We start from the raw sequence: 72089 nt of genomic DNA, 5'->3' as shown, positions 1-72089 counted from the left end.
ACTTTTTATTTGGATTCAACATAATCAACAGTCAAACATGTAATGCAGCCGACAAAGGATTAACCCATCGTCCTATAAGGATTATAATCAGAACAGACAAGATTCCAGCAAAACCTCTGGTAGTGTAGTAGAAAATCCGGTGGAAGGAGATACATTAAAGTGAATTATTGGTTAAATGGAAATAACATATGAAATGTTAATTCTCTTTTTGGTTTTTGATCAAATATGGCAGTAAAAACAATCTTGTTAACTTGGGGAGAGAGGACATGCTCATTCATGAATCTAACGAAGTTACAAAGAGAATCCTTTAAAGGAATGGGATAGAAGGGAGAAGAAGAGGCTTTGTAGAAGACAAGGTTTTAGGACGGAGACAGTTGTCAACATCTAGATGATGACATGTTTTAGGCTGTCTTCTACTTAAGTGAAGCCTTCATTAGTATGAATAGGTTGTAAGCTGTTCTGGTTGGTGGTGGCACTTTGAAATAAACATGACCCCTTGACCAAATCTGCTAGTTCCTTGAGCTACACATACTACACAATGAGAAGAAATGAGAAGAAAGAACATTGAGGAATGCATGAGTGCACAAAGGCTTTACAGAAAGAGAAATGACTAATTTAAGTTGAGCCAGCATTGTAATTATCTATACAATTAGTATTGGTCAATGTTTTTACCTCTGTATTTTTATAGAATGTGTTGTGTAAGTTCTTTGTCAGCTTGAACCTGATCATAGTCCCCCACCTTTGTGTAGTAATTCTGTTTTGATTCCCGGACACTTAAAAATCAAGTGTAAAACCTTCTACATGTATTTAAGGGGAAATAAATTGAATGATTTGGAAGGATCGGTTGCAAAGATAGATCTCCGTAGAGAATCAACAAGATACAAAAGCCATGATTCACAATTTGATGAACGGGTACATTGTCACACATCTGATGGATATCCTCTCTACCTTATTACACGTGGCATGGAATATAAGAAATGTGTTATAACATGGAAGGGACATCTGTCACATTTGTGATGGAGTAATGTGTCTGCCAAACTTTTAAGCTGGCCCAAAGACCCCAAAGTCTTATGAAAGCTGGTGTTGTAGGGCCAGTACTATGCCCAGCGGCATGGAAATAAAGCTAAAAAATGGTCAGACTCCTTTAAAAAAACTTTTGGGAGACACCTTGAAGAAAGCACTGCTAGAAGAACTTGACCAATGGTGAGGGAGGAAGGTATACCACTAGTAAGGTCACTTACCCCATCCACCACTATATTATCATAGTGTACTAACATAATTAAACATTTGTCATCATATAATGGTTCTTAACAAATAAATCAAGCATTAGAAAGGTTTAATAATGGCGGATAAGGGTGGTGGCATTGTTATTATGGATAATGACAAATATAGTTTAGAAATTGTTTGGCAGCTATCAAATCTGGAACATTATGTACCACTATGTTCTGATCCCCTGACGGAAATCAGATCAAGTATCAAAGAAATCACAAACAGGGCTTTGTCCTTGTGTATTATATCCACAAAGAGACATGGGCCCTGATTTATACTTTTTGGTGCAAAACTGCACTAACCCAGTTTTGCACGAAAATGTTTAGCACCGCCTTGCACCATTTCTGTGCACCAGCCGGGCACCATATTTATGGAATGGTGCAAGCTGGTGCAAAGGGTGGGCTAGCGTAAAAAATGACGTTATTCTGGTGGGGCTGGCAGTATGGAAGAAAGGAGTTTGCACCAAAAAATGACGATAGGTGGGTTAGAGTAGAGTAAAAAAAAATGACTCTAACCTGCCTAGAGTAATTTTCTAATGAAAAAACATCCATACCACATGACTCCTGTCTTAGAAAAGACAGGAGTCAGCCCACCAACCCAATGGCCAGCACGGGGACCAGGGTCCCCTGGGCATGGCCATTGCACCCAGTGCCATTTTAGGATCCCCAATGGCACTTACCAAAAATACCTACCTGTACTTACCTATACTTACCTGGGACGGGGTCCTCATCCTCCGCTGTCCCTCTGGTGTGGATGGGGGTGTCCCTGGGGCATGGGGAGGGTACCTGTGGGCTTATTCCAAGCTTTGCACCATTTTATGACCCCTCCTCCCTCCTGTGTGTGATTTTAGCACAGGGGATAAATATGGCACTAAGGCCATGGAGTCATTTTTTGCACGGGAATGCCTACTCTGTATTTCATTGACGCAAAGTAGGTTTCCACGTCCAAAAAATGTTTTTAACTCCATAAATTTGGCACTATATGGGTCAAGCTCCAAAGTATAAATATGGAGTTAGTTTTGCATGCAATCTACGTAATAAAATGACGCAAATTTGGCAAAAAACAAGTATAAATATGCCCCTCGGTTTCTTGAAGAATACCCATCCACACAGACCTGTAATATATATATACTTCCCAAGATTCACAAGAATCTTAACAATCCTTCCCAGTAGGCCGATTGTGTCAGGATGTCGCTCCATTTTGGAACCCCTGGCAAAATATATTGATGACATTATTAAGAAATGATATCCCTAATACTTCTACATACATTAGAGATTGTATGGATCTAGTCTCCCAAATCGAAGACATGCCGTTTAATGAGCATACAAACTTGCTGGTAGGACGGGGCATAGAACCTCTTTACACAAACATTCCACAAAGGGAGGGATTGGAGGTAATCAGGGGTTTTCTAGATTCACACCCCCTTCCCACTAAGATTCCAGCTAATTTGGTGATAGAACTCCTTGAGATCACTCTCACAGGAAACTGTTTTTTTATATCAGGATACCTTTTAACTTCAAAAGAAGGGAGTTTCAATGGGTGAATGCTTTGCCCCAAATGTTGCTATATTGTCCATGTACGACTTGGAGCATACCAGGACCTTATCCCCTTTTGAATCCTTTCCATTGAGAGAGCGTAGCTTATATAATCTATATGAACATGAAATGTTTATGAATATTGTGTTATAATGCTGCATAAAAACTACAGTATAATAATAATAATTTTGCTTAAAATGTGCACTTGAAATGTGACCACGGGGAATGGCCGCCAATATATATATTTAGACTAATAATGATAACTAAAATGTTTATATTGTGTTTAAAGAAGTTAATACTAATGATTGCGTTATTGAATCTGTGCTGAAATCCTCAAAGGCCTTAAGTTAGCATGAGCCGAAGCTTAGCTGCTTGGCTCTCATATAAAATGTATTTTTCTATTTTGCAATGTGCTGACTCATAAAAGGACACGACCCTGCATGTTATTTTCCTTCAAACTAGAAGACGAATGTAACCATGTTAGATCCGTTCTCATAGCCTTTTTCTTGTTTGCAGAATAAATTTGAAAAACAAACTGAAACAGTGTAGATTAATGTAATGTACAAGGTCATTCAAACCGGTGAAGACAATGGAGCTGCTGACCAAAAGATGTGCAAAGAAATACAGAAAGATGAAATCATACCGGACGTGCCACCTCTGAAGACGTCAATTATGGAGACCAATCAAAGACTTGTAAAATAATATGGGGTGAAGAGTTAGGTTACCTAATGTATTTTGTGATAGATTAAAGATAGTGGGGTATAACAAATGTCCAATAGAGTTTTGGGGGAATGTACAATGGAAAAGGGATAAAAACCCATGTCACAGGGAGTCATTTAGGTGGGTTAGGGAATGCTATTGATTTTATCCAGAAACTCTGTCACTCTGTTTGGGGACTTGTTGCTTTACTTAAAACCATTCTCGCCCTTAGATTTGTCCATGTTACACTTTACCTCCTTATGAGTGAAGTGCCCTTTTGACCCGGAGCTGAGTTTTGACTGATGGCGAATTGATTGATGTCCTGAAGACGAAGACTGAACCTGTGCGTTGACCTAAACCTTGGAGGGTAATTATGACAATGCATTTGTGATTTGTCTGTTTGCTTTCCTTTCTAGGTACCAACTTCTTACCTTTGTCAGAGACCTTAGATAGATGTTTTCCAAATTAGTGTTCTAAATTGTTTTGCATGAAGCCCAACATGCTAATGCTAATCAGTGGTTAGGACAGGTGTTCACCAAAACTGACGCAAATAGACAAATGACCGAATCTATGCTTTATTGAATTGACGCATTATTGACACTCTGCTAAATTGATCTATGTTCACGCTGTGTTATTTTCTGATGTTTGTGATTCTCACTTTAATGAAATATTACCAAAGTTGCCATATTGTGACTATGCTATTATGTTTCTTGGTTTTGAGATTGACGTACCTGCTATTAGAATTGTAAGCAATAGGGAATAAAACTCATAAAATTCTACTAAACCGGTGTGGTTATTCATGGCTGAAAGGTCATGGTTGCATCTTGAATTAATTAATAACTTTGACTAAGGTGAAATGTATTGTTGTGATAAATATTGATGACATTATTGACGTATTGATTGATATATTGATTAGCTATCTCGTCCAAAGGTGTCTCTCAACTGGGTCAAAAGATTCATTGGCCTAAAACGAGTCCTGATGTGTAATAAATTATCATAAAGGGACGCGTTAACACAATTTTTTGGAAAAGATCCATTGATGATGTTCTTGTGATTTGGCAAGGGGATGGGGATATTCTAAGGTCAATGGTTGAGTAGTTGAATACCATGCAGCACCAACTGAAATTTTCATTTGAAGCATGTACTGATAGTTGGCTTTTTCTGGACCTCTTTTGCAGAGTTTTTGATAATAAAATCAGTGCAACTTTATTTAGAAAATCCTCTGAGAGAAGCATCTTACTTGTGTACTCCAGCAATCATACCAGGGGCCTTACAGGTGGCCTCCCCTATGGTCAGTTCCTTCATATTCGGAGTAACTGCAAGTAGAAGAGTTATTTTTTTGGGAGGCTGAAGTATTGGCTGAGAAATTACTTAAAAGGCGTTACAGTAGGCACTTAATCGTTTTATGAAAGGGCTTGGTTTTTCGTAGGTTACCCCTAGAAAACCTACTCCAATAACCTGCACCCCCTTTGTTTCAACCTTATAGCCTTCAAGCAGGTGTGTGAGTAAGATTATTGTGAAAAATTGGACAATTTTATGTAAGTATACTATCTTTGCTGAACCTCCTCTTTTCTCTTATGAACGAGGTAGTAACTTGAGTGACCATTTGGTGCATTTGGTGTCTTGGACCCCAAAAAGATATGGTAATGCAACCATCAACTCCACTTGGGGTTTACCCCCAGTTCTTGTCATTTCAGGTGTCAGAATTGCAGTGTTTGCTGACAGACTGATAATGTTAAAAAAATTAAGGTTGGTTCACAGGTTTATTCGCTTAAGTAGGACAGCAACTGTCCTTCAAACAATGTACAATTCGATGCCCGTGTGAATGAGATTACCTCATTGAACATTGATCAGTGTTTTACTGCTAAACAAAGACTGGCTACAGAAATGAAAGATGGAAGTACTACACCTACTGCTAAATTAAGTGGTCGTACTGAAGGCAGCCTTACTGAAGGCAGGTTCTGGGGCCAGCGGTCTGTGGAAGGGCTAAAAGAGGGTCGGACTTGCTCCATTTCTAGAACAAGCACCTGATCATTTTTCAGTTGTTCTGCAGCATTGTCAGCACCACCTTACAAATCTAAGCTTCTCTGGAAACCTGAGAAAGTGAAATATGGTGCAATAGGATTACCTTCATGATAATTGAACTGTACTATCTGTTTAAAATGAATGAAAAGGAGACTAAAAAGGAAATAAAACAAGCATTGGCAAAGCCAAGCAGTCACACCTTTGAGACTTATCTACTTTACCATGCACTTTTGGCGGTGCTCTAAACCACTGGCAAAATGCTGTGCAGCATTGTCAAAAGTAAAAAAGGTGCAATGATGTGGCCACATCAGCCACGTCATTTTGAGGTGCATGCATGCATCATTATGCTTGTTTCCTTGCTATACAATGTGGGAAATGATCAATATTTAAAAACAAGTTGCTCAAAATTGTTTTTTTAAGGGAGAGGGACCAGCAGCAATTTGCTTCCTCTTGCTCACAAAAAATAGGTGGTGGCTGCGGGGACAATGGAGTAGGTGAGGAAAGCGATGGGGAGTAAGTGGATGAGGGTTAAAACAGAGCATGGGAGAGCAATTTGGTAGTGGGGAAAAAGCACACGACTGAGAAGGCAACATGGTTTATGGAGAAGATGGGGACTTTTGTGGAGGGGAGAAGCACATGAAAGGGAAGTTGAGGGAGACAGCAACATGGAGTGCGCAGTGGGATTTGGTGGCGATAGAACATCACAAAGGAGACAGAGCTGGAAAACACATGCACTCTCATTGAGAGCTTAAGAATTAAGAAAAAACTGTTTCCTAAAAGTGATCAGTGAAAGGTAAAGAGAGACTATGGTCCACAAGAGGGAAACACACAAGACAGACAGGCTGGGACAAGGAAAGACATCAAACAAGAAGAACACAAATGATAGTTACAACAAGCTGACCAATTGTAAGCAATTGGCCAGCTGTATGTCCTTGTAAGTTCTTAGTAAGCACCCAAAAGTTATTTTGCAACTAGGCAGCTCAATCTACAAAACTAAAGGTCTGCAGCAACTATTGCTATGGGATCTTAGTGAAGGCATAATTCAGTGAACATTTCTGTGCTGCTTTGTGTGCGTGTTACAACAAACTCTCTTTTTGAAGTGATATATATGTTTATGTAGTCCACTAGGCTGAAAATCATCAAATATGGTTTTTCAATATACCATAGTAAATACTAAACGGCAAATAAGAGTGCTTGTCACCCGGAAGAAGAAGGACATAGAACCTTTATAGTGGGGACATGATCCACCTCAGTGGGACACACCATTATTTCAGGGAGCGGGAGGAACTGCCAGGGGTGCAAATGCTTAATGTCTTTCCCCTGCAGAGCGGTTCTCCTCATCGCCAATGTAAAGATGAGGTCTACACGATTAATAAAGAATTGTACCTTTAATCAAAGATTTCAGAAATGCATCGCCAGCTTAAGTTTCTGTCGTCCACACCCTTCTTCAGCTTCTCCTTTTTTTTATTATACCCTGATGTCACATTCGAATCTCCACATTCTACATTGCCTGCATCATCCGCCTAATGTCATCACCAAACACTGCAATGTCTGTCAGGCCAGTTTTTAGGATCAAAAATCAAAAGTTGGCTAATTGGTTGCAGATTTGTCTAAAGAGGTGAACGTGGTAGGATCTCCATGTGGTAGGTTATATACCAAAAACAATGGTAGCATGCAAATAGGCCACTGCCACTGTTCCAACTATTTTCTGAAAAATGCACTGTAATATTGTTTGAATGGAGGATTGGGTGGGGCTATTTCCTCCATAAAGGATACAACTGATAACATTGTTATGTCCTTCCAGCATAACAGTAGTCAGGATTCGGTATCTTGTTTACGCTCATTCCCTTTATCTCTAGTGTGAAATGCAGGAGAGAGTTGTGAAATGTAGTGGGTTGTACCAAAGAGGTTGAGTATAATAATGGTGCATATCTACATTGTTGCTTGCTTGCGACCAGTATTCCAAAGATCAAAAAAAAACTAAAAGCCTCTGCTTCATATTGCAATAAAAGCACCCCAGTAAACAGTATCCAACACACTCACTTGAACATACCATGGGACTATAGTCCCATCTGTGGCCTATAACAAATGATGCTCAAATGTGGATTAACCTTGAATAAGTGAAAGGAAAGAGGCATCTAGCAAAGCAGGAACAGTCTATTTAAGTAATAACAATAGCCAGGAGAGCGCAGTACAGAGATGAAGTCTGATGACTGTCTCTCAAAGTAACAGAGTTTTGAGCATCTTTTTATAAATCGTCTGAGATGCAAAAACACGATTGAATACATGCTTTGAAAAAAGAAATCTAGGCCTAGTCACGAGGCCTTAGGTGTTTTGGGAACGCATAGTCCTCCTGCCAAAAGTGTTTTATTGGGGCCCAATTTCCTAGGACCTTTCTAGTGCTGCTGCCTATCTGGGGAATCGATCTGGCCCTTTCCTGTTTGGGCTGTTTGTCTATGGTTTCCGTGTCACCCCAGCTGTGATCTGTCAATAAGTTATTTCAGTCATGGGTCACAGGGCCTGCTTGACCACATACTTCGGGCTCAGGGTGGAAGGGGAAGTCATGTCGGATAGACTTGACAATAGCAAAGCGAGTGTGTTGTCATGCTGGCACATATCATGGCATATATTGACATTGTTTTTGTGCATATCAACACCAATCGCAAACATTGTCAAAACAAAGAATTTAGTACTATATAGTTTTCAGGTGGGCTTTAGACCACAGCGATGCACAACCCCTTTAAAGAGCATCAAGAATGAAAATTCGTTTACCATGTTGTTTACCAGATGTCAAGTATTTTTGATTGGTCTGCTGTCTTTGACATGGTGGACCATGGTTCTACCAATTTTGTCTGAGATGTTGTGTAGGATTTAGGGATTTCTGCTTCTCTGGTCATATATTTCTTCTTAAAAGATACCTGACAGGCATAATTGTGTTGTGTTTGTCTCCACTGACCTGTGGCATGCACTGAGATATCTCTTCTTTTGCACATGCTCTAATCAATGCCTACCTGAATCTTCTCGTAAATATCCTTGATAGCCATAATGTTGAAAATGATTTGTATGCTCGACTATACTTGCTTCAGAATGATTTGTATGGCCTCTTCCTAATAACTACAAGTGATTCCTCACTTAGTATTGTCTTTCAGATCACCTGACTTATTCAACTATTGTCAGCCAAGTGAAAAAAACTAAAATCAGTTTGAAACTAAGGACACGCTTTGATGGCAAAGATAGCTCAATAACTGCTGTGATTGTTGTACAGCTCACCCTTGCCCTCACAGCCTTTGATAATTGTACTTATACTGATAAATGAGTATCTCAAATTGCCTTTTGATAAACATTGATATGTAGAGTGGTATACAAAAGCAGACTTTTGGCAATAAACACAAGTTTTGATTTTAGAACACAAGACTTTTTCCAATACTTTCTCTTGTTAACAATTCCATGACCATGAAAGGAATTATGATTAAGTAGCTACTACTAAAATCTGGATTACTGTCACTGTAAAGAGTGTTTACACACATGTGGCTAGTTTAATTTTGCAAGCTTGCAGTTTAAGGTTTTATATTCTCTATATTTTATTGCGAGAGTTTTATTGCTAGTTTTTTTGCCAGCCAGACAGAAACATTCAATGCATCCAAGTTTCTGAGCTCAAGGAAATATTTTGCGTGTGGGGAATAAGCTGAATCGAATGGCGAAACATTAAAGGAAGGCAAAACACTGTAGAGTTATGAGACTTTGCGACAAGGCTGTTCTGGGGAAAGATTTCCTAAACATGGGTCAGTCAAGTTAAGAGGCCCGGGTCGGTTACAGTTTTGGGAAGGAAAATGGAATCAGCAACGATAGACATGTACGAATCTACCTTTCTTATTCCAAGTGATTCTTCTTTAAAAAGACCAGGTCAGTAGGGTCTTATGACAGAATATGCGTATGATGAAGTGTTTTTTCAGTACATACTCCATTTCTGGATCCCATTACCCATCTGAAAAATTGTGCAGTAGCTGAATATTCCGTCTTAACAATTGCAATACAAAAATAGCATAGTCATAATATTGGCAATTAAAATAATTGGGAACCGAACTGTAAATGCATACATTTATATTTACTATTGCTAACTCCGCCTGTGTGTGTAACAAATATATCGTGAGTGCACCAAGTTTGACTAAGAATGAGATGTTTTCTTTCTGAAAATGTGTTTCTGTTCCATAGATAATCAATTGATTGAATTTCCAGAGCATCCTAATATTGTCAATTACAGCAATAAAGATAATGAACAAACTAATAATTATGAGTTTTTATTGTACATAAATCCAAATTTATTTTCATAATAATCCATAAACATTCATAGAACAAGCCTTGTTCTACGTTGATTATATGTAATTTAACTGAAAAAAAACAGTTTTGGTTATGGTTCTTGCTCAAACTCATCAAATCACTGAAATGACACCAATTATGTCTGGCAATTCACACAACACATGCAATGGTGCCATATAGTTTTTTTGGTCACTCTTCTGTTTGTTTTTGTCCCTTTGCCAAATTGGGCTTTATGGATGGTCCTGATGGATTGGCACAAACCTGAAATACCAATAGAAAATCTATTTTCCTAGCTTCTGCAAAATATTGTTGAAATGTACTTATATATTTATCGAGATGTCGCCTAGGTGAAAATGGCAAAGGTAGTGGATTCTCCTAGAGGATATTAAAGATCATAACGCCAATTCCTTAGCATTTTGCAAATCAGCTTTTAAATTTAGGGACAGCCAGAGTGTTAAAGATTTCTAACCGCAAAGGTCTGGATGGAGGGTAACAAAATAATTGTTCCTGTAGGTATAATGGGCCGCTACCATGAATAGCTTTACAGACCAGGCAGAGACATTTAAAGATCAGCAGTTTTGGTACTGAAAACCAGTGAAACTTGTCTAGGGCTTTTGTTGCCAAACACCTTCATGGCCAAGTAAGGGAAAGTTGAGATGACATTATCTGAACTTTATAGAACTGTTTGAGCAGATAGTCAGGTGCTCCAAGAAACAGAGAGTTGCATTAATCAAGCAGGCTGAGGACGGCTGCCTGAACCACTACAGATCAGAGATGGCAGGGTATTAATGGTAGAATCGTATTTAAGGTCTTGAGTAGGATGAAGCAGGAAGAAGTTTATTCACCTGAGAAGAGAGTGGTGGCTCAGACACAAATCAAACGCCCAAATTAGTTAAAGTTGCCAAAGACTCAGGGGAATCTTTCTCAGACTAAGGCCCAAAAACTGCTGTGTCTGTGGAACAGCATATTACTTCAATGTTCTCTACATTGTTATATTATATTATGTTATGTTGTTATGTTATGCTGATTTGTATAGCACACTAATCATCTAAGAGGGTATCCAGTTGTTTGGGCAAGGTGTACAGGTGTGTGTTTCCAAGGTGCTTATATGCAGAGCCAGGTCTTCAGCTACTCACAGTACACAAGAAGTGAGGAGGAGGCTCTGATCTGCTGAAGGAGGTTGTTCCATGTCTTGGGTGCTATTTAGGAGAATGAGCAAACTCCAGTTTTGCTTTCGCAGATGTCGGGTGTGTGTGTGTGAGTGAGAGATAGGCAGAGTGTAGGTGTCTGGTGGGTTGGTGAAAGTGTATATGGCTATTCAGGTATTCTGGTCCTGTGTGTGTAATAAGTGTGAATTGGCTGTGCTTGTTAATGGGGAGCCAGTGAAGCTTCCTGAGGTGCAGTGCGGTGTGGCAGGTCAAGTATAAGTCTTGTCTCATTGCTAAAGACCAGTACTTCCGTCTTGTCAGAGTTGAGCTTTAGGCAGCCGGTTCATATCCAATCTGCTACCATGGTCATGCTGTTGGTGAAGTGGGTTCTGCTGGTGTTTGTCTTGTCCATCAGGGAGAGGATTTGTTGGGGGTCATTGCTGTAGGAATTGACAGTGATGAGCCTTAAGGTACCTCATGAAAAATGGCCCTGAAATCAGAGTGGGAAGGAGACATATTTATCATGCAGTGCAAAACCAATTACCAATAGTAATATGTCCACTTTAGGGCATATATCAGTCAAATGGTGCCAGAATAATAAGAAAATTAACAGAAGACTTTCAGAATGACAACATTGACAAAGGTAGTAACCCATTATAATCCACCCAGAGACCTTTTTTGAACCTGAATATCAAAATAACTACAGGACAAATTGATACCAAATCACCAGTACAGATCCAGGGGAATGAAAGATCTGATTGGCTGCCAGCAACCTGAAGAAAACTGTTGTGGCTGCCATTATAGGACTCAGTCGCTATATCCAGGTTGTGAAGGAAAACATAGAATTGTGCTTGTTTTTAATTAATCCCCCGGGTGGGCCAGGTTCCGGGGCCATGCTGTGTTTTTTTTTTTAAATGGAGGGAGGCTTAATGTAAATATAATGAGTGCAGTTGTGTGGCCCCTGTGACCTGGGGACCACCACCTTCCTGGGGCAGAAAAAAATAATTCTAATGGGAGGAGCCTTGCAGACCCCTGCTCCCAAGGACCGCCTCCTCCCCAGGGCACCCAGGAGACATGCCCAGGCCCTGGAAACTGGGTCCACAGGGCTGAAATTGGCCCAGGGGGAGAGGTTGTGCAACCCCCTTAGCTCATTGAATTGTAGTGAGCCCTAGGGGATGGGTTCCCTGGGGCTGAAATCAGCCTGGGGAAGGAGGCTGCAGCAAGGTCCCCCTCCCCCAGTGAATAGTGGTTAGCCCCCTGAGGATGGGGTCCCCAGGCTAAAATTGGCCAGGGAAGGGGGCGGCTTTGCCCTCCTACTGGACACTGGACATTTACCTAATGAGGTAGCATTTGCTAACTAACCAGTAGAAAGTACTCCAGTTGAGTAAACATTTTGTGGGAAACTGTTGACTCTTGTTGGATAAATGAACAGGTGAGCTTCTGTTGTGACCATGATGCTCGTTTCACAAAAATTAAACCTCAACAGGAAGCACTTACAAATATGAATGTAGCAGGTGCCCCAGCTGAAGCTCCACTTCTAGAAGGGACAAATGATCCTAACTCTTGGGCTTTGCGAAAGCAAAGCAAGTGTGTTTACTTGGTGATTCCATATTAAAAAACAATTTGAAATCCTTCATGGAAATGAATGCATCTTTCAACTATTGGACGCAATCTGTATGTGAGTGTAACAAGTGGGTTTCTCCTCGCCTTCTCATGGTGGAAGAGTCCATTGTTCTCTCTTTAAACTTCTCCCAGTTTTCAAGTATGGAAATCACCTGGAAGCTCTGCCTGCTTGGCTCCACCCCGTCCACCTTAGTAGCATGCAAATTTCTTCCTGCAATTTGCCAGGATGATGGACAGCTTAACAAAGGGCCCCCAGTGTATTTCCTGCTGATTTTGGTGGTGCATTCTTGATGCCAAGGAATATCTGGATATTCCCACCAAACAAAGATGCACTTACATCATATAGCTAGGAGGAAGGACCCTGGTTTGGTGGAGGTGTATGCCTTTGTAGTCTTGTTGACCTCTCTATAGGAGGATTCATGTTAACAAAGGATTCCGGAGAAAGACAAACGAGGAACAATCACATTGCCAAAAGCACACAATTTAGCTGAAGACATTTCATTGTGGACCATTAAGCAGCTGTATTGTAGAATACACACTGGACATTTGCCCAATGAGGTAGCACTTGCAAACTAACCAGTAGAAAGAACTTCTGTTGGATAGAAACTGTGTGCAAAACTGTGGACTCTTGCTAGATAAATGGGCAGGTGTGGTTCCTTTTGGGCGAGTTACTCACGCACCTACTGTCACACTCACAAAAATATTCACACACCCACTCACAGGTGCACTCAGACACTCACAGGCCCAATCAGAGACTTGTGTACTCAAACACAGACCCACTCAGACACTCATGCACTCACTAATGCACCCACTCACAGACCAACTCAGATTGTCACTCACCCACTCACAGACCCTTTCAGACATGCATGCACACACACACAGATTCACTCAGAAACTCATGCACTCACTCACAGATGCACTCAGACATTAATGTCCCCAATCATAGACCTACTCAGTCATTCATGCACTCACTCACAGACCCACTTAGACCCTTGCAAACCAACTCACAGACCCACTCAGAGACTGGCACACCCACTCAGAGAGACCTACTCAGACACTCACACACCCACTGACAAACACTCTGACACCCACTCACAGACCTGCTCAGACAATTATGCACTCACTCACATACTCACTGAGAACAGATAGTGGTTACAGTTCAGAAATACAATTCAAACAAGCTTAGAAATTCACTGAAAAAATCAAAGGTTATAGGGACGTTATAGTTAGGCTCATATTTCACTTATACAAAACCAGAGAAATTCTGCAGTAATAGTTACCTGAGCTAAGTATAACTTATGCCCATGCAATGCAATGGTTATGACCTCACATATTACATCACTCATGACATAATCAGTGACATCACTGATGACATCATAGTTAGGCTCACATTTTAAACATACCAAACCATAGAAATTCACCTGTTATTGTCAGAGTTATCTCAAGTTACTATAACCAGTGCCCAAAGATAACTGTATCTCAAGCCCTCGCCGCTCACAGTTTTTTTGTCAATAATGTCACTGCAAATATTACAATGATATTATCAAGGATGTCATGAGTTCCATAATTTGTGGGGTAATTAGCAGCCCCCTCTATGTGACAGCAATTTTTCCTCTGTTTCCCTCCCTGCATCACGGTGGGCAGGGAAACAGATGAAACCTCCACTTGCAGTGAGGGAGAGCTGATTAACAGCTCTCCCTCACTGTGATAGCTACTGCCAAGTCACAGTAAACAGATATGTCCTGGGGGTAGGCACCCAAGGACATAACAGGAGCCAGCCCTGGGTGGTGGCGGTCCTCAGTCCATCAATGGCTCCACAATGGAGGCTGCAAGGCCAACCTCCAACATCTATAGCCCCTAGGAGGTGGTGGTTCCAGGGGTCAGGGGGTTCCATAACTTATCCCTATCTGTTTTAAAATTAGCCCCAGGGAGGTGGCAGTCTCTGGCTCTGCAGGAGTTCCAAGCAGCCCCCCACATTGAATTAATATGTGCCCCAGGGAGGTGGCATTCCCAGGGCTACAAGTTGGGGCAGGTGCCATCCCCACATTGAATTACCAATATGTGCCCCATGGAGTTGTCAGTCCCCAGGGCTACAGGGGGGGGGTGCAGGCTGCCCCCGCATTGACTTCAAATTTGTGCCCCAGGGAGGTGGCAGTCCCTGGAGCTGCAGGGCGGGCCAGCCGGCCCCCTGCACTCAATTAGAAGTATGTGCCCAGGGAAGGAGGCAGTCCCTTGGGCTGTGTGTGGCTGGGACGACCCCTCTCACTCAATTAAAATGATGTGCCCCAGGGATGTGGTGGTCAATGGGGCTGTGGGCTGGCAGAGCAGTCCCCCGCATTTCATAAACAAAAGTGCCCCGGGGCGGCCCATCTGCATTGAATTACCAATATGTGCCCCAGGGAGGTGGTAGTCTCTAGGGTTGCGAGGGGGCAAGGCAGCTCCCCCATTGATTTCAAATATGTGACCCGGGAGGCGGCAGTCCCTGGGGCTGTGTGGGGCTGGGCGTCCCAGTGCCCCAGTGAGGTGATTGTCCCCGGGCCTGCGGGTGTCGGGCACCCTCCTTGCATTTGCTAATTCTAATGCCCTGTCCCCTGGCCAAAGCAGGGACAGCATTTAAACAAGCATGGGAGCCCATGCTTGTTTTTTAAAAAATGTCAGTGGATCCACAGATCTGCCATGGATTCCGTCAAAATTATTTTAAGAAATGCTTTCTCACTCTTATGTTGGGGTCCCGATGGAACCCTAGCACCATAGCTTAGGGGTCAGGATTCCGCTACCCTAGCCCCTTTTCTTTTTTTTATCTTTTTTTCTGGGACTCGGCTGCAGACAAGTCCCAACATGACTGCCAGCACTTCCTTGTTGAAGTGACGGCAGCTAATTAGATCTCAGCTGGAGATCAGTGGGTTCACAAAGCCTTTGCATACCTATATATACAAATTTGGACTTTCTTTAATTTCTATAAAAGTACTGAACGGATTTACACCAAATAACAAAGAGGGTGCTTTCTGAACCACAACGTACTTATCTGCCAAATTTGTTGTAATTCTGTCCAGTGGTTCAGACTCTCTATTACTGTTCAAAATCCCTATGGGAAAATGCACGGAGAAAACGCGTTTTGGGACCCCTTCCTTTTTTTCGGCCCCCCCTTGACAGATCACCCCAAACTTTTCAGGCAGACGCTGAAGTGAGAGTTGTATTTTTTTTTTTTTAATGTAGCTAACATTCACCAAATAGCGCCAAAGTTATTAGCAAAACAGAAAACACTTTTTCTATAGAAACTAGCTTGTAACTATAACTACCTACTGGACACGCCACTTGTTATATATATATATATATATATATATATATATATATATATATATATATATATATATGTTTTTATATAATATATATATAGATTTCCACACTATCTCCTCTCACAAAAATGAGAAGGACAACACTCCGAGGTTGAAAAAGGCACTTGGTCCTGAACCCGTGGTCTTTTAGTAAAATGCTAATAAAGGTCACAGCATGAACATAGAGTGCTGTCCTTCTTGTTATTATGACAAGAGGTAGTGTGAATTAATTTGAAGCAGTGGCGCGGCATCACAGCATGCACCAGCGACGATCTGGTGCAGCCCTGCATCATGAAGTATATATATATATACATACATATATATATATATATACATATATATATATATATCTCTACATTAAACATCAACTCTCTTTTCAAGACAGTGGGAGCTTGTTTGTGTATATATACTGCTCTTATTAGATTATATATAAACTTTAACTTTATAGTACACTCTACATTCAAAGCAATACACAAAGATGGATGTATTCTGCTGCAGTACAATACAATTACAAAACAACTTTTTCCCAAATAAGAACCAAGAATGGGTTGCAAACTCCTCAAAGTGGGTGGTCTAGTCCATATTATTTCTAATTAAATTCACCCCAATGTAGTCCTAATCCAAGCACCAAATATAAGGTAGACAGACTCCATGTAATTGTGAGAATTCAATCTGTTATTTGCACTACTTGTAATTTTTTATTTTTTTTATTGGACTCCTTGTTGATCAAATGTCGGCATGTTCTAGCCTTATCATTATGGCCTCCTCAGGATGAAGTGAGGAGAGTGTACCTGACTCTACAACACAGTGATAAAAATATAATAAATAAACAAACCACTATTTGTATAATCTCTCATTGCTTCAGTTACTATATTTTTTCAAAAAGATTGGTGCCGCCACTAAAAAGTGCATTAGTGTTCTTTGTGTGTTTCATGCTTCAAAAAGGAGGGCATGAAGGGACCACAGGTGACAGGGAGGACCAGTTTGCCGGACTACTCGATTTGAAAGAAAACAAACTCACATGCTTGTCAAACCTGCTCCCTGTGTGTATCATGCAGAAAAATACAAATAAAAAGGTGTCAGATTCACCCCCCCAAAAAAGATAAAAAGGACAAATGACTACCTCATACAATGGGCACAATCCCTTGCCCTTATAATACTCGCGGCCTGCTGAAAAGGCAATTCAGTCATCAAAATGCTGGCCCTTGTGGACTCTCTGTATGAGGAAGAACAAATTAATCTCTTCTCACTAAATTAACAGAGGTTACAATCCATCCCCAAGCCTTCCCACTTACTTGTTTAGAACTTCTGGATGCTGCCACCCATCTTTGGGTTGTTATCAAATCAAGCTCCGGCTGCCCCACTCACAAAATAGCTGTCCTGTGGCTCATTTGTGAATTCCGAATGACTCAATCCTTTCTATCCCAGTGTGCTGTCCCATGGATGTGGTTCCATTTTGGCCCTCATATATGACATATAACAGTAAGCGGCACATGGGGGAAATGCATCATGGGACAAAGGAAAAATCATGGGTGCCATCTTGTAATGTACGCCACTGACATAACCCATATATATTAGGCTCCTTTGAAGCATGTGAGACCATCCTTACTTGTTGTAATGTGCATACATTATCACCTTGTGAGAAACTGGGGCTGATTGCAGAGGCCCCATAACTTTTTGCCCCCATTTTCCACTTTATGCTGGTGTTTTCCTGACTCTGATGGTGCCCTGGGTACTGCTAACCAGTCCCAGGGCCTGTGCTCTGTGTAAAATGGATATGCAAATTAGGCTAATTATAATTGGCTAAGTAAACCTACCTATAAGTCCCTAGTATATGGTAGGGCATGTAGGTTTAGGGACCACAGCATAGGTGGTGCACACCTAGGTGCATTGCTGAGGTGCCCAGTGTCATTTTAAAAGCAAGCCTGCCTTGCTGGCTGCTTTTAAATTATAGTTATATGCAAATTCGACTTTGGAATTAAAGGTACTTCCAAAGTCTTAAACTACCTTATTTTTACATATAAGTCACCCCTAAGGTGTGCCCTATGTGCCCCTAGGGCTGGGTGCCATGTAACTATAAGCAGGGACTTTATAAAAATAGATTTATAAGCCCTGGTGAGGTAAAAACAGCCAAATTCGTTTTTCCCTCATGGAAGTAAATGGCCTTCATAGGCTAGAATGGGCAGACTTTATTTTAAATTTTAAAGTCTCCTTAAATGTTACATACCAAGAATTTGGTATCAAATTGATTGTTATAATAAATCCCACCACTTCCAGTTGTTGGATTTAATATAACTAGTGCAGGTAAAAAGTTTAGACTTTACCTAAAAAGTTGCCAATTTCAGCTCTGTATTGTTTTTGCTGCTGTGCTCTGATTGGCCAGCCTGCAGCAGCTTCTGCCAGGCTACTTTAATGAGGTGTGAAGTGGCCTGACTTCACACAAAGGAATGTGCTTGGGGGAGAGAATCTCCCCTCAGCAGATGGTGAGGCAGGAAGGGGGAGGGCTGCCAAACTGGTCTTCAAAGGCAGAGAAGGACATTTGCAGCACCCAGCAATACCCCCACATCCTGCAACCCCAGACAATTAGGTGCCCCCTTGATTAGATTAGGAGAGGGCAGGAGAGGGGTGTGTTTATGATTTTTAGCCACACCAGTGGGTGGGCTCAGCCAGATCTCTCCTCCAAAAATCAGATTCATCCATTTTGGATTTTTAGAGACTGTTGCCTTCTGGGATGGATTTTTGCCACACTTCCCAGGAAGTGGTCATCACAGGGGGACGACCCTGTCCCTGATTGGAGAACCAGGGCCCCCCTGCTTTTCACCCAGGAGCAAGGATAAAACTGGCAGACCTGCACCCACGCCTCAGATCCCCACCAAATTTCAAGAAGAAAGAACTACAAGGAGAAGAAGGACTGCCCTGCTGGACCCCTGGCCTGCACCTGGACCCTGCACTCAGAAAGACTGCACCAGCTGCACACTTGGGCTTCACCACAAGAAGGACTTTGCCTGGCTTCCACTGGTTCAAGGAGGGACTCCCTGTTTGCTACAGGTGAAAAATTGCTAACCAGAGTCCCCTGCACCAACTCCTGAAAAAGTGACCAGCTGACCACTGTCCAGTGGCCAAAAAGGAGTTTGCGCCAGGTGCATTCTGGGAGTTGAAGTCCGCACTTCCCAAGGACCATCACAGAACTTCTGGACCCTTGGGGTGAGCTGTGGACCCCAAAAGAACCTTAAAAGAACATCTGGGTGAAGCCCCAGAAGTTTGGAAAAGATTGGAGAAATTTTGGAAAAAAGCTCCATAAAGTGACCGACCCGACGCGGAAATTCTAGCCGGCTTGCCTCAACCGCGACCCGGCCTGACTTCGTGGTTCGTCCCGGTAAAGAAAAACATCCAAAAAAGAGACTAAGTCCGAACGTAAAAAGTTGACCGGGACCTTCCAGCCATCGTATCCGAGAAGGGCTCCACGGACGTCGGATCAAGATCCAGGTTTACCCCGGTCGAAGGATTTTCATCTCGAAAAAACGACTAAGTCCGAAGGTAGAAATCACCACCGAGGAAACCGACTTCGCGTATCCGGACAAGGGCTCCAGGAGGTCGGATCCAACTGGCAGGTTCGTCCCGGTGAAGAAAAACTTCAAAATAAAGACTAAGTCAGAAGGTAACTTTTTAACCGAGGCTTCCCGCGACCTGTAGCCGAGCAGGGCTCCATCGCGGTCGGCCTGAAAGTTTGACTTTGTCCCGGTCCTGGTGCAACCAGATGACCCGATTGGCGCTTTTTGTTTCTATGCGCTAGAAAATAATAATACTTTAAAAATTCATATCTCCGGTTCCCCTGAACCGATTTTAATCGTTTTTGTGTCATTTTAAAGATAAAAATATAAGCTATTTTTATAAATTGGTTTTGGATTTTTAAACTGTTTCCTGTGTTTTATTTAATTACTGTTGTGTGATATTTGAATGCTTTACACTTTGTCTCCTAAGTTAAGCCTTGACGCTCGATGCCAAGCTACCAAGGGTAGAGCTGGGATTAAATTACTGAGACCTAACTGTACTTTTGTGGAGGTTTGTGGCTTGTTGCTAGGTGTAGGTACCTACCTGCCCTACCAATAACCCATTTTCCAACATAATTGGAAGCAGCGACGGGATCCTGTACTTGTGTTCAATATCACGTTACAGTTTTAGATAAAACAAATTAAAAATCCTTTAAATTGTCCTAGTGCAAAAATTGTTTTTAATTTTTAATTTTAAATTTTTTTTTAGAATTAATTTGGATTAATTTCAATTATTGAATTTTTGTAATTTTTCTAAATTCTTGTTTCCAATTTTTGCAAAAAGTTTTTGTTGACACAAAACTAGGGAACCATGGAGCTTGATCTGGCTAGCCTACCCACACTAACAGTAGTCCAGCTTAGGGGGTTGTGTATTGAGAGGGGGTTGCCTGCAACCCCTGATCTCAGGAAGCAAATCCTGATTAAATCCCTGACAGCATGGGCTGAGGCCCAAGAGGTAGAGACAGAGGAAGCTCCAGAGGAGGAAGAAAAAGAGCAAGATGCTAACTCTAACCACTAAGGGGAGGGAAGGCATGAGACCCCAAGTGAGGAAGAGGAGGAACGGTCCTCACTGGATACAGTCACTAGGGGCAGACCCAAAGCTAGAGGTAGGAAGAGGGTCCTTTCAGGAGGAGAGAACCCATCCATCAGGGAAAGAGAGCTGGAAGCCCAGCTAGCCTACATAGCTTTGGAAGCAGATAAGCTGGCCCTAGAAAAGCAAAAGTGGGCATACAAAGAAAAAAGAGATGGAAGCAGCGATAAAGAAGCTGAGGTGTCCATGGGTGGGGGAGTTTGCCCCAGATTACCCAAGGGGGTGGTTCCTGCTTATGTAGAGGGGGATGACATAGATAAGTGGCTAGGGGCCTTTGAGAGGGCACTCCAAATGAGAAGGGTTAGGCCTCAATACTGGGGTTCCCTTTTGTGGGAGTTGGTCCCCAACTCAGGGAGGGATAGGCTTCTGACCTTAAGGGGGGAGGAGGCAGATTCATACCCTAGTATGAAGAGGTGCTTAGTCAAGAAGTTTGGTCTGACCCCAGAGCAATATAGAATGAAGTTCAGGGACACCCAGAAGGTCAGTACCCAGTCTTGGGTTGACTTTGTGGACACCTCACTAAAGGCACTAGAGGGCTGGATTATTGGCAACAAAGTAAATACTTATGAGGGGTTATACAATCTGATCATGAGAGAGCACATCTTGACCAATTGTATCCAAGAAAGGTTACGCCAGCATCTAGTGGACTCTAAGCAGACCAACCCTAGAGAGCTAGGGGAGGCAGCTGATGAGTGGTTGAGAACCAGGGTGGTTGTCAAGTCCCAGGGGGGAGACTCCAAGAAGGGGGGGACAGGTCCCCAAAAACCTAAAGAGGGAGGTGGTAAGCCCACCACAGAGACTCCCTCTGTACCCCAGAACCCTAAGAAGGAGGAGAGTAAATCCCACTCCCACTCTGACATGCAGAGACAGGGAGACCCAGGGTTAAAAAAACTCTTGGACAGTAGGGCTTGCTTTGACTGTCAGCAGACAGGTCACTTCAGAGGAGATGCAGCCTGTCCAAAGAAGGTGGTTAGCACTGGGCTGTCCAGTGTAGCCATAGAGGAGGATTCCTCAGATGATGAAGTCCTCCTAGCATTGTGCTGGGAGACAGGACCAGATGGTAAGCTGGTGATCCCTGAGGGTGGGAGTAGGCACTTCCACCACATTCAAGTGAATGGGATCCCTACCACTGGCCTGAGAGACACCTGTGCCAGTCACACTGTAGTGAGTGACCGGTTAGTGACCCCAGACATGTATGTCCCAGGAAAGACAAAGAAAGTCAGGATAGCCACAGGGGAGGTCACCTCCAAACCTGTAGCCATAGTGCCCCTAGAGAGGGAGGGTATCCTTGACTGGATTAGGGTGGTAGTCAGTGCTGACCTCCCCCTAGATTGTATCCTGGGCAATGACCTCCCAGAGGAGAGTCTGGTCACAGATGGGGTGGTCGCCCAGGGCGCCCCCCCCAACCCAAAGTCCTGGGGAGTCAGTCCCTACAGTTAGGAGACAGGGGTCCCCAAGAAAAGGAAAGAAGAAAAGGAAGGGTAGGCCACTCTTAAAGAGAGTTCCAGGGAGCCAAGGGCCCTCTGCCCCAGTAGGGGGGGAGCCCAGAGTTGGCACTGGTGAGGCCTCCCCTGACCCCAAGGAAGTCCTGAGTAGTCAGGCAGCTGTCCAGATGCAGGGTGTTGCCCCTGCACTGACAGAAGGGAGAGTGGAAGGAGGGTGTCTGCCACAGGAGGTGGTAGCCCCCCACTCTAGACAGCAAGAGGGGTGCCAGGACCCCAAAGATGCCCCTAAAGCAGCTCAGCCACCTGTCAGTGGAGAGCTTAGGGTGTGGTTCTGGGTACTGACAGCTGTCAGTAGCCTCTGCTGGGTGCTAGCCTTCCTGGCAGCACTGTACTTGGCCTGGGAGGCAGACCCCAGAGCCAATAGCAAAGTAGGCCCCCTGACCCTATTGGTCATGGTGGGGTTGCTCAAGTGTTGGGTGACCTCTTTGGGTAAGCTAGGTGTTGCCCTAGCAAAGTTTGGAGTAGGGGAGGTGGGCACCTCACTACCCAAGTTGGCAGAGAGAGAGGAGGAAGACCCCCCTAGAGGGAAGTTTCAGTTTGAGTTGGGTCCTTTTACTGTTGGGATGGCTTCACTACCCAGAGGGAGTGACCCTGACAGGGGGATGTAAGGCAGAGTAGGCCCTGCAAAGGGACAGCCAGTTTTCTTCACTGTCTTCCTCGCCTAACAAGCCAGGAAGACTCTCCCAGGGTTGGGCTGAGTCTCCTGGGCGTGTGGGCTGGGGGGGGGGGTTGTGTGAGAAACTGGGGCTGATTGCAGAGGCCCCATAACTTTTTGCCCCCATTTTCCACTTTATGCTGGTGTTTTCCTGACTCTGATGGTGCCCTGGGTACTGCTAACCAGTCCCAGGGCCAGTGCTCTGTGTAAAATGGATATGCAAATTAGGCTAATTATAATTGGCTAAGTAAACCTACCTATAAGTCCCTAGTATATGGTAGGGCATGTAGGTTTAGGGACCACAGCATAGGTGGTGCACACCTAGGTGCATTGCTGAGGTGCCCAGTGTCATTTTAAAAGCAAGCCTGCCTTGCTGGCTGCTTTTAAATTAAAGTTATATGCAAATTCGACTTTGGAATTAAAGGTACTTCCAAAGTCTTAAACTACCTTATTTTTACATATAAGTCACCCCTAAGGTGTGCCCTATGTGCCCCTAGGGCTGGGTGCCATGTAACTATAAGCAGGGACTTTATAAAAATAGATTTATAAGCCCTGGTGAGGTAAAAACAGCCAAATTCGTTTTTCCCTCATGGAAGTAAATGGCCTTCATAGGCTAGAATGGGCAGACTTTATTTTAAATTTTAAAGTCTCCTTAAATGTTACATACCAAGAATTTGGTATCAAATTGATTGTTATAATAAATCCCACCACTTCCAGTTGTTGGATTTAATATAACTAGTGCAGGTAAAAAGTTTAGACTTTACCTAAAAAGTTGCCAATTTCAGCTCTGTATTGTTTTTGCTGCTGTGCTCTGATTGGCCAGCCTGCAGCAGCTTCTGCCAGGCTACTTTAATGAGGTGTGAAGTGGCCTGACTTCACACAAAGGAATGTGCTTGGGGGAGAGAATCTCCCCTCAGCAGATGGTGAGGCAGGAAGGGGGAGGGCTGCCAAACTGGTCTTCAAAGGCAGAGAAGGACATTTGCAGCACCCAGCAATACCCCCACATCCTGCAACCCCAGACAATTAGGTGCCCCCTTGATTAGATTAGGAGAGGGCAGGAGAGGGGTGTGTTTATGATTTATAGCCACACCAGTGGGTGGGCTCAGCCAGATCTCTCCTCCAAAAATCAGATTCATCCATTTTGGATTTTTAGAGACTGTTGCCTTCTGGGATGGATTTTTGCCACACTTCCCAGGAAGTGGTCATCACAGGGGGACGACCCTGTCCCTGATTGGAGAACCAGGGCCCCCCTGCTTTTCACCCAGGAGCAAGGATAAAACTGGCAGACCTGCACCCATGCCTCAGATCCCCACCAAATTTCAAGAAGAAAGAACTACAAGGAGAAGAAGGACTGCCCTGCTGGACCCCTGGCCTGCACCTGGACCCTGCACTCAGAAAGACTGCACCAGCTGCACACTTGGGCTTCACCACAAGAAGGACTTTGCCTGGCTTCCACTGGTTCAAGGAGGGACTCCCTGTTTGCTACAGGTGAAAAATTGCTAACCAGAGTCCCCTGCACCAACTCCTGAAAAAGTGACCAGCTGACCACTGTCCAGTGGCCAAAAAGGAGTTTGCGCCAAGTGCATTCTGGGAGTTGAAGTCCGCACTTCCCAAGGACCATCACAGAACTTCTGGACCCTTGGGGTGAGCTGTGGACCCCAAAAGAACCTTAAAAGAACATCTGGGTGAAGCCCCAGAAGTTTGGAAAAGATTGGAGAAATTTTGGAAAAAAGCTCCATAAAGTGACCGACCCGACGCGGAAATTCTAGCCGGCTTGCCTCAACCGCGACCCGGCCTGACTTCGTGGTTCGTCCCGGTAAAGAAAAACATCCAAAAAAGAGACTAAGTCCGAACGTAAAAAGTTGACCGGGACCTTCCAGCCATCGTATCCGAGAAGGGCTCCACGGACGTCGGATCAAGATCCAGGTTTACCCCGGTCGAAGGATTTTCATCTCGAAAAAACGACTAAGTCCGAAGGTAGAAATCACCACCGAGGAAACCGACTTCGCGTATCCGGACAAGGGCTCCAGGAGGTCGGATCCAACTGGCAGGTTCGTCCCGGTGAAGAAAAACTTCAAAATAAAGACTAAGTCAGAAGGTAACTTTTTAACCGAGGCTTCCCGCGACCTGTAGCCGAGCAGGGCTCCATCGCGGTCGGCCTGAAAGTTTGACTTTGTCCCGGTCCTGGTGCAACCAGATGACCCGATTGGCGCTTTTTGTTTCTATGCGCTAGAAAATAATAATACTTTAAAAATTCATATCTCCGGTTCCCCTGAACCGATTTTAATCGTTTTTGTGTCATTTTAAAGATAAAAATATAAGCTATTTTTATAAATTGGTTTTGGATTTTTAAACTGTTTCCTGTGTTTTATTTAATTACTGTTGTGTGATATTTGAATGCTTTACACTTTGTCTCCTAAGTTAAGCCTTGACGCTCGATGCCAAGCTACCAAGGGTAGAGCTGGGATTAATTTACTGAGACCTAACTGTACTTTTGTGGAGGTTTGTGGCTTGTTGCTAGGTGTAGGTACCTACCTGCCCTACCAATAACCCATTTTCCAACACACCTCTAGCAGTTATCCCTGTGTGATCCATATTTTTAAATATCTGGTAAGCGGCTACCTGGAGCATTTAACAGTTGCTTAAGGCAGGGGGTCCCAATCCTCCACTGGGTGCCACTGTAATGTGTGCCCGCATTCTATGCATAACCAAGTAAATCATATCAAACCAGTATGAAAGACAGATACCGATCCTAACTAAGATTTTATTTATTAATGCATGAGCGTAACAACGAACCAGTTAGCAGAAAAAGGGTAAACAAACTGTACCACTGCTCCCCTTTTTATTTAGCTCTTGGCAAACTACTTCCCAAGGGTTATATTTGCACCTATCTAAATATAGGGAAACAATGAGCATGAAGCACACAAAGAGCAAGAAGTAATTAATAAAAACTTGCATAAAAGAAGAATCAAGCATCACCTTATTAATAGGCCACTATTTACAACTTTAATGAGGAACCATCTACAAATCATGTACTTTTCCCTGTATACATAGAAAACTGGATCAAAGTATATCTCATAAGTCAGCTATACATCAAATCTAGCACCGAACTTTAATCAGTGCCCATAAATCTTCTTTTTTGTTTAACCTTTTATTGATTGTGTGAAACTTCTGAGTCAGAGGGGCTTCTGCCCTAAAAAGTATTTTCTTGGTACTTTCCTTTTTCTTTTTTGAGGCCACATATAAGTCAGACTACGTATTGTCATTCTGTGTGTGTTTTATTTTTTGGTAGTGATGTACCATGGGGGCAGCCTGTGTTTTACATTGAGTTTTGGACCTTTGCTGTAATATTATACTCTTAACTTGTTGAGTAGTTTGTCCAAAATACACTTTATTATAGGGGAAACAAATACAATACACAACTTTTCAGTGTTACAATTGGAAAACAACTTCTGGTTCCTAAACTTGCAGATATACTATTGTTTATGAATTTGCACACTGTGCAATTGTTAAATTTGTAATGCTCCTTCACTGTGGGTGAGCCTTGCATCTGGGGCAATGATCCTTCGTCTTGGTGTCTAGCTGCCCTCACCAATTAATGACAGAATTTTTTGTCTGTTTTAAAAGTGTAAACTTGTCTCTGAATTTCAAAAGTGGCCAATGTTTTTAGGTTGGAATTCATGATTTTCTTTATTTTGTTGAACATGGGTGAAATATAAGTACACATGTTAAAGGTATTTCTGTTTCTTTCTTTTGTAGTCAACAGAGTGTCGTCCCTCTGGGTGATCCAAGCTTGTTTCATCACATTTCTTACCAATTTGTGTGGATATCCTCTCTCAATTAGTTAATAGCCTAATCATCTCCATTTTCAAAATAATCTTCCTTCCTAATGCAATTACTTGTAATTCTTAGGAATTGCCCCTACCGTATCTTCTCTTTTAGTGCTTTTGGGTGGCTACTTTTGAAATGAAGTAGGGTGTTTCTCTCTGTGGGCCTGGTATATAAGTCTCTTACCAACTGATTTTCTTTCACCATAACCCACAGATTTGAGAAATTCAATTTTTCATTGCTTGTAGACATGGTAAAGTGGAGATCTGGAGATCACTCAAAGAACCACGTACGGAATGCTATATATCTCTTTTGAGGAACACACCTTCAATGTATCTATGGCATGTTACGAGATGTTCTCTAAACCTCTTGCCTTCTCCAAAAATCCAGGTATCCTCAAAGTATGACATGAACATATTTGCTATTTCTGGTGTGAATGCACACCCATTGTTACTACTTTATTTATAAAAATAGTTCTCACTTGAAACTGAAGACATTTGTCTGTGAACACACAGTAGCTAATTCTCATAGAAAGGCTGTGGGTACCTTGTGGGGTTGTTTTCTTTTATTAAAGTGACCTGCATAACTGCTAGGGCTTTCTCTTATCCGATGTTGGTGTAAAGTGACTCTATATCTACTGTCACTAAGACTTCAATTGAAGGGTCACCGTTTTTCCCTTGTGTTTAGAAATGAATTATGTAGAGTCTTTGATGTATGCTTTAGATTTGGCAGCAAATGGCTTCTGGAAAAAATCTACATATTTCACCAGTGGCTCTAAAATAATGCCACATCCTGATATTATTGGTTGGCCTGAGGATTTTGGAGGATTGTATGTATTTTAGATAATACTGAAAATATAGGTGTCTGAGGATTGGTTTTATTGAAAAAATTTAATTTGTTTTCATTCATCCATTCATTTTCCAAAGCTGTCTTAGTAATTTCCGAAATTCAGTGTTTCAGCTCAATTTTTGGATCATGGTCTAATGTATGGAAATTATTGACATTACCCAATTGTCTCCATACTCCATCATCATATTATTAGAATCCATAATCACTATACCACCCTCTTTATCTGTTGGTTTAATTATTATTCTGGAGTTGGATGGCAAGGTAATCAATGCTTTTTCTTCAACTTTAGAGATTCTGGGCCTGATTACAACTTTGACGGAGGGTGTTAATCCGTCCCAAATGTGACGGATATACCATCCGCCGTATTACGAGTCAATTATATCCTATGGAACTCGTAATACGGCAGGTGGTATATCCGTCACATTGGGATGGACTAACACCCTCCGCTAAAGTTGTAATCAGGCCCTCTGTTTGAAATAGAGGTGTTTTAGCGTAAAGCATCAACCTCATGTAAAATATTTTCCTCGACCGTGAGTACCTGTGGGACCATGGTGGAGGTAGGCGGGCAAAAATCGGATTTATTCCTCAGGCTTTTTATGCCTTCTGTTTGAATGTCCCCTATGTCTCTAAAGAAAATCAGTGGTCTTATTTTTCTTAGGTATTGTACGATTTCGATTTTGAATGTTTTAGAGTGTGGTCTTCTTGCAGGTACAAAGGAGAGACATTTTAATAACTATAGGGAGATCTCCGCTTGTGACAGGGTCTCTTGAGATGGATTGCATATTGGAGAGTCTTTCAATTCTACCTCCGGTAGCTTTTTCTGTGTGTCGGTGTCTCTCCTGGGTAAGTGAGTTTGCCTCTGCCCCTTGTGTCCTTTCTGCTGCCTCTCCCTCTTCTGCCTCCTCTCTCTAGAAAGTAATATATTCCAGAATAATTCAAGCTATTCCCTGGACCACCTTGGTTGGTATCTGAGTTGGAATTGGAGGAGGTCTCCAAGAAAGTTATATATTGTTCTCTTGATCTCACATGTGGGGGAGGATATTGATTGCTAGATGTACTAGGTTCATTAAATTCTTTCTTTACTTAAGGGTATACCTTTTCTATTCTGATGAAATGTTTTATGTCTTTAGCAACGTTTGTAGTTTTTTGATTAATGGTAAAACTCTCAAACTCAGCAATTTATTTAGTGACCTCTTCAATTAACTACTTAGAGTCTGGCATTGTGGCTTCAACTAGTATTAGTTTTTCTAGTTCTTCAATTTCCTTTAGTTCTTGTTCGTTTTGTTTCAAAGCTGGTTCTATTAAGAGTGCAAGCCAGTCTCTGGAACACATAGCGGGTCATTCCGACCCTGGCGGTCGGTGGCCGCCAGGGCCACCGACCACGGGAGCACCGCCAACAGGCTGGCGGTGCTCCTACGAGCATTCTGACCGCGGCGGTTTAGCCGCGGTCAGACGCGGAAAGCCAGCGGTCTCCCGCTGACTTTCCGCCGCTCGTAGGAATCCTCCATGGCTGCGGAGCGCGCTCCGCAGCCATGGAGGATTCCGACTCCCCCTCCCGCCATCCAGTTCCTGGCGGTTCTCCCGCCGGGAACCGGATGGCGGGAGGGGGAGTCACGGGGCCCCTGGGGGCCCCTGCCGTGCCCATGCCTATGGCATGGGCACGGCAGGGGCCCCCGTAAGAGGGCCCCTAAAAGTATTTCAGTGTCTGCAAAGCAGACACTGAAATACGCGACGGGTGCAACTGCACCCGTCGCACCTTCCCACTCCGCCGGCTCTATTACGAGCCGGCGTCATCGTGGGAAGGGAGTTTTCCCCTGGGCTGGCGGGCGGTCTTGCGAAGACCGCCCGCCAGCCCAGGGGAAAACTCGGAATACCCTCCGCGGTCTTTCGACCGCGGAGCGGTATTTCGGAGGGGGGAAGTCTGGCGGGCGGCCTCCGCCGCCCGTCAGACTCAGAATTAGGCCCATAGTGCCAACTGCACTAAACTTTGACAAGTGATTCTTTTCATCAATATAAATAATAGGCATATTTTTAACTTGCAGACCCCATGGTATGGTGTTGGTTTTTTAGATGTTCAAGTAGTACTTGGGCATATTGATGGGTCCTAATCTGTTTTTTCATTAAGCGTTTAAGTTTATCAGTCTATTGTTCATCTGCAGTTCTCTATTACCACTTTAAACTCATGAGATGTCAAGCAATTTTTCAATTTCACCCTCTATGTCACAAACAATGGAGGTTCCCTTCCTGCATGCTTCCTGCTTGTTATTTCCCTATATTTAGTTAGCTGTAAAGATAACCCTTGGGAAGGAGTTTGCCAAGACATAATAAGAAGCAGAGCTGTGGTCCAGTTTGAGTATAATTTTTCTGCTATCTGCCACGTTGTTACACCCATGCTTTACTAAATGCAAAATTAGTTAGGATCAATATTTCTCTTTCATACTGGTTTGATATTATTTGCTTGGTTATATATAGAATGCGGGCACACATTAATATGGGACCCAGTTGAGGATTGGGGCCCACTGCATTAAGCAACCATTACCTGGTCCAGGTAGCTGCCTACCAGATTTGAAAAAATAGGGATCACGCTGGGATGGCTGCTAGGAGTGATAAAGTATGCAGATCGCCACAAGTAGGGATGATCTCACATGCTTCAAGGACCCTGCTATATACGGTTTATATCAGTGCTGGACATTACAATGTGGCGCCCACGATTGCCCCCTTGTCCCTTGATGCATTTCTCCCGTGTGCCGCTAACTGTTATAAATCATGTATGGGTCAAAAATGGAACCATGTCCATGGGACGAGGAGCTGAGGTAGAAACGATTGAGTCGTTTGGAATACATAAACAAGACAGGGGATGACTGTTTTGTGAGTACGGTAGCTGGAGCTTGATTTGACTGGAGGATAGGTGGCAAGGTTTAGGGATGATTGTTATCTCTCTTAAACTACAGAGTGAGGAGAGATTCATTTGTTCTTTCTCACAGAGAGAGTCCGCGTGGACTGGCATTTTGATGACTTAATTGCCTTTGCTGCAAGTTGTGAGTATTATAAGGGTAAGGGATTGTGCCCATCATATGGGGTAGACGTCTTTGTCCTATTGATGTCATTTTAGGTGAATCAGGCACTTTTATATTTTTCTGCATGATACACATAGAGAACTGGTTTGACAAGCATGTAAGTTTGTTTTCTTACAAATCGAGTTGTCATGCAAACAATGTTCTCTCTGTTGCCAGTGGTCCACCCACATCCACCTTTTTAACCCCTTCGCTGCCAGGCCTTTTCCCCCTCCTGTGCCAGGCCTTTTTTTGGTTATTTGGGGCAGTTTGCGCTTAGGCCCTCGTAACTTTTTGTCCACATGAGCTAACCAAGCCAAATTTGCGGCCTTTTTTTCCAACAACCTAGGGATTCCAAGGAACCCAGACTTTGTGGGTTCCCCTGAAGGAGGCCAAGAAATTAGCCAAAATACAGTGAACATTTTGGGGCATATTTATACTCCGTTTGCGCTGGATTTGCGTCGTTTTTTTTTAACGCAAATTCGACGCAAAACTAACTCCATATTTATACTCTGGTGTTAGACGCGTCTACCGCCAAAGTCCATGGAGTTTGCGTCCCATTTTAGCGTGGATACCTACTTTGCGTTAATGATATGCAAGGTAGGCGTTCCCGTCTAAAAAATTTACTCAGAGGCATGTGCGCCGTATTTACACTCCCGGGCAAAAATCACGCCCGGGAGTGGGCGGGTCAAAAAAAATGACGTCCAGCCGCTTTTGCGTCGTTTTTTAGCGCCTGGTCAGGACAGGTGTTAAGGGACCTGTGGGCTCGGAAGGAGCCCAGAGGTGCCCTCCCATGCCCCCAGGGACCCCCCCTGTCACCCTTGCCCACCCCAGGAGGACGCCTAAGGATGGAGGGACCCATCCCAGGGAACATAAGGTAAGTTCAGGTAAGTAATTTTATTTTATTTTTTGTGGCTTAGGGGGGCCTGATTTGTGCCCCCGTACATGCCACTATGCCCAATGGCCATGCCCAGGGGACAGAAGTCCCCTGGGCATGGCCATTGGGCAAGGGGGCATGACTCCTGTCTTTGCTAAGACAGGAGTCATTTCAATGGGGGTTGGGAGTTAAAAAAAATGGCGCAAATCGGGTTGAGGCGAAAATTTTGCCTCAGCCTGACTTGCCCCATTTTTTGGCGCCCAAGCTCCATATTCCCCTACGCCGGCGCTGCCTGGTGTACGTCATTTTTTTTCACGCACACCAGGCAGCTCCGCCGGCTAACGCCGGCTAACGTCATTGAATAAATACGGCGCCCGCATGGCGCTTCAGAATGGCGTTAGCCGTCGTTAGAATTTTTGACGCACAACTGCGTTGGCGCAGTTGTGCGTCAAAAAGTGTAAATATGGCCCTTTGTTTTTTTTTAAAAAATGGGAAAAAGTGGCTGCAGAAGAAGGCTTGTGGTTTTTTCCCTGAAAATGGCATCAACAAAGGGTTTGCAGTGCTAAAATCACCAGCTTCCCAGCTTTCAGGAACAGGCAGACTTGAATCAGAAAACCCAATTTTTCAACACAAATTTGGCATTTTACTGGGACATACCCCATGTTTACAATTTTTTGTTCTTTCAGCCTCCTTCCAGTCAGTGACAGAAATGGGCGTGAAACCAATGCTGGATCCCAGAAACCTAAACATTTCTGAAAAGTAGACAAAATTCTGAATTCAGCAAGGGATCATTTGTGCAGATCCTACAAGGGTTTCCTACATACAATAACAACTGAAAAAGAAAAATATTGAAATTGAGGTGAAAAAAACAGCAATTTCTCTCTATGTTTTACTCTGTAACTTTTTCCTGCAATGTCAGATTTTCGAAAGCAATATACTGTTACGTCTGGTGGACTCCTCTGGTTGCGGGGATATATAGGGCTTGTAGGTTCATCAAGAACCCAAGGTACCCAGAGCCAATAAATGAGCTGCACCCTGCAGTACGTTTTTATTCTATACCGGGTATATAGCAATTCATTTGCTGAAATATAAAGAGTCAAAAATAGCTATCAAGAAAACCTTTGTATTTCCAAAATGGGCATGAATTCCGGGGTGACCATACTAGCATGTGAATTACAGGGCATTTCTCAAATAGATATCTTTTTTACACACTCTCTTGTATTTGGAAGGAAAAAATGGAGAGAAAGACAAGAGGCAATAACACTTGTTTTGCTAATCTATGTTCCCCCAAGTCTCCATATAAAAATTATACCTCACTTGTGTGGGTAGGCCTAGCGTCCGTGACAGGAAACACCCCAAAACGCGACGTGCACACGTCACATTTTTTTTAAAGAAAACAGAGGTGTTTTTTGCAAAGTGCCTACCTGTAGATTTTGGCCTCTAGCTCAGCCGGCACCTAGGGAAACCTACCAAACCTGTGCATTTTTGAAAACTAGAGACCTAGGGGAATCCAAGATGGGGTGACTTGTGGGGCTCTGACCAGGTTCTGTTACCCAGAATCCTTTGCAAACCTCAAAATGTGGCTAAAAAAACACATTTTGGTGACAGAAAGTTCTGGAATCAGAGAGGAGCCACAAATCTCCTTCCACCCAGCATTCCCCCAAGTCTCCCGATAAAAATGATACCTCACTTGTGTGGGTAGGTCTAGCGCCCGCGTCAGGAAATGCCACAAAACGCAACATGGACACATCACATTTTTTGAAAGAAAACAGAGGTGTTTTGTGCAAAGTGCCTACCTGTAGATTTTGACCTCTAGCTCAGCCGGCACCTAGGGAAACCTACCAAACCTATGCATTTTTGAAAACTAGAGACCTAGGGGAATCCGAGATGGGGTGACTTGTGGGGCTCTGACCAGGTTCTGTTACCCAGAATCCTTTGCAAACCTCAAAATGTGGCTAAAAAACACATTTTCCTCACATTTTGGTGACAGAAAGATCTCGAATCTCAGAGGAGCCACAAATTGCCTTCCACCCAGCGTTCCCCCAAGTCTCCCGATAAAAATGATACCTCACTTGTGTGGGTAGGCCTAGCGCCCGCGACAGGAAATGCCCCAAACCGCAACGTGCACACATCACATTTTTTGAAAGAAAACAGAGGTTTTTTTTGCAAAGTGCCTACCTGTAGATTTTGGCCTCTAGCTCAGCCGGCACCTAGAGAAACCTACCAAACCTGTGCATTTTTTAAAAATAGAGACCTAGGGGAATCCAAGATGGGGTGACTTGTGGGGCTCTGACCAGGTTCTGTTACCCAGAATCCTTTGCAAACCTCAAAATGTGGCTAAAAAAACAAATTTTCCTCACATTTTGGTGACAGAAAGTTCTAGAATCAGAGAGGAGCCACAAATTTCCTTCCACCCAGCGTTCCCCCAAGTCTCCCAATAAAAATTATACCTCACTTGTGTGGGTAGGTCTAGCGCCCGCGACAGGAAATGCCCCAAAACGCAACGTGGACACATCACATTTTTTAAAGAAAACAGAGGTGTGTTTTGCAAAGTGCCTACCTGTAGATTTTGGCCTCTAGCTCAGCCGGCACCTAGGGAAACCTACCAAACCTATGCATTTTTGAACACTAGAGACCTAGGGGAATCTAAGATGGAGTGACTTGTGGGGCTCTGACCAGGTTCTGTTACCCAGAATCCTTTGCAAACCTCAAAATGTGGCTAAAAAAACACATTTTCCTCACATTTTGGTGACAGAAAGTTCTGGAATCTCAGAGGAGCCACAAATTGCCTTCCACCCAGCGTTTCACCAAGTCTCCCGATAAAAATGATACCTCACTTGTGTGGGTAGGCCTAGCGCCCACGACAGGAAATGCCCCAAACCGCAACGTACACACATCACATTTTTTGAAAGAAAACAGAGGTTTTTTTTGCAAAGTGCCTACCTGTAGATTTTGCCCCCTAGCTCAGCCGGCACCTAGGGAAACCTACCAAACCTGTGCATTTTTGAAAAATAGAGACCTAGGGGAATCCAAGATGGGGTAACTTGTGGGGCTCTGATCAGGTTCTGTTACCCAGAATCCTTTGCAAACCTCAAAATGTGGATAAAAAAACACATTTTCCTCACATTTTGGTGACAGAAAGTTCTGGAATCTCAGAGGAGCCACAAATTGCTTTCCACCCAGCGTTCCCCCAAGTCTCCCTATAAAAATGATACCTCACTTGTGTGGGTAGGCCTAGCGCCCGCGACAGGAAATGCCCCAATCCGCAACGTGCACACATCAAATTTTTTTAAAGAAAACAGAGGTGTTTTTTGCAAAGTGCCTACCTGTAGATTTTGGCCTCTAGCTCAGCCGGCACCTAGGGAAACCTACCAAACCTATGCATTTTTGAAAACTGGAGACCTAGGGGAATCCAAGATGGGGTGACTTGTGGGGCTCTGACCAGGTTCTGTTACCCAGAATCCTTTGCAAACCTCAAAATGTGGCTAAAAAAACACATTTTCCTCACATTTTGGTGACAGAAAGTTCTGGAATCAGAGAGGAGCCACAAATTTCCTTCCACCCAGCGTTCCCCCAAGTGTCCCAATAAAAATTATACCTCAGTTGTGTGGGTAGGTCTAGCGCCCGCGACAGGAAATGCCCCAAAACGCAACGTGGACACATCACATTTTTTAAAGAAAACAGAGGTGTTTTTTGCAAAGTGCCTACCTGTAGATTTTGGCCTCTAGCTCAGCCGGCACCTAGGGAAACCTACCAAACCTATGCATTTTTGAAAACTAGAGACCTAGGGGAATCCAAGATGGAGTGACTTGTGGGGCTCTGACCAGGTTCTGTTACCCAGAATCCTTTGCAAACCTCAAAATGTGGCTAAAAAAACACATTTTCCTCACATTTTGGTGACAGAAAGTTCTGGAATCTCAGAGGAGCCACAAATTGCCTACCACCCAGCGTTCCCCCAAGTCTCCCGATAAAAATGATACCTCACTTGTGTGGGAAGGCCTAGCACCCGCGACAGGAAATGCCCCAAACCGCAACGTGCACACATCACATTTTTTTAAAGAAAACAGAGGTTTTTTTTGCAAAGTGCCTACCTGTAGATTTTGGCCTCTAGCTCAGCCGGTACCTAGGGAAACCTACCAAACCTGTGCATTTTTGAAAAATAGAGACCTAGGGGAATCCAAGATGGGGTGACTTGTGGGGCTCTAATCAGGTTCTGTTACCCAGAATCCTTTGCAAATCTCAAAATGTGGCTAAAAAAACACATTTTCCTCACATTTTGGTGACAGAAAGTTCTGGAATCTCAGAGGAGCCACAAATTGCTTTCCACCCAGCGTTCCCCCAAGTCTCCCGATAAAAATGATACCTCACTTGTGTGGGTAGGCCTAGCGCCCGCAACAGGAAATGCCCCAAAACGCAACGTGCACACATCACATTTTTTTAAAGAAAACAGAGGTGTTTTTTGCATAGTGCCTACCTGTAGATTTTGGCCTCTAGCTCAGCCGGCACCTAGGGAAACTTACCAAACCTATGCATTTTTTAAAACTAGAGACCTAGGGGTATCCAAGATGGGGTGACTTGTGGGGCTCTGACCAGGTTCTGTTACCCAGAATCCTTTGCAAACCTCAAAATGTGGCTAAAAAAACACATTTTCCTCACATTTTGGTGACAGAAAGTTCTGGAATCAGAGAGGAGCCACAAATTTCCATCCGCCCAGCGTTCCCCCAAGTCTCCCGATAAAAATGATACCTCACTTGTGTGGGTAGGCCTAGCGCCCGCGACAGGAAATGCCCCAAACCGCAACGTGCACACATTACATTTTTTTAAAGAAAACAGAGGTGTTTTTTGCAAAGTGCCTACCTGTAGATTTTGGCCTCTAGCTCAGCCGGCACCTAGGGAAACCTTCCAAACCTGTGCATTTTTGAAAACTAGAGACCTAGGGGAATCCAAGATGGGGTGACTTGTGGGGCTCTGACCAGGTTCTGTTACCCAGAATCCTTTGCAAACCTCAAAATGTGGCTAAAAAAACACATTTTCCTCACATTTTGGTGACAGAAAGTTCTGGAATCAGAGAGGAGCCACACATTTCCTTCCACCCAGGGTTCCCCAAAGTCTCCTGATAAAAATGGTATCTCACTTGTGTGGGTAGGACTAGCGCCCGCGATAGGAAATGCCCCAAAACGTAACGTGGACACATCACATTTTTTTAAAGAAAACAGAGTTGTTTTTTACAAAGTGCCTACTTGTAGATTTTGGCCTCTAGCTCAGCCGGCACCTAGGGAAACCTACCAAACCTATGCATTTTTTTAAACTAGAGACCTAGGGGAATCCAAGATGGGGTGACTTGTGGGGCTCTGACCAGGTTCTGTTTCCCAGAATCTTTTGCAAACCTCAAAATGTGGCTAAAAAAACACATTTTCCTCACATTTTGGTGACAGAAAGTTCTGGAATCTCAGAGGAGCCACAAATTGCCTTCCACCCAGCGTTTCCCGAAGTCTCCCGATAAAAATGATACCTCACTTGTGTGGGTAGGCCTAGCGCCCGCGACAGGAAATGCCCCAAACCGCAACGTGCACACATCACATTTTTTTAAAGAAAACAGAGGTGTTTTTTGCAAAGTGCCTACCTGTAGATTTTGGCCTCTAGCTCAGCCGGCACCTAGGGAAACCTACCAAACCTATGCATTTTTGAAAAATAGAGACCTAGGGGAATCCAAGATGGGGTGACTTGTGGGGCTCTGACCAGGTTCTGTTACCCAGAATCCTTTGCAAACCTCAAAATGTGGCTAAAAAACACATTTTACTCACATTTTGGTGACAGAAAGTTCTGGAATCAGAGAGGAGCCACAAATTTCCTTCCACCCAGGGTTCCCCCAAGTCTCCCGATAAAAAGGATACCTCACTTCTGTGGGTAGGTCTAGCGCCCGCGACAGGAAATGCCCGAAAACGTAACGTGGACACATCACATTTTTTTAAAGAAAACAGAGGTGTTTTTTGCAAAGTGCCTACCTGTAGATTTTGGCCTCTAGCTCAGCCGGCCCCTAGGGAAACCTACCAAACCTGTGCATTTTTGAAAAAATAGAGACCTAGGGGAATCCAAGATGGGGTGACTTGTGGGGCTCTGATCAGGTTCTGTTACCCAGAATCCTTTGCAAACCTCAAAATGTGGCTAAAAAAACACATTTTCCTCACATTTTGGTGACAGAAAGTTCTGGAATCTCAGAGGAGCCACACATTGCTTTCCACCCAGCGTTCCCCCAAGTCTCCCGATAAAAATGATACCTCACTTGTGTGGGTAGGCCTAGCGCCCGCGACAGGAAATGCCCCAAACCGCAACGTGTACACATCACATTTTTTGAAAGAAAACAGAGGTTTTTTTTGCAAAGTGCCTACCTGTAGATTTTGGCCTCTAGCTCAGCCGGCACCTAGAGAAACCTACCAAACCTGTGCATTTTTTAAAAATAGAGAACTAGGGGAATCCAAGATGGGGTGACTTGTGGGGCTCTGACCAGGTTCTGTTACCCAGAATCCTTTGCAAACCTCAAAATGTGGCTAAAAAAACACATTTTCCTCACATTTTGGTGACAGAAAGTTCTGGAATCTCAGAGGAGCCACAAATTGCTTTCCACCCAGCGTTCCCCCAAGTCTCCCGATAAAAATGATACCTCACTTGTGTGGGTAGGCCTAGCGCCCGCGACAGGAAATGCCCCAAACCGCAACGTGTACACATCACATTTTTTGAAAGAAAACAGAGGTTTTTTTTGCAAAGTGCCTACCTGTAGATTTTGGCCTCTAGCTCAGCCGGCACCTAGAGAAACCTACCAAACCTCTGCATTTTTTTAAAATAGAGACCTAGGGGAATCCAAGATGGGGTGACTTGTGGGGCTCTGACCAGGTTCTGTTACCCAGAATCCTTTGCAAACCTCAAAATGTGGCTAAAAAAACAAATTTTCCTCACATTTTGGTGACAGAATGTTCTGGAATCAGGGAGGAGCCACAAATTGCCTTCCACCCAGCGTTCCCCCAAGTCTCCCGATAAAAATTATACCTCACTTGTGTGGGTAGGTCTAGCGCCCGCGACAGGAAATGCCCCAAAACGCAACGTGGACACATCACATTTTTTAAAGAAAACAGAGGTGTTTTTTGCAAAGTGCCTACCTGTAGATTTTGGCCTCTAGCTCAGCCGGCACCTAGGGAAACCTACCAAACCTATGCATTTTTGAAAACTAGAGACCTAGGGAATCCAAGATGGAGTGACTTGTGGGGCTCTGACCAGGTTCTGTTACCCAGAATCCTTTGCAAACCTCAAAATGTGGCTAAAAAAACACATTTTCCACACATTTTGGTGACAGAAAGTTCTGGAATCTCAGAGGAGCCACAAATTGACTTCCACCCAGCGTTCCCCCAAGTCTCCCGATAATAATGATAGCTCACTTGTGTGGGTAGGCCTAGCGCCCGCGACAGGAAATGCCCCAAACCGCAACGTGCACACATCACATTTTTTTAAAGAAAACAGAGGTTTTTTTTGCAAAGTGCCTACCTGTAGATTTTGGCCTCTAGCTCAGCCGGCACCTACGGAAACCTACCAAACCTGTGCATTTTTGAAAAATAGAGACCAAGGGGAATCCAAGATGGGGTGACTTGTGGGGCTCTGATCAGGTTCTGTTACCCAGAATCCTTTGCGAACCTCAAAATGTGGCTAAAAAAACACATTTTCCTCACATTTTGGTGACAGAAAGTTCTGGAATCTCAGAGGAGCCACAAATTGCTTTCCACCCAGCGTTCCCCCAAGTCTCCCGATAAAAATGATACCTCACTTGTGTGGGTAGGCCTAGCGCCCGCGACAGGAAATGCCCCAAACCTCAACGTGTACACATCACATTTTTTGAAAGAAAACAGAGGTTTTTTTTGCAAAGTGCCTACCTGTAGATTTTGGCCTCTAGCTCAGCCGGCACCTAGAGAAACCTACCAAACCTGTGCATTTTTGAAAAATAGAGACCTAGGGGAATCCAAGATGGGGTGACTTGTGGGGCTCTGACCAGGTTCTGTTACCCAGAATCCTTTGCAAACCTCAAAATGTGGCTAAAAAAACAAATTTTCCTCACATTTTGGTGACAGAATGTTCTGGAATCAGAGAGGAGCCACAAATTGCCTTCCACCCAGCGTTCCCCCAAGTCTCCCGATAAAAATTATACCTCACTTGTGTGGGTAGGTCTAGCGCCCGCGACAGGAAATGCCCCAAAACGCAACGTGGACACATCACATTTTTTAAAGAAAACAGAGGTGTTTTTTGCAAAGTGCCTACCTGTAGATTTTGGCCTCTAGCTCAGCCGGCACCTAGGGAAACCTACCAAACCTATGCATTTTTGAAAACTAGAGACCTAGGGGAATCCAAGATGGAGTGACTTGTGGGGCTCTGACCAGGTTCTGTTACCCAGAATGCTTTGCAAACCTCAAAATGTGGCTAAAAAAACACACTTTCCACACATTTTGGTGACAGAAAGTTCTGGAATCTCAGAGGAGCCACAAATTGACTTCCACCCAGCGTTCCCCCAAGTCTCCCGATAATAATGATAGCTCACTTGTGTGGGTAGGCCTAGCGCCCGCGACAGGAAATGCCCCAAACCGCAACGTGCACACATCACATTTTTTTTAAGAAAACAGAGGTTTTTTTTGCAAAGTGCATACCTGTAGATTTTGGCCTCTAGCTCAGCCGGCACCTACGGAAACCTACCAAACCTGTGCATTTTTGAAAAATAGAGACCTAGGGGAATCCAAGATGGGGTGACTTGTGGGGCTCTGATCAGGTTCTGTTACCCAGAATCCTTTGCAAACCTCAAAATGTGGCTAAAAAAACACATTTTCCTCACATTTTGGTGACAGAAAGTTCTGGAATCTCAGAGGAGCCACAAATTGCTTTCCACCCAGCGTTCCCCCAAGTCTCCCGATACAAATGATACCTCACTTGTGTGGGTAGGCCTAGCGCCCGCGACAGGAAAAGCCCCAAACCGCAACGTGCACACATCACATTTTTTGAAAGAAAACAGAGGTTTTTTTTGTAAAGTGCCTACCTGTAGATTTTGGCCTCTAGCTCAGCCGGCACCTAGGGAAACCTACCAAACCTATGCATTTTAGAAAACTAGAGACCTAGAGGAATCCAAGATGGGGTGACTTGTGGGGCTCTGACCAGGTTCTGTTACCCAGAATCCTTTGCAAACCTCAAAATGTGGCTAAAAAAACAAATTTTCCTCTCATTTTGGTGACAGAAAGTTCTGGAATCAGAGAGGAGGCACAAATTTCCATTCGCCCAGCGTTCCCCCAAGTCTCCCGATAACAATGATACCTCACTTGTGTGTGTAGTCCTAGCGCCCGCGACAGGAAATGCCCCAAACCGCAACGTGCACACATTACATTTTTTTAAAGAAAACAGAGGTGTTTTTTGCAAAGTGCCTACCTGTAGATTTAGGCCTCTAGCTCAGCCGGCACCTAGGGAAACCGACAAAACCTGTGCATTTTTGAAAACTAGAGACCTAGGGGAATCCAAGATGGGGTGACTTGTGGGGCTCTGACCAGGTTCTGTTACCCAGAATCCTTTGCAAACCTCAAAATGTCTCTAAAAAAACACATTTTCCTCACATTTTGGTGACAGAAAGTTCTGGAATCAGAGAGGAGCCACAAATTTCCTTCCACCCAGGGTTCCCCCAAGTCTCCCGATAAAAATGGTACCTCACTTGTGTGGGTAGGACTAGAGCCCGCAATAGGAAATGCCCCAAAACGTAACGTGGACACATCACATTTTTTTAAAGAAAACAGAGGTGTTTTTTGCAAAGTGCCTACCTGTAGATTTTGGCCTCTAGCTCACCCGGCACCTAGGGAAACCTCCCAAACCTATGCATTTTTGAAAACTAGAGACCTAGGGGAATCCAAGATGGGGTGACTTGTGGGGCTCTGACCAGGTTCTGTTACCCAGAATCCATTGCAAACCTCAAAATGTGGCTAAAAAAACACATTTTCCTCACATTTTGGTGTCAGAAAGTTCTGGAATCAGAGAGGAGCCACAAATTTCCATCCGCCCAGCGTTCAACCAAGTCTCCCGATAACAATGATACCTCACTTGTGTGGGTAGGCCTAGCGCCCGCGACAGGTAATGCCCCAAACCGCTACGTGCACACATCACACTTTTTGAAAGAAAACAGAGATGTTTTTTGCAAAGTGCCCACCTGTAGATTTTGGCCTCTAGGTCAGCCGGCACCTAGGGAAACCTACCAAACCTATGCATTTTTGAAAACTAGAGACCTAGGGGAATCCAAGATGGAGTGACTTGTGGGGCTCTGACCAGGTTCTGTTACCCAGAATCCTTTGCAAACCTCAAAATGTGGCTAAAAAAACACATTTTCCACACATTTTGGTGACAGAAAGTTCTGGAATCTCAGAGGAGCCACAAATTGACTTCCACCCAGCGTTCCCCCAAGTCTCCCGATAATAATGATAGCTCACTTGTGTGGGTAGGCCTAGCGCCCGCGACAGGAAATGCCCCAAACCGCAACGTGCACACATCACATTTTTTTAAAGAAAACAGAGGTTTTTTTTGCAAAGTGCCTACCTGTAGATTTTGGCCTCTAGCTCAGCCGGCACCTAGGGAAACCTACCAAACCTGTGAATTTTTGAAAAATAGAGACCATGGGGAATCCAAGATGGGGTGACTTGTGGGGCTCTGACCAGGTTCTGTTACCCAGAATCCTTTGCAAACCTCAAAATGTGGCTAAAAAAACAAATTTTCCTCACATATTGGTGACAGAAAGTTCTGGAATCAGAGAGGAGCCACAAATTTCCATCCGCACAGCGTTCTCCCAAGTCTCCCGATAAAAATGATACCTCACTTGTGTGGGTAGGCCTAGCGCCCGCGACAGGAAATGCCCCAAACCGCAACGTGCACACATTACATTTTTTTAAAGAAAACAGAGGTGTTTTTTGCAAAGTGCCTACCTGTAGATTTTGGCCTCTAGCTCAGCCGGCACCTAGGGAAACCTACCAAACATGTGCATTTTTGAAAACTAGAGACCTAGGGGAATCCAAGATGGGGTGACTTGTGGGGCTCTGACCAGGTTTTGTTACCCAGAATCCTTTGCAAACCTCAAAATGTGGCTAAAAAACACATTTTCCTCACATTTTGGTGACAGAAAGTTTTGGAATCTCAGAGGAGCCACAAATTGCCTTCCACCCAGCGTTCCCCGAAGACTCCCGATAAAAATGATACCTCACTTGTGTGGGTAGGCCTAGCGCCCGCGACAGGAAATGCCCCAAACCGCAACGTGCACACATCACATTTTTTGAAAGAAAACAGAGGTTTTTTTTGCAAAGTGCCTACCTGTAGATTTTAGCCTCTAGCTCAGCCGGCACCTAGAGAAACCTACCAAACCTGTGCATTTTTGAAAAATAGAGACCATGGGGAATCCAAGATGGGGTGACTTGTGGGGCTCTGACCAGGTTCTGTTACCCAGAATCCTTTGCAAACCTCAAAATGTGGCTAAAAAAACAAATTTTCCTCATATATTGGTGACAGAAAGTTCTGGAATCACAGAGGAGCCACAAATTTCCTTCCACCCAGCGTTCCCCCAAGTCTCCCGATAAAAATTATACCTCACTTGTGTGGGTAGGTCTAGCGCCCGCGACAGGAAATGCCCCAAATCGCAACGTGCACACATCACATTTTTTTAAAGAAAACAGTGGTTTTTTTTGCAAAGTGCCTACCTGTAGATTTTGGCCTCTAGCTCAGCCGGCACCTAGGGAAATCTACCAAACCTGTGCATTTTTGAAAAAATAGAGACCTAGAGGAATCCAAGATGGGGTGACTTGCGGGGCTCTGATCAGGTTCTGTTACCCAGAATCCTTTGCAAACCTCAAAATGTGGCTAAAAAAACACATTTTCCTCACATTTTGGTGACAGAAAGTTCTGGAATCTCAGAGGAGCCACAAATTGCTTTCCACCCAGCGTTCCCCCAAGTCTCCCGATAAAAATGATACCTCACTTGTGTGGGTAGGCCTAGCGCCCGCAACAGGAAATGCCCCAAACCGCAACGTGCACACATCACATTTTTTGAAAGAAAACAGAGGTTTTTTTTGCAAAGTGCCTACCTGTAGATTTTGGCCTCTAGCTCAGCCGGCACCTAGAGAAACCTACCAAACCTGTGCATTTTTTAAACATAGAGACCTAGGGGAATCCACGATGGGGTGACTTGTGGGGCTATTTCCCAGAATCCTTTGCAAACCTCAAAATGTGGCTAAAAAAACAAATTTTCCTCACATTTTGGTGACAGAATGTTCTGGAATCAGAGAGGAGTCACAAATTGCCTTCCACCCAGCGTTCCCCCAAGTCTCCCGATAAAAATTATACCTCACTTGTGTGGGTAGGTCTAGCGCCCGCGACAGGAAATGCCCCAAAACGCACCGTGGACACATCACATTTTTTAAAGAAAACAGAGGTGTTTTTTGCAAAGTGCCTACCTGTAGATTTTGGCCTCTAGCTCAGCCGGCACCTAGGGAAACCTACCAAACCTATGCATTTTTTAAAACTAGAGACCTAGGGGAATCCAAGATGGAGTGACTTGTGGGGCTCTGACCAGGTTCTGTTACCCAGAATCCTTTGCAAACCTCAAAATGTGGCTAAAAAAACACATTTTCCACACATTTTGGTGACAGAAATTTCTGGAATCTCAGAGGAGCCACAAATTGACTTCCACCCAGCGTTCCCCCAAGTCTCCCGATAATAATGATAGCTCACTTGTGTGGGTAGGCCTAGCGCCCGCGACAGGAAATGCCCCAAACCGCAACGTGCACACATCACATTTTTTGAAAGAAAACAGAGGGTTTTTTTGCAAAGTGCCTACCTGTAGATTTTGGCCTCTAGCTCAGCCAGCACCTAGGGAAACCTACCAAACCTGTGCATTTTTGAAAAATAGAGACCTAGGGGAATCCAAGATGGGGTGACTTGTGGGGCTCTGATCAGGTTCTGTTACCCAGAATCCTTTGCAAACCTCAAAATGTGGCTAAAAAAACACATTTTCCTCACATTTTGGTGACAGAAAGTTCTGGAATCTCAGAGAAGCCACAAATTGCTTTCCACCCAGCGTTCCCCCAAGTCTCCCGATACAAATGATACCTCACTTGTGTGGGTAGGCCTAGCGCCCGTGACAGGAAATGCCCCAAACCGCAACGTGCACACATCACATTTTTTTAAAGAAAACAGAGGTGTTTTTTGCAAAGTGCCTACCTGTAGATTTTGGCCTCTAGTTCAGCCGGCACCTAGGGAAACCTACCAAACCCATGCATTTTTGAAAACTAGAGACCTAGAGGAATCCAAGATGGGGTGACTTGTGGGGCTCTGACCAGGTTCTGTTACCCAGAATCCTTTGCAAACCTCAAAATGTGGCTAAAAAAACAAATTTTCCTCACATTTTGGTGACAGAAAGTTCTGGAATCAGAGAGGAGCCACAAATTTCCATTCGCCCAGCGTTCCCCCAAGTCTCCCGATAACAATGATACCTCACTTGTGTGGGTAGGCCTAGCGCCCGCGACAGGAAATGCCCCAAACCACAACGTGCACACATTACATTTTTTTAAAGAAAACAGAGGTGTTTTTTGCAAAGTGCCTACCTGTAGATTTAGGCCTCTAGCTCAGCCGGCACCTAGGGAAACCGACCAAACCTGTGCATTTTTTAAAACTAGATACCTAGGGGAATCCAAGATGGGGTGACTTGTGGGGCTCTGACCAGGTTCTGTTACCCAGAATCCTTTGCAAACCTCAAAATGTGGCTAAAAAAACACATTTTGGTGACAGAAAGTTCTGGAATCAGAGAGGAGCCACAAATTTCCTTCCACCCAGGGTTCCCCCAAGTCTCCCGATAAAAATGGTACCTCACTTGTGTGGGTAGGACTAGCGCCCCCGATAGGAAATGCCCCAAAACGTAACGTGGACACATCACATTTTTTTAAAGAAAACAGAGGTGTTTTTTGCAAAGTGCCTACCTGTAGATTTTGGCCTCTAGCTCAGCCGGCACCTAGGGAAACCTACCAAACCTGTGCATTTTTGAAAACTAGAGACCTAGGGGAATCCAAGATGGGGTGACTTGTGGAGCTCTGACCAGGTTCTGTTACCCAGAATCTTTTGCAAACTTCAAATTGTGGCTAAAAAAACACTTTTTCCTCACATTTTGGTGACAGAAAGTTCTGGAATCTCAGAGGAGCCACAAATTGCCTTCCACCCAGCGTTTCCCAAAGTCTCCCGATAAAAATGATACCTCACTTGTGTGGGTAGGCCTAGCGCCCGCAACAGGAAATGCCCCAACCGCAACGTGCACACATCACATTTTTTTAAAGAAAACAGAGGTGTTTTTTGCAAAGTGCCTACCTGTAGATTTTGGCCACTAGCTCATCCGGCACCTAGGGAAACCTACCAAACCTATGCATTTTTGAAAACTAGAGACCTAGGGGAATCCAAGATGGGGTGACTTGTGGGGCTCTGACCAGGTTCTGTTATCCAGAATCCTTTGCAAACCTCAAAATGTGGCTAAAAAAACACATTTTCCTCACATTTTGGTGACAGAAAGTTCTGGAATCAGAGAGGAGCCACAAATTTCCTTCCACCCAGGGTTCCCCCAAGTCTCCCGATAAAAAGGATACCTCACTTGTGTGGGTAGGTATAGCACCCGCGACAGGAAATGCCCGAAAACGTAACGTGGACACATCACATTTTTTGAAAGAAAACAGAGGTGTTTTTTGCAAAGTGCCTACCTGTAGATTTTGGCCTCTAGCTCAGCCGGCACCTAGGGAAACCTACCGAACCTATGCATTTTTGAAAACTAGAGACCTAGGGGAATCCAAGATGGGCTGACTTGTGGGGCTCTGACCAGGTTTTGTTACCCAGAATCCTTTGCAGACCTCAAAATGTGGCTAAAAAAACACATTTTCCTCACATTTTGGTGACAGAAAGTTCTGGAATCTCAGAGGAGCCACAAATTGCCTTCCACCCAGCGTTCCCCGAAGACTCCCGATAAAAATGATACCTCACTTGTGTGGGTAGGCTTGGCGCCCGCGTAAGGAAATGCCCCAAACCGCAACGTGCACACATCACATATTTTTAAAGAAAACAGAGGTGTTTTTTGCAAAGTGCCTACCTGTAGATTTTGGCCTCTAGCTCAGCCGGCACCTAGGGAAACCTACCAAACCTGTGCATTTTTGAAAAATAGAGACCTAGGGGAATCCAAGATGGGGTGACTTGTGGGGCTCTGACCAGGTTCTGTTACCCAGAATCCTTTGCAAACCTCAAAATGTGGCTAAAAAAACACATTTTCCTCACATTTTGGTGACAGAAAGTTCTGGAATCTCAGAGGAGCCACAAATTTCCTTCAACCCAGCATTCCCCGAAGTCTCCCGATAAAAATTATACCTCACTTGTGTGGGTAGGTCTAGCGCCCGCGACAGGAAATGCCCCAAAACGCAACGTGGACACATCACATTTTTTGAAAGAAAACAGAGGTGTTTTTTGCAAAGTGCCTACCTGTAGATTTTGGCCTCTAGCTCAGCCTGCACCTAGGGAAATCTACCAAACCTATGCATTTTTGAAAACTAGAGACCTAGGGGAATCCAAGATGGAGTGACTTGTGGGGCTCTGACCAGGTTCTGTTACCCAGAATCCTTTGCAAACCTCAAAATGTGGCTAAAAAACAAATTTTCCTCACATTTTGGTGACAGAAAGTTCTGGAATCTCAGAGGAGCCACAAAATGCCTTCCACCCAGCGTTCCCCGAAGTCTCCCGATAAAAATTATACCTCACTTGTGTGGGTAGGCCTAGTGCCCGCGACAGGTAATGCCCCAAACCGCAACGTGCACACATCACACTTTTTGAAAGAAAACAGAGGTGTTGTTTTGCAAAGTGCCTACCTATAGATTTTGGCCTCTAGCTCAGCCGGCACCTAGGGAAACCTACCAAACCTGCGCATTTTTTAAATATAGAGACCTATGGGAATCCAAGATGGGGTGACTTGTGGGGCTCTGACCAGGTTCTGTTACCCAGAATCCTTTGCAAACCTCAAAATGTGGCTAAAAAAACACATTTTCCTCACATTTTGGTGAAAGAAAGTTCTGGAATCAGAGAGGAGCCACAAATTTCCTTCCACCCAGCGTTCCCCCAAGTCTCCCGATAAAAATGATACCTCACTTGTGTGGGTAGGTCTAGCGCCCGCGACCGGAAATGCCCCAAAACGCAACGTGCACACATCACACTTTTTGAAAGAAAACAGAGGTGTTTTTTGCAAAGTGCCTACCTGTAGATTTTGGCCTCTAGCTCAGCCGGCACCTAGGGAAACCTACCAAACCTGTGCATTTTTGAAATATATAGACCTAGGTGAATCCAAGATGGGGTGACTTGTGGGGCTCTGACCAGGTTCTGTTACCCGATAAAAAGGATACCTCACTTGTGTGGGTAGGTCTAGCACCCGCGACAGGAAATGCCCGAAAACGTAACGTGGACACATCACATTTTTTGAAAGAAAACAGAGGTGTTTTTTGCAAAGTGCCTACCTGTAGATTTTGGCCTTTTTAAAGAAAACAGAGGTGTTTTTTGCAAAGTGCCTACCTGTAGATTTTGGCCTCTAGCTCAGCCGGCACCTAAGGAAACCTACCAAACCTATGCATTTTTTAAAACTAGAGACCTAGGGGAATCCAAGATGGGGTGACTTGTGGGGCTCTGACCAGGTTCTGTTACCCAGAATCCATTGCAAACCTCAAAATGTGGCTAAAAAAACACATTTTCCTCACATTTTGGTGACAGAAAGTTCTGGAATCAGAGAGGAGCCACAAATTTCCATCCGCCCAGCGTTCAACCAAGTCTACCGATAACAATGATACCTCACTTGTGTGGGTAGGCCTAGCGCCCGCGACAGGAAATGCCCCAAACAGCAACGTGCACACATCACATTTTTTTAAAGAAAACAGAGGTGTTTTTTGCAAAGTGCCTACCTGTATATTTAGGCCTCTAGCTCAGCCGGCACCTAGGGAAACCTACCAAACCTGTGCATTTTTGAAAACTAGAGACCTAGGGGAATCCAAGATGGGGTGACTTGTGGGGCTCTGACCAGGTTCTGTTACCCAGAATCCTTTGCAAACCTCAAAATGTGGCTAAAAAAACTAATTTTCCTCAAATTTTGGTGACAGAATGTTCTGGAATCAGAGAGGAGCCACAAATTTCCTTCCACCCAGGGTTCCCCCAAGTCTCCCGATAAAAATGGTACCTCACTTGTGTGGGTAGGACTAGCGCCCCCGATAGGAAATGCCCCAAAACGTAACGTGGACACATCACATTTTTTTAAAGAAAACAGAGGTGTTTTTTGCAAAGTGCCTACCTGTAGATTTTGGCCTCTAGCTCAGCCGGCACCTAGGGAAACCTACCAAACCTATGCATTTTTGAAAATTAGAGACCTAGGGGAATCCAAGATGGGGTGACTTGTGGGGCTCTGACCAGGTTCTGTTACCCAGAATCTTTTGCAAACTTCAAAATGTGGCAAAAAAAACACTTTTTCCTCACATTTTGGTGACAGAAAGTTCTGGAATCTCAGAGGAGCCACAAATTGCCTTCCACCCAGCGTTTCCCGAAGTCTCCCGATAAAAATGATACCTCACTTGTGTGGGTAGGCCTAGCGCCCGCAACAGGAAATGCCCCAACCGCAACGTGCACACATCACATTTTTTTAAAGAAAACAGAGGTGTTTTTTGCAAAGTGCCTACCTGTAGATTTTGGCCTCTAGCTCAGCCGGCGCCTAGGGAAACCTACCGAACCTATGCATTTTTGAAAACTAGAGACCTAGGGGAACCCAAGATGGGCTGACTTGTGGGGCTCTGACCAGGTTTTGTTACCAAGAATCCTTTGCAGACCTCAAAATGTGGCTAAAAAAACACATTTTCCTCACATTTTGGTGACAGAAAGTTCTGGAATCTCAGAGGAGCCACAAATTGCCTTCCACCCAGCATTCCCCGAAGACTCCCGATAAAAATGATACCTCACTTGTGTGGGTAGGCTTGGCGCCCGCGTCAGGAAATGCCCCAAACCGCAACGTGCACACATCACATATTTTTAAAGAAAACAGAGGTGTTTTTTGCAAAGTGCCTACCTGTAGATTTTGGCCTCTAGCTCAGCCGGCACCTAGGGAAACCTACCAAACCTGTGCATTTTTGAAAAATAGAGACCTAGGGGAATCCAAGATGGGGTGACTTGTGGGGCTCTGACCAGGTTCTGTTACACAGAATCCTTTGCAAACCTCAAAATGTGGCTAAAAAAACACATTTTCCTCACATTTTGGTGACAGAAAGTTCTGGAATCTCAGAGGAGCCACAAATTTCCTTCAACCCAGCATTCCCCGAAGTCTCCCGATAAAAATTATACCTCACTTGGGTGGGTAGGTCTAGCGCCCGCGACAGGAAATGCCCCAAAACGCAACGTGGACACATCACATTTTTTGAAAGAAAACAGAGGTGTTTTTTGCAAAGTGCCTACCTGTAGATTTTGGCCTCTAGCTCAGCCGGCACCTAGGGAAATCTACCAAACCCATGCATTTTTTAAAACTAGAGACCTAGGGGAATCCAAGATGGAGTGACTTGTGGGGCTCTGACCAGGTTCTGTTACCGAGAATCCTTTGCAAACCTCAAAATATGGCTAAAAAAACACATTTTCCTCACATTTTGGTGACAGAAAGTTCTGGAATCTCAGAGGAGCCACAAATTGCCTTCCACCCAGCGTTCCCCGAAGTCTCCCGATAAAAATGATACCTCACTTGTGTGGGTAGGCCTAGCGCCCGCGACAGGAAATGCCCCAAACAGCAACGTGCACACATCACATTTTTTGAAAGAAAACAGAGGTATTTTTTGCAAAGTGCCTACAAGTAGATTTTGGCCTCTAGCTCATCCGGCACCTAGGGAAACCTACCAAACCTATGCATTTTTGAAAAATAGAGACCTTGGGGAATCCAAGATGGGGTGATTTGTGGGGCTCTGACCAGGTTCTGTTACCCAGAATCCTTTGCAAACCTCAAAATGTGGCTAAAAAAACAAATTTTCCTCACATTTTGGTGACAGAAAGTTCTGGAATCAGAGAGGAGCCACAAATTTCCTTCCACCCAGCGTTCCCCCAAGTCTCCCGATAAACATGGTACCTCACTTGTGTGGGTAGGTCTAGCGCCCGCGACAGGAAATGCCCCAAAACGTAACGTGGACACATCACATTTTTTGAAAGAAAACAGAGGAGTTTTTTGCAAAGTGCCTACCTGTAGATTTTGGCCTCTAGCTCAGCCGGCACGTAGGGAAACCTACCAAACCTATGCATTTTTGAAAACTAGAGACCTAGGGGAATCCAAGATGGGGTGACTTGTGGGGCTCTGACCAGGTTCTGTTACCCAGAATCCTTTGCAAACCTCAAAATGTGGCTAAAAAACACATTTTCCTCACATTTTGGTGACAGAAAGTTCTGGAATCTCAGAGGAGCCACAAATTGCCTTCCACCCAGCGTTCCCCGAAGTCTCCCGATAAAAATGATACCTCACTTGTGTGGGTAGGCCTAGCGCCCGCGACAGGTAATGCCCCAAACCGCAACGTGCACATATCACACTTTTTGAAAGAAAACAGAGGTGTTGTTTTGCAAAGTGCCTACCTGTAGATTTTGGCCTCTAGCTCAGCCGGCACCTAGGGAAACCTACCAAGCCTGTGCATTTTTGAAATATATAGACCTAGGGGAATCCAAGATGGGGTGACTTGTGGGGCTCTGACCAGGTTCTGTTACCCAGAATCCTTTGCAAACCTCAAAATGTGGCTAAAAAACACATTTTCCTCACATTTTGGTGACAGAAAGTTCTGGAATCAGAGAGGAGCCACAAATCTCCTTCCACCAAGCATTCCCCGAAGTCTCACGATAATAAATGATACCTCACTTGTGTGGGTAGGCCTAGCGCCCGCGACAGGTAATGCCCCAAACCGCAACGTGCACACATCACACTTTTTGAAAGAAAACAGAGGTGTTTCTTGCAAAGTGCCTACCTGTAGATTTTGGCCTCTAGCTCAGCCGGCACCTAGGGAAACCTACCAAACCTGTGCATTTTTTAAATATAGAGACCTATGGGAATCCAAGATGGGGTGACTTGTGGGGCTCTGACCAGGTTCTGTTACCCAGAATCCTTTGCAAACCTCAAAATGTGGCTAAAAAAACACATTTTCCTCACATTTTGGTGACAGAAAGTTCTGGAATCAGAGAGGAGCCACAAATTTCCTTCCACTCAGCGTTCCCCCAAGTCTCCCGATAAAAATGATACCTCACTTGTGTGGGTAGGTCTAGCGCCCGCGACCGGAAATGCCCCAAAACGCAACGTGCACACATCACACTTTTTGAAAGAAAACAGAGGTGTTTTTTGCAAAGTGCCTACCTGTAGATTTTGGCCTCTAGCTCAGCCGGCACCTAGGGAAACCTACCAAACCTGTGCATTTTTTAAATATAGAGACCTAGGGGAATCCAAGATGGGGTGACTTGTGGGGCTCTGACCAGGTTCTGTTACCCAGAATCCTTTGCAAACCTCAAAATGTGGCTAAAAAAACACATTTTCCTCACATTTTGGTGACAGAAAGTTCTGGAATCAGAGAGGAGCCACAAATTTCCTTCCACCCAGCGTTCCCCCAAGTCTCCCGATAAAAATGATACCTCACTTGTGTGGGTAGGTCTAGCGCCCGCAACCGGAAATGCCCCAAAACGCAACATGGACACATCACATTTTTTTAAAGAAAACAGAGGTGTTTTTTGCAAAGTGCCTACCTGTAGATTTTGGCCTCTAGCTCAGCCGGCACCTAGGGAAACATACCAAACCTGTGCATTTTTGAAAAATAGAGACCTGGGGAATCCAAGATGGGGTGACTTGTGGGGCTCTGACCAGGTTCTGTTACCCAGAATCCTTTGCAAACCTCAAAATGTGGCTAAAAAAACACATTTTCCTCACATTTTGGTGACAGAAAGTTCTGGAATCAGAGAGGAGCCACAAATCTCCTTCCACCAAGCATTCCCCCAAGTCTCCCGATAAAAATGATACCTCACTTGTGTGGGTAGGTCTTGCGCCCGCGTCACGAAATGCCCCAAAAGGCAACGTGGACACATCACATTTTTTGAAAGAAAACAGAGGTGTTTTTTGCAAAGTGCCTACCTGTAGATTTTGGCCTCTAGCTCAGCCGGCACCTAAGTAAACCTACCAAACCTATGCATTTTTGAAAACTAGAGACCTAGGGGAATCCAAGATGGGGTGACTTGTGGGGCTCTGACTAGGTTTTGTTACCCAGAATCCTTTGCAAACCTCAAAATGTGGCTAAAAAAACAAATTTTCCTCACATTTTGGTGACAGAAAGTTCTGGAATCTCAGAGGAGCCACAAATTGCCTTCCACCCAGCGTTCCCCGAAGTCTCCCGATAAAAATGATACCTCACTTGTGTGGGTAGGCCTAGCGCCCGCGACAGGTAATGCCCCAAACCACAACGTGCACACATCACACTTTTTGAAAGAAAACAGAGGTGTTGTTTTGCAAAGTGCCTACCTGTAGATTTTGACCTCTAGCTCAGCCGGCACCTAGGGAAACCTACCAAACCTGTGCATTTTTTAAAAATAGAGACCTAGGGGAATCCAAGATGGGGTGACTTGTGGGGCTCTGACCAGGTTCTGTTACCCAGAATCCTTTGCAAACCTCAAAATGTGGCTAAAAAAACAAATTTTCCTCACATTTTGGTAACAGAAAGTTCTGGAATCAGAGAGGAGCCACAAATCTCCTTCCACCAAGCATTCCCCCAAGTCTCCCGAGAAAAATGATACCTCACTTATGTGGGTAGGTCTTGCACCCGCGTCAGGAAATGCCCCAAAAGGCAACGTGGACACATCACACTTTTTGAAAGAAAACAGAGGTGTTGTTTTGCACAGTGCCTACCTGTAGATTTTGGCCTCTAGCTCAGCCGGCACCTAGGGAAACCTACCAAACCTGTGCATTTTTGAAATATATAGACCTAGGGGAATCCAAGATGGGGTGACTTGTGGGGCTCTGACCAGGTTCTGTTACCCAGAATCCTTTGCAAACCTCAAAATGTGGCTAAAAAAACCCATTTTCCTCATATTTTGGTGACAGAAAGTTCTGGAATCAGAGAGGAGCCACAAATCTCCTTCCACCAAGCGTTCCCCCAAGTCTCCCGATAAAAATGATACCTCACTTGTGTGGGTAGGCCTAGCGCCCGCGACAGGTAATGCCCCAAACCGCAACGTGCACACATCACACTTTTTGAAAGAAAACAGAGGTGTTGTTTTGCAAAGTGCCTACCTGTAGATTTTGTCCTCTAGCTCAGCCGGCACCTTGGGAAACCTACCAAACCTGTGCATTTTTTAAATATATAGACCTAGGGGAATCCAAGATGGGGTGACTTGTGGGGCTCTGACCAGGTTCTGTTACCGAGAATCCTTTGCAAACCTCAAAATGTGGCTAAAAAAACACATTTTCCTCACATTTTGGTGACAGAAAGTTCTGGAATCAGAGAGGAGCCACAAATTTCCTTCCACCCAGCGTTCCCCCAAGTCTCCCGATAAAAATGATACCTCACTTGTGTGGGTAGGTCTAGCGCCCGCGACCGGAAATGCCCCAAAACGCAACGTGGACACATCACATTTTTTTAAAGAAAACAGAGGTGTTTTTTGCAAAGTGCCTACCTGTAGATTTTGGCCTCTAGCTCAGCCGGCACCTAAGGAAACCTACCAAACCTGTGCATTTTTTAAAAATAGAGACCTAGGGGAATCCAAGATGGGGTGACTTGTGGGGCTCTGACCAGGTTCTGTTACCCAGAATCCTTTGCAAACCTCAAAATGTGGCTAAAAAAACAAATTTTCCTCACATTTTGGTGACAAAAAGTTCTGGAATCAGAGAGGAGCCACAAATCTCCTTCCACCAAGCATTCCCCCAAGTCTCCCGATAAAAATGATACCTCACTTGTGTGGGTAGGTCTAGCGCCCGCGTCAGGAAATGCCCCAAAACGCAACGTGGACACATCACATTTTTTGAAAGAAAACAGAGGTGTTTTTTGCAAAGTGCCTACCTGTAGATTTTGGCCCCTAGCTCAGCCGGCACCTAGGGAAACCTACCAAACCTATGCATTTATGAAAACTAGAGACCTAGGGGAATCCAAGATGGTGTGACTTGTGGGGCTCTGACCAGGTTCTGTTACACAGAATCTTTTGCAAACTTCAAAATGTGGCTAAAAAAACACTTTTTCCTCACATTTTGGTGACAGAAAGTTCTGGAATCTCAGAGGAGCCACAAATTGCCTTCCACCCAGTGTTTCCCGAAGTCTCCCGATAAAAATGATACCCCACTTGTGTGGGTAGGCCTAGCGCCCGCAACAGGAAATGCCCCAAACCGCAACGTGCACACATCACATTTTTTTAAAGAAAACAGAGGTGTTTTTTGCAAAGTGCCTACCTGTAGATTTTGGCCTCTAGCTCAGCCGGCACCTAGGGAAACCTACCAACCCTGTGCATTTTTGAAAACTAGAGACCTAGGGGAATCCAAGATGGGGTGACTTGTGGGGCTCTGACTAGGTTTTGTTACCCAGAATCCTTTGCAAACCTCAAAATGTGGCTAAAAAAACAAATTTTCCTCACATTTTGGTGACAGAAAGTTCTGGAATCTCAGAGGAGCCACAAATTGCCTTCCACCCAGCGTTCCCCGAAGTCTCCCGATAAAAATGATACCTCACTTGTGTGGGTAGGCCTAGCGCCCGCGACAGGTAATGCCCCAAACCACAACGTGCACACATCACACTTTTTGAAAGAAAACAGAGGTGTTGTTTTGCAAAGTGCCTACCTGTAGATTTTGACCTCTAGCTCAGCCGGCACCTAGGGAAACCTACCAAACCTGTGCATTTTTTAAAAATAGAGACCTAGGGGAATCCAAGATGGGGTGACTTGTGGGGCTCTGACCAGGTTCTGTTACCCAGAATCCTTTGCAAACCTCAAAATGTGGCTAAAAAAACAAATTTTCCTCACATTTTGGTAACAGAAAGTTCTGGAATCAGAGAGGAGCCACAAATCTCCTTCCACCAAGCATTCCCCCAAGTCTCCCGAGAAAAATGATACCTCACTTATGTGGGTAGGTCTTGCACCCGCGTCAGGAAATGCCCCAAAAGGCAACGTGGACACATCACACTTTTTGAAAGAAAACAGAGGTGTTGTTTTGCACAGTGCCTACCTGTAGATTTTGGCCTCTAGCTCAGCCGGCACCTAGGGAAACCTACCAAACCTGTGCATTTTTGAAATATATAGACCTAGGGGAATCCAAGATGGGGTGACTTGTGGGGCTCTGACCAGGTTCTGTTACCCAGAATCCTTTGCAAACCTCAAAATGTGGCTAAAAAAACCCATTTTCCTCATATTTTGGTGACAGAAAGTTCTGGAATCAGAGAGGAGCCACAAATCTCCTTCCACCAAGCGTTCCCCCAAGTCTCCCGATAAAAATGATACCTCACTTGTGTGGGTAGGCCTAGCGCCCGCGACAGGTAATGCCCCAAACCGCAACGTGCACACATCACACTTTTTGAAAGAAAACAGAGGTGTTGTTTTGCAAAGTGCCTACCTGTAGATTTTGTCCTCTAGCTCAGCCGGCACCTTGGGAAACCTACCAAACCTGTGCATTTTTTAAATATATAGACCTAGGGGAATCCAAGATGGGGTGACTTGTGGGGCTCTGACCAGGTTCTGTTACCGAGAATCCTTTGCAAACCTCAAAATGTGGCTAAAAAAACACATTTTCCTCACATTTTGGTGACAGAAAGTTCTGGAATCAGAGAGGAGCCACAAATTTCCTTCCACCCAGCGTTCCCCCAAGTCTCCCGATAAAAATGATACCTCACTTGTGTGGGTAGGTCTAGCGCCCGCGACCGGAAATGCCCCAAAACGCAACGTGGACACATCACATTTTTTTAAAGAAAACAGAGGTGTTTTTTGCAAAGTGCCTACCTGTAGATTTTGGCCTCTAGCTCAGCCGGCACCTAAGGAAACCTACCAAACCTGTGCATTTTTTAAAAATAGAGACCTAGGGGAATCCAAGATGGGGTGACTTGTGGGGCTCTGACCAGGTTCTGTTACCCAGAATCCTTTGCAAACCTCAAAATGTGGCTAAAAAAACAAATTTTCCTCACATTTTGGTGACAAAAAGTTCTGGAATCAGAGAGGAGCCACAAATCTCCTTCCACCAAGCATTCCCCCAAGTCTCCCGATAAAAATGATACCTCACTTGTGTGGGTAGGTCTAGCGCCCGCGTCAGGAAATGCCCCAAAACGCAACGTGGACACATCACATTTTTTGAAAGAAAACAGAGGTGTTTTTTGCAAAGTGCCTACCTGTAGATTTTGGCCCCTAGCTCAGCCGGCACCTAGGGAAACCGACCAAACCTATGCATTTATGAAAACTAGAGACCTAGGGGAATCCAAGATGGTGTGACTTGTGGGGCTCTGACCAGGTTCTGTTACACAGAATCTTTTGCAAACTTCAAAATGTGGCTAAAAAAACACTTTTTCCTCACATTTTGGTGACAGAAAGTTCTGGAATCTCAGAGGAGCCACAAATTGCCTTCCACCCAGTGTTTCCCGAAGTCTCCCGATAAAAATGATACCCCACTTGTGTGGGTAGGCCTAGCGCCCGCAACAGGAAATGCCCCAAACCGCAACGTGCACACATCACATTTTTTTAAAGAAAACAGAGGTGTTTTTTGCAAAGTGCCTACCTGTAGATTTTGGCCTCTAGCTCAGCCGGCACCTAGGGAAACCTACCAACCCTGTGCATTTTTGAAAACTAGAGACCTAGGGGAATCCAAGATGGGGTGACTTGTGGGGCTCTGACTAGGTTTTGTTACCCAGAATCCTTTGCAAACCTCAAAATGTGGCTAAAAAAACAAATTTTCCTCACATTTTGGTGACAGAAAGTTCTGGAATCTCAGAGGAGCCACAAATTGCCTTCCACCCAGCGTTCCCCGAAGTCTCCCGATAAAAATGATACCTCACTTGTGTGGGTAGGCCTAGCGCCCGCGACAGGTAATGCCCCAAACCACAACGTGCACACATCACACTTTTTGAAAGAAAACAGAGGTGTTGTTTTGCAAAGTGCCTACCTGTAGATTTTGACCTCTAGCTCAGCCGGCACCTAGGGAAACCTACCAAACCTGTGCATTTTTTAAAAATAGAGACCTAGGGGAATCCAAGATGGGGTGACTTGTGGGGCTCTGACCAGGTTCTGTTACCCAGAATCCTTTGCAAACCTCAAAATGTGGCTAAAAAAACAAATTTTCCTCACATTTTGGTAACAGAAAGTTCTGGAATCAGAGAGGAGCCACAAATCTCCTTCCACCAAGCATTCCCCCAAGTCTCCCGAGAAAAATGATACCTCACTTATGTGGGTAGGTCTTGCACCCGCGTCAGGAAATGCCCCAAAAGGCAACGTGGACACATCACACTTTTTGAAAGAAAACAGAGGTGTTGTTTTGCACAGTGCCTACCTGTAGATTTTGGCCTCTAGCTCAGCCGGCACCTAGGGAAACCTACCAAACCTGTGCATTTTTGAAATATATAGACCTAGGAGAATCCAAGATGGGGTGACTTGTGGGGCTCTGACCAGGTTCTGTTACCCAGAATCCTTTGCAAACCTCAAAATGTGGCTAAAAAAACCCATTTTCCTCATATTTTGGTGACAGAAAGTTCTGGAATCAGAGAGGAGCCACAAATCTCCTTCCACCAAGCGTTCCCCCAAGTCTCCCGATAAAAATGATACCTCACTTGTGTGGGTAGGCCTAGCGCCCGCGACAGGTAATGCCCCAAACCGCAACGTGCACACATCACACTTTTTGAAAGAAAACAGAGGTGTTGTTTTGCAAAGTGCCTACCTGTAGATTTTGTCCTCTAGCTCAGCCGGCACCTTGGGAAACCTACCAAACCTGTGCATTTTTTAAATATATAGACCTAGGGGAATCCAAGATGGGGTGACTTGTGGGGCTCTGACCAGGTTCTGTTACCGAGAATCCTTTGCAAACCTCAAAATGTGGCTAAAAAAACACATTTTCCTCACATTTTGGTGACAGAAAGTTCTGGAATCAGAGAGGAGCCACAAATTTCCTTCCACCCAGCGTTCCCCCAAGTCTCCCGATAAAAATGATACCTCACTTGTGTGGGTAGGTCTAGCGCCCGCGACCGGAAATGCCCCAAAACGCAACGTGGACACATCACATTTTTTTAAAGAAAACAGAGGTGTTTTTTGCAAAGTGCCTACCTGTAGATTTTGGCCTCTAGCTCAGCCGGCACCTAAGGAAACCTACCAAACCTGTGCATTTTTTAAAAATAGAGACCTAGGGGAATCCAAGATGGGGTGACTTGTGGGGCTCTGACCAGGTTCTGTTACCCAGAATCCTTTGCAAACCTCAAAATGTGGCTAAAAAAACAAATTTTCCTCACATTTTGGTGACAAAAAGTTCTGGAATCAGAGAGGAGCCACAAATCTCCTTCCACCAAGCATTCCCCCAAGTCTCCCGATAAAAATGATACCTCACTTGTGTGGGTAGGTCTAGCGCCCGCGTCAGGAAATGCCCCAAAACGCAACGTGGACACATCACATTTTTTGAAAGAAAACAGAGGTGTTTTTTGCAAAGTGCCTACCTGTAGATTCTGGCCCCTAGCTCAGCCGGCACCTAGGGAAACCTACCAAACCTATGCATTTATGAAAACTAGAGACCTAGGGGAATCCAAGATGGTGTGACTTGTGGGGCTCTGACCAGGTTCTGTTACACAGAATCTTTTGCAAACTTCAAAATGTGGCTAAAAAAACACTTTTTCCTCACATTTTGGTGACAGAAAGTTCTGGAATCTCAGAGGAGCCACAAATTGCCTTCCACCCAGTGTTTCCCGAAGTCTCCCGATAAAAATGATACCCCACTTGTGTGGGTAGGCCTAGCGCCCGCAACAGGAAATGCCCCAAACCGCAACGTGCACACATCACATTTTTTTAAAGAAAACAGAGGTGTTTTTTGCAAAGTGCCTACCTGTAGATTTTGGCCTCTAGCTCATCCGGCACCTAGGGAAACCTACCAAACCTATGCATTTTTTAATAATAGAGACCTAGGGGAATCCAAGATGGGGTGACTTGTGGGGCTCTGACCAGGTTCTGTTACCCAGAATCCTTTGCAAACCTCAAAATGTGGCTAAAAAAACACATTTTCCTCACATTTTGGTGACAGAAAGTTCTGGAATCAGAGAGGAGCCACAAATTTCCTTCCACCCAGGGTTCCCCCAAGTCTCCCGATAAAAAGGATACCTCACTTGTGTGGGTAGGTCTAGCGCCCGCGACAGGAAATGCCCGAAAACGTAACGTGGACACATCACATTTTTTTAAAGAAAACAGAGGTGTTTTTTGCAAAGTGCCTACCTGTAGATTTTGGCCTCTAGCTCAGCCGGCACCTAGGGAAACCTACCGAACCTATGCATTTTTAAAATCTAGAGACCTAGGGGAATCCAAGATGGGCAGACTTGTGGGGCTCTGACCAGGTTTTGTTACCCAGAATCCTTTGCAGACCTCAAAATGTGGCTAAAAAAACACATTTTCCTCACATTTTGGTGACAGAAAGTTCTGGAATCTCAGAGGAGCCACAAATTGCCTTCCACCCAGCGTTCCCCGAAGACTCCTAATAAAAATGATACCTCACTTGTGTGGGTAGGCCTAGCGCCCGCGTCAGGAAATGCCCCAAACCGCAACGTGCACACATCACATATTTTTAAAGAAAACCGAGGTGTTTTTTGCAAAGTGCCTACCTGTAGATTTTGGCCTCTAGCTCAGCCGGCACCTAGGGAAACCTACCAAACCTGTGCATTTTTGAAAAATAGAGACCTAGGGGAATCCAAGATGGGGTGACTTGTGGGGCTCTGACCAGGTTCTGTTACCCAGAATCCTTTGTAAACCTCAAAATGCGGCTAAAATAACACATTTTCCTCACATTTTGGTGACAGAAAGTTCTGGAATCTCAGAGGAGCCACAAATTTCCTTCAACCCAGCGTTCCCCGAAGTCTCCCGATAAAAATGATACCTCACTTGTGTGGGTAGGTCTAGCGCCCGCGACAGGAAATGCCCCAAAACGCAACATGGACACATCACATTTTTTGAAAGAAAACAGAGGTGTTTTTTGCAAAGTGCCTATCTGTAGATTTTGGCCTCTAGCTCAGCCGGCACCTAGGGAAATCTACCAAACCTATGCATTTTTGAAAACTAGAGACCTAGGGGAATCCAAGATGGGGTGACTTGTGGGGCTCTGACCAGGTTCTGTTACCCAGAATCCTTTGCAAACCTCAAAATATGGCTAAAAAAACACATTTTCCTCACATTTTGGTGACAGAAAGTTCTGGAATCAGAGAGGAGCCACAAATCTCCTTCCACCAAGCATTCCCCCAAGTCTCCCGATAAAAATGATACCTCACTTGTGTGGGTAGGTCTTGCGCCCGCGTCACGAAATGCCCCAAAAGGCAACGTGGACACATCACATTTTTTGAAAGAAAACAGAGGTGTTTTTTGCAAAGTGCCTACCTGTAGATTTTGGCCTCTAGCTCAGCCGGCACCTAGGGAAACCTACCAAACCTATGCATTTTTGAAAACTAGAGACCTAGGGGAATCCAAGATGGGGTGACTTGTGGGGCTCTGACCAGGTTTTGTTACCCAGAATCCTTTGCAAACCTCAAAATGTGGCTAAAAAAACAAATTTTCCTCACATTTTGGTGACAGAAAGTTCTGGAATCTCAGAGGAGCCACAAATTGCCTTCCACCCAGCGTTCCCCGAAGTCTCCCGATAAAAATGATACCTCACTTGTGTGGGTAGGCCTAGCGCCCGCGACAGGTAATGCCCCAAACCACAACGTGCACACATCACACTTTTTGAAAGAAAACAGAGGTGTTGTTTTGCAAAGTGCCTACCTGTAGATTTTGACCTCTAGCTCAGCCGGCACCTAGGGAAACCTACCAAACCTGTGCATTTTTTAAAAATAGAGACCTAGGGGAATCCAAGATGGGGTGACTTGTGGGGCTCTGACCAGGTTCTGTTACTCAGAATCCTTTGCAAACCTCAAAATGTGGCTAAAAAAACAAATTTTCCTCACATTTTGGTAACAGAAAGTTCTGGAATCAGAGAGGAGCCACAAATCTCCTTCCACCAAGCATTCCCCCAAGTCTCCCGAGAAAAATGATACCTCACTTGTGTGGGTAGGTCTTGCACCCGCGTCAGGAAATGCCCCAAAAGGCAACGTGGACACATCACACTTTTTGAAAGAAAACAGAGGTGTTGTTTTGCACAGTGCCTACCTGTAGATTTTGGCCTCTAGCTCAGCCGGCACCTAGGGAAACCTACCAAACCTGTGCATTTTTGAAATATATAGACCTAGGGGAATCCAAGATGGGGTGACTTGTGGGGCTCTGACCAGGTTCTGTTACCCAGAATCCTTTGCAAACCACAAAATGTGGCTAAAAAAACACATTTTCCTCATATTTTGGTGACAGAAAGTTCTGGAATCAGAGAGGAGCCACAAATCTCCTTCCACCAAGCGTTCCCCCAAGTCTCCTGATAAAAATGATACCTCACTTGTGTGGGTAGGCCTAGCGCCCGCGACAGGTAATGCCCCAAACCGCAACGTGCACACATCACACTTTTTGAAAGAAAACAGAGGTGTTGTTTTGCAAAGTACCTACCTGTAGATTTTGGCCTCTAGCTCAGCCGGCACCTTGGGAAACCTACCAAACCTGTGCATTTTTTAAATATATAGACCTAGGGGAATCCAAGATGGGGTGACTTGTGGGGCTCTGACCAGGTTCTGTTACCGAGAATCCTTTGCAAACCTCAAAATCTGGCTAATAAAACACATTTTCCTCACATTTTGGTGACAGAAAGTTCTGGAATCAGAGAGGAGCCACAAATTTCCTTCCACCCAGCGTTCCCCGAAGTCTCCCGATAAAAATGATACCTCACTTGTGTGGGTAGGTCTAGTGCCCGCGACAGGAAATGCCCCAAAACGCAACGTGGACACATCACATTTTTTGAAAGAAAACAGAGGTGTTTTTTGCAAAGTGCCTATCGGTAGATTTTGGCCTCTAGCTCAGCCGGCACCTAGGGAAATCTACCAAACCTATGCATTTTTGAATACTAGAGTCCTAGGGGAATCCAAGATGGGGTGACTTGTGGGGCTCTGACCAGGTTCTGTTACCCAGAATCCTTTGCAAACCTCAAAATATGGCTAAAAAAACACATTTTCCTCACATTTTGGTGACAGAAAGTTCTGGAATCTCAGAGGAGCCACAAATTGCCTTCCACCCAGCGTTCCCCGAAGTCTCCCGATAAAAATGATACCTCACTTGTGTGGGTAGGACTAGCGCCCGCGACAGGAAATGCCCCAAACAGCAACGTGCACACATCACATTTTTTGAAAGAAAACAGAGGTATTTTTTGCAAAGTGCCTACAAGTAGATTTTGGCCTCTAGCTCATCCGGCACCTAGGGAAACCTACCAAACCTATGCATTTTTGAAAAATAGAGACCTTGGGGAATCCAAGATGGGGTGATTTGTGGGGCTCTGACCAGGTTCTGTTACCCAGAATCCTTTGCAAACCTCAAAATGTGGCTAAAAAAACAAATTTTCCTCATATTTTGGTGACAGAAAGTTCTGGAATCAGAGAGGTGGCACAAATTTCCTTCCACCCAGCGCTCCCCCAAGTCTCCCGATAAAAATGATACCTCACTTGTGTGGGTAGGTCTAGCGCCCGCGACAGGAAATGCCCCAAAACGTAACGTGGACACATCACATTTTTTTAAAGAAAACAGAGGTGTTTTTTCCAAAGTGCCTACCTGTAGATTTTGGCCTCTAGCTCAGCCGGCACCTGGGGAAACCTACCAAACCTATGCATTTTTGAAAACTAGAGACCTAGGGGAATCCAAAATGGGGTGACTTGTGGGGCTCTGACGAGGTTCTGTTACCCAGAATCCTTTGCAAACCTCAAAATGTGGCTAAAAAAACACATTTTCCTCACATTTTGGTGACAGAAAGTTCTGGAATTTCAGAGGAGCCACAAATTGCCTTCCACCCAGCGTTCCCCGAAGTCTCCCGATAAAAATGATACCTCACTTGTGTGGGTAGGCCTAGCGCCCGCGACAGGTAATGCCCCAAACCGCAACGTGCACACATCACACTTTTTGAAAGAAAACAGAGATGTTTTTTGCATAGTGCCTACCTGTAGATTTTGGCCTCTAGCTCAGCCGGCACCTAGGGAAACCTACCAAACCTGTGCATTTTTGAAATATAGAGACCTAGGGGAATCCAATATGGGGTGACTTGTGGGGCTCTGACCAGGTTCTGTTACCCAGAATCCTTTGTAAACCTCAAAATGTGGCTATAAAAACACATTTTCCTCACATTTTGGTGACAGAAAGTTCTGGAATCAGAGAGGAGCCACAAATCTCCTTCCACAAAGCATTCCCCCAAGTCTCCCGATAAAAATGATACCTCACTTGTGTGGGTAGGTCTAGCGCCCGCGTCAGGAAATGCCCCAAAACGCAACGTGGACACATCACATTTTTTGAAAGAAAACAGAGATGTTTTTTGCAAAGTGCCTACCTGTAGATTTTGGCCTCTATCTCAGCCGGCACCTAGGGAAACCTACCAAACCTATGCATTTTTTAAAACTAGAGACCTAGGGGAATCCAAGATGGGGTGACTTGTGGGGCTCTGACCAGGTTCTGTTACCCAGAATCCTTTGCAAACCTCAAAATGTGGCTAAAAAAACAAATTTTCCTCACATTTTGGTGACAGAAAGTTCTGGAATCTCAGAGGAGCCACAAATTGCCTTCCACCCAGCGTTCCCCGAAGTCTCCCGATAAAAATGATACCTCACTTGTGTGGGTAGGCCTAGCGTCCGCGACAGGTAATGCCCCAAACCACAACGTGCACACATCACACTTTTTGAAAGAAAACAGAGGTGTTGTTTTGCAAAGTGCCTACCTGTAGATTTTGACCTCTAGCTCAGCCGGCACCTAGGGAAACCTACCAAACCTGTGCATTTTTTAAAAATAGAGACCTAGGGGAATCCAAGATGGGGTGACTTGTGGGGCTCTGACCAGGTTCTGTTACCCAGAATCCTTTGCAAACCTCAAAATGTGGCTAAAAAAACAAATTTTCCTCACATTTTGGTAACAGAAAGTTCTGGAATCAGAGAGGAGCCACAAATCTCCTTCCACCAAGCATTCCCCCAAGTCTCCCGAGAAAAATGATACCTCACTTGTGTTGGTAGGTCTTGCGCCCGCGTCAGGAAATGCCCCAAAAGGCAACGTGGACACATCACACTTTTTGAAAGAAAACAGAGGTGTTGTTTTGCACAGTGCCTACCTGTAGATTTTGGCCTCTAGCTCAGCCGGCACCTAGGGAAACCTACCAAACCTGTGCATTTTTGAAATATATAGACCTAGGGGAATCCAAGATGGGGTGACTTGTGGGGCTCTGACCAGGTTCTGTTACCCAGAATCCTTTGCAAACCTCAAAATGTGGCTAAAAAAACCCATTTTCCTCATATTTTGGTGACAGAAAGTTCTGGAATCAGAGAGGAGCCACAAATCTCCTTCCACCAAGCGTTCCCCCAAGTCTCCCGATAAAAATGATACCTCACTTGTGTGGGTAGGCCTAGCGCCCGCGACAGGTAATGCCCCAAACCGCAACGTGCACACATCACACTTTTTGAAAGAAAACAGAGGTGTTGTTTTGCAAAGTGCCTACCTGTAGATTTTGTCCTCTAGCTCAGCCGGCACCTTGGGAAACCTACCAAACCTGTGCATTTTTTAAATATATAGACCTAGGGGAATCCAAGATGGGGTGACTTGTGGGCCTCTGACCAGGTTCTGTTACCGAGAATCCTTTGCAAACCTCAAAATGTGGCTAAAAAAACACATTTTCCTCACATTTTGGTGACAGAAAGTTCTGGAATCAGAGAGGAGCCACAAATTTCCTTCCACCCAGCGTTCCCCCAAGTCTCCCGATAAAAATGATACCTCACTTGTGTGGGTAGGTCTAGCGCCCGCGACCGGAAATGCCCCAAAACGCAACGTGGACACATCACATTTTTTTAAAGAAAACAGAGGTGTTTTTTGCAAAGTGCCTACCTGTAGATTTTGGCCTCTAGCTCAGCCGGCACCTAAGGAAACCTACCAAACCTGTGCATTTTTTAAAAATAGAGACCTAGGGGAATCCAAGATGGGGTGACTTGTGGGGCTCTGACCAGGTTCTGTTACCCAGAATCCTTTGCAAACCTCAAAATGTGGCTAAAAAAACAAATTTTCCTCACATTTTGGTGACAAAAAGTTCTGGAATCAGAGAGGAGCCACAAATCTCCTTCCACCAAGCATTCCCCCAAGTCTCCCGATAAAAATGATACCTCACTTGTGTGGGTAGGTCTAGCGCCCGCGTCAGGAAATGCCCCAAAACGCAACGTGGACACATCACATTTTTTGAAAGAAAACAGAGGTGTTTTTTGCAAAGTGCCTACCTGTAGATTTTGGCCCCTAGCTCAGCCGGCACCTAGGGAAACCTACCAAACCTATGCATTTATGAAAACTAGAGACCTAGGGGAATCCAAGATGGGGTGACTTGTGGGGCTCTGACCAGGTTCTGTTACACAGAATCTTTTGCAAACTTCAAAATGTGGCTAAAAAAACACTTTTTCCTCACATTTTGGTGACAGAAAGTTCTGGAATCTCAGAGGAGCCACAAATTGCCTTCCACCCAGTGTTTCCCGAAGTCTCCCGATAAAAATGATACCCCACTTGTGTGGGTAGGCCTAGCGCCCGCAACAGGAAATGCCCCAAACCGCAACGTGCACACATCACATTTTTTTTAAGAAAACAGAGGTGTTTTTTGCAAAGTGCCTACCTGTAGATTTTGGCCTCTAGCTCATCCGGCACCTAGGGAAACCTACCAAACCTATGCATTTTTTAATAATAGAGACCTAGGGGAATCCAAGATGGGGTGACTTGTGGGGCTCTGACCAGGTTCTGTTACCCAGAATCCTTTGCAAACCTCAAAATGTGGCTAAAAAAACACATTTTCCTCACATTTTGGTGACAGAAAGTTCTGGAATCAGAGAGGAGCCACAAATTTCCTTCCACCCAGGGTTCCCCCAAGTCTCCCGATAAAAAGGATACCTCACTTGTGTGGGTAGGTCTAGCGCCCGCGACAGGAAATGCCCGAAAACGTAACGTGGACACATCACATTTTTTTAAAGAAAACAGAGGTGTTTTTTGCAAAGTGCCTACCTGTAGATTTTGGCCTCTAGCTCAGCCGGCACCTAGGGAAACCTACCGAACCTATGCATTTTTAAAAACTAGAGACCTAGGGGAATCCAAGATGGGCAGACTTGTGGGGCTCTGACCAGGTTTTGTTACCCAGAATCCTTTGCAGACCTCAAAATGTGGCTAAAAAAACAAATTTTCCTCACATTTTGGTGACAGAAAGTTCTGGAATCTCAGAGGAGCCACAAATTGCCTTCCACCCAGCGTTCCCCGAAGACTCCTGATAAAAATGATACCTCACTTGTGTGGGTAGGCCTAGCGCCCGCGTCAGGAAATGCCCCAAACCGCAACGTGCACACCTCACATATTTTTAAAGAAAACAGAGGTGTTTTTTGCAAAGTGCCTACCTGTAGATTTTGGCCTCTAGCGCAGCCGGCACCTAGGGAAACCTACCAAACCTGTGCATTTTTGAAAAATAGAGACCTAGGGGAATCCAAGATGGGGTGACTTGTGGGGCTCTGACCAGGTTCTGTTACCCAGAATCCTTTGTAAACCTCAAAATGTGGCTAAAAAAACACATTTTCCTCACATTTTGGTGACAGAAAGTTCTGGAATCTCAGAGGAGCCACAAATTTCCTTCAACCCAGCGTTCCCCGAAGTCTCCCGATAAAAATGATACCTCACTTGTGTGGGTAGGTCTAGCGCCCGCGACAGGAAATGCCCCAAAACGCAACATGGACACATCACATTTTTTGAAAGAAAACAGAGGTGTTTTTTGCAAAGTGCCTATCTGTAGATTTTGGCCTCTAGCTCAGCCGGCACCTATGGAAATCTACCAAACCTATGCATTTTTGAAAACTAGAGACCTAGGGGAATCCAAGATGGGGTGACTTGTGGGGCTCTGACCAGGTTCTGTTACCCAGAATCCTTTGCAAACCTCAAAATATGGCTAAAAAAACACATTTTCCTCACATTTTGGTGACAGAAAGTTCTGGAATCTCAGAGGAGCCACAAATTGCCTTCCACCCAGCGTTCCCCGAAGTCTCCCGATAAAAATGATACCTCACTTGTGTGGGTAGGCCTAGCGCCCGCGACAGGAAATGCCCCAAACAGCAACGTGCACACATCACATTTTTTTAAAGAAAACAGAGGTATTTTTTGCAAAGTGCCTACAAGTAGATTTTGGCCTCTAGCTCATCCGGCACCTAGGGAAACCTACCAAACCTGTGCATTTTTGAAAAATAGAGACCTTGGGGAATCCAAGATGGGGTGATTTGTGGGGCTCTGAACAGGTTCTGTTACCCAGAATCCTTTGCAAACCTCAAAATGTGGCTAAAAAAACACATTTTCCTCACATTTTGGTGACAGAAAGTTCTGGAATCAGAGAGGTGGCACAAATTTCCTTCCACCCAGCGTTCCCCCAAGTCTCCCGATAAAAAGGATACCTCACTTGTGTGGGTAGGTCTAGCGCCCGCGACAGGAAATGCCCCAAAACGTAACGTGCACACATCACATTTTTTTAAAGAAAACAGAGGTGTTTTTTGCAAAGTGCCTACCTGTAGATTTTGGCCTCTAGCTCAGCCGGCACCTGGGGAAACCTACCAAACCTATGCATTTTTGAAAACTAGAGACCTAGGGGAATCCAAGATGGGGTGACTTGTGGGGCTCTGACCAGGTTCTGTTACCCAGAATCCTTTGCAAAACTCAAAATGTGGCTAAAAAAACAAATTTTCCTCACATTTTGGTGACAGAAAGTTCTGGAATCTCAGAGGAGCCACAAATTGCCTTCCACCCAGCGTTCCCCGAAGTCTCCCGATAAAAATGATACCTCACTTGTGTCGGTAGGTCTAGCGCCCGCGACCGGAAATGCCCCAAAACGCAACGTGGACACATCACATTTTTTTAAAGAAAACAGAGGTGTTTTTTGCAAAGTGCCTACCTGTAGATTTTGGCCTCTAGCTCAGCCGGCACCTGGGAAACCTACCAAACCTATGCATTTTTGAAAACTAGAGACCTAGGGGAAACTAAGATGGGGTGACTTGTGGGGCTCTGACCAGGTTTTGTTACCCAGAATCCTTTGCAAACCTCAAAATGTGGCTAAAAAAACACATTTTCCTCACATTTTGGTGACAGAAAGTTCTGGAATCTCAGAGGAGCCACAAATTGCCTTCCACCCAGCGTTCCCCGAAGTCTCCCGATAAAAATGATACCTCACTTGTGTGGGTAGGCCTAGCGCCCGCGACAGGTAATGCCCCAAACCGCAACGTGCACACATCACACTTTTTGAAAGAAAACAGAGGTGTTGTTTTGCAAAGTGCCTACCTGTAGATTTTGGCCTCTAGCTCAGCCGGCACCTAGGGAAACCTACCAAACCTGTGCATTTTTTAAATATATAGACCTAGGGGAATCCAAGATGGGGTGACTTGTGGGGCTCTGACCAGGTTCTGTTACCCAGAATCCTTTGCAAACCTCAAAATGTGGCTAAAAAAACACATTTTCCTCATATTTTGGTGACAGAAAGTTCTGGAATCAGAGAGGAGCCACAAATCTCCTTCCACCAAGCGTTCCCCCAAGTCTCCCGATAAAAATGATACCTCACTTGTGTGGGTAGGCCTAGCGCCCGCGACAGGTAATGCCCCAAACAGCAACGTGCACACATCACACTTTTTGAAAGAAAACAGAGGTGTTGTTTTGCAAAGTGCCTACCTGTAGATTTTGGCCTCTAGCTCAGCCGGCACTTTGGGAAACCTACCAAACCTGTGCATTTTTTAAATATATAGACCTAGGGGAATCCAAGATGGGGTGACTTGTGGGGCTCTGACCAGGTTCTGTTACCGAGAATCCTTTGCAAACCTCAAAATGTGGGTAAAAAAACACATTTTCCTCACATTTTGGTGACAGAAAGTTCTGGAATCAGAGAGGAGCCACAAATTTCCTTCCACCCAGCGTTCCCCCAAGTCTCCCGATAAAAATGATACCTCACTTGTGTGGGTAGGTCTAGCGCCCGCGACCGGAAATGCCCCAAAACGCAACGTGGACACATCACATTTTTTTAAAGAAAACAGAGGTGTTTTTTGCAAAGTGCCTACCTGTAGATTTTGGCCTCTAGCTCAGCCGGCACCTAGGGAAACCTACAAACCCTGTGCATTTTTGAAAAATAGAGACCTAGGGGAATCCAAGATGGGGTGACTTGTGGGGCTCTGACCAGGTTCTGTTACCCAGAATCCTTTGTAAACCTCAAAATGTGGCTAAAAAAACACATTTTCCTCACATTTTGGTGACAGAAAGTTCTGGAATCTCAGAGGAGCCACAAATTTCCTACAACCCAGCGTTCCCCGAAGTCTCCCGATAAAAATGATACCTCACTTGTGTGGGTAGGCCTAGCGCCCGCGACAGGTAATGCCCCAAACCACAACGTGCACACATCACACTTTTTGAAAGAAAACAGAGGTGTTGTTTTGCAAAGTGCCTACCTGTAGATTTTGACCTCTAGCTCAGCCGGCACGTAGGGAAACCTACCAAACCTATGCATTTTTTAAAAATAGAGACCTAGGGGAATCCAAGATGGGGTGACTTGTGGGGCTCTGACCAGGTTCTGTTACCCAGAATCCTTTGCAAACCTCAAAATGTGGCTAAAAAAACAAATTTTCCTCACATTTTGGTAACAGAAAGTTCTGGAATCAGAGAGGAGCCACAAATCTCCTTCCACCAAGCATTCCCCCAAGTCTCCCGAGAAAAATGATACCTCACTTGTGTGGGTAGGTCTTGCGCCCGCGTCAGGAAATGCCCCAAAAGGCAACGTGGACACATCACACTTTTTGAAAGAAAACAGAGGTGTTGTTTTGCACAGTGCCTACCTGTAGATTTTGGCCTCTAGCTCAGCCGGCACCTAGGGAAACCTACCAAACCTGTGCATTTTTTAAATATATAGACCTAGGGGAATCCAAGATGGGGTGACTTGTGGGGCTCTGACCAGGTTCTGTTACCCAGAATCCTTTGCAAACCTCAAAATGTGGCTAAAAAAACCCATTTTCCTCATATTTTGGTGACAGAAAGTTCTGGAATCAGAGAGGAGCCACAAATCTCCTTCCACCAAGCGTTCCCCCAAGTCTCCCGATAAAAATGATACCTCACTTGTGTGGGTAGGCCTAGCGCCCGCGACAGGTAATGCCCCAAACCGCAACGTGCACACATCACACTTTTTGAAAGAAAACAGAGGTGTTGTTTTGCAAAGTGCCTACCTGTAGATTTTGTCCTCTAGCTCAGCCGGCACCACGGGAAACCTACCAAACCTGTGCATTTTTTAAATATATAGACCTAGGGGAATCCAAGATGGGGTGACTTGTGGGGCTCTGACCAGGTTCTGTTACCGAGAATCCTTTGCAAACCTCAAAATGTGGCTAAAAAAACACATTTTCCTCACATTTTGGTGACAGAAAGTTCTGGAATCAGAGAGGAGCCACAAATTTCCTTCCACCCAGCGTTCCCCCAAGTCTCCCGATAAAAATGATACCTCACTTGTGTGGGTAGGTCTAGCGCCCGCGACCGGAAATGCCCCAAAACGCAACGTGGACACATCACATTTTTTTAAAGAAAACAGAGGTGTTTTTTGCAAAGTGCCTACCTGTAGATTTTGGCCTCTAGCTCAGCCGGCACCTAAGGAAACCTACCAAACCTGTGCATTTTTAAAAAATAGAGACCTAGGGGAATCCAAGATGGGGTGACTTGTGGGGCTCTGACCAGGTTCTGTTACCCAGAATCCTTTGCAAACCTCAAAATGTGGCTAAAAAAACAAATTTTCCTCACATTTTGGTGACAAAAAGTTCTGGAATCAGAGAGGAGCCACAAATCTCCTTCCACCAAGCATTCCCCCAAGTCTCCCGATAAAAATGATACCTCACTTGTGTGGGTAGGTCTAGCGCCCGCGTCAGGAAATGCCCCAAAACGCAACGTGGACACATCACATTTTTTGAAAGAAAACAGAGGTGTTTTTTGCAAAGTGCCTACCTGTATATTTTGGCCCCTAGCTCAGCCGGCACCTAGGGAAACCTACCAAACCTATGCATTTATGAAAACTAGAGACCTAGGGGAATCCAAGATGGGGTGACTTGTGGGGCTCTGACCAGGTTCTGTTACACAGAATATTTTGCAAACTTCAAAATGTGGCTAAAAAAACACTTTTTCCTCACATTTTGGTGACAGAAAGTTCTGGAATCTCAGAGGAGCCACAAATTGCCTTCCACCCAGTGTTTCCCGAAGTCTCCCGATAAAAATGATACCCCACTTGTGTGGGTAGGCCTAGCGCCCGCAACAGGAAATGCCCCAAACCGCAACGTGCACACATC

The sequence above is a fragment of the Pleurodeles waltl genome, chromosome 11, assembly GCF_031143425.1.
Source record: "Pleurodeles waltl isolate 20211129_DDA chromosome 11, aPleWal1.hap1.20221129, whole genome shotgun sequence".
Taxonomy (NCBI): domain Eukaryota; kingdom Metazoa; phylum Chordata; class Amphibia; order Caudata; family Salamandridae; genus Pleurodeles; species Pleurodeles waltl.
This window is presented reverse-complemented; position numbering follows the sequence as displayed.